This window comes from Lactuca virosa, chromosome 3 (assembly GCF_052849685.1).
Source record: "Lactuca virosa cultivar CGN04683 chromosome 3, Lactuca_virosa_CGN04683_v6, whole genome shotgun sequence".
NCBI lineage: Eukaryota > Viridiplantae > Streptophyta > Magnoliopsida > Asterales > Asteraceae > Lactuca > Lactuca virosa.
Genome location: NC_136428.1, coordinates 93157207 through 93229295, shown reverse-complemented (window position 1 = coordinate 93229295; position 72089 = coordinate 93157207). Strand labels below are relative to the sequence as shown.

General features: G+C 37.7%; 3 protein-coding genes and 1 non-coding gene across 4 annotated transcripts; 1 reads left to right on the top strand and 3 right to left on the bottom strand.

Moving 5' to 3' along the window:
• Nucleotides 1-34941: 34941 nt before the first annotated feature.
• ADC2 (arginine decarboxylase 2) lies at nt 34942-39904 on the top strand. Its single transcript, XM_079085140.1, has 3 exons — nt 34942-37538; nt 37864-37917; nt 39650-39904. Exon 1 carries the CDS (start codon nt 35343-35345, stop codon nt 37509-37511), a length of 2169 nt encoding a protein of 722 aa, XP_078941266.1. The 5' UTR covers nt 34942-35342; the 3' UTR covers nt 37512-37538; nt 37864-37917; nt 39650-39904.
• Nucleotides 39905-40496: 592 nt separating this feature from the next.
• CIB22 (LYR family of Fe/S cluster biogenesis protein) lies at nt 40497-42235 on the bottom strand. Its single transcript, XM_079085141.1, has 6 exons — nt 42058-42235; nt 41909-41950; nt 41206-41287; nt 41021-41076; nt 40855-40927; nt 40497-40739 (listed from the first exon to the last, which is right to left on the bottom strand). Exons 1-5 carry the CDS (start codon nt 42181-42183, stop codon nt 40886-40888), a joined length of 348 nt encoding a protein of 115 aa, XP_078941267.1. The 5' UTR covers nt 42184-42235; the 3' UTR covers nt 40497-40739; nt 40855-40885.
• A 1380-nt stretch (nt 42236-43615) lies between these two features.
• Nucleotides 43616-45507, bottom strand: LOC145166200 (uncharacterized). Its single transcript, XM_079085139.1, has 2 exons — nt 45256-45507; nt 43616-44387 (listed from the first exon to the last, which is right to left on the bottom strand). The coding sequence occupies exon 2, from the start codon at nt 44333-44335 to the stop codon at nt 43697-43699; it is 639 nt and encodes a 212-aa protein (XP_078941265.1). The 5' UTR covers nt 44336-44387; nt 45256-45507; the 3' UTR covers nt 43616-43696.
• TRNAE-CUC (transfer RNA glutamic acid (anticodon CUC)) lies at nt 45442-45514 on the bottom strand. The gene has a single exon. It is a non-coding gene; the product is annotated as a tRNA-Glu (tRNA).
• Nucleotides 45515-72089: the final 26575 nt, after the last annotated feature.

Below are 72089 nucleotides of genomic sequence, written 5' to 3'. Positions count from 1 at the left end.
GAGTTCAATATATAGGAACAATTGTATTTTATGTGTTACATATGCTATGTGTTTTTCCGTGTTATCATCTCGTGTTATTATTTCCGCTATTTTGGTAGCAAAGTTGTACCTTTGACCATGTGATCAGTGAAAGGACTTAGATTTACAGTGGTACTGGTATGTAGCCTCTGGCCATGTAGAGCATGTCTCGTAAGAGAATGACTTCTATTCTATGGCATTGGTCGAAGGTTAGACAGGGCTGAAAGCCTGAAATCTACCAAAATGTTTAATCAAAAATTGTATGTCTTCTGTGCCATTTGGGCCGAAGTGTTATTGATGTATATCAAGTATTGAAATTGTTATGTCTTATTGATTGATATGGAAAGCTTGTCACATGATTCACATATGCCTTTGTTGTTCCTTGTTCCCTTTGCTTCTGCCATATTGAAGTATATAAGTGGCATAACGTTATATTGTATCTATTATTGAACTCACTAAGCGTCACCGCTTACCCCTCTCAGTGTTTAACAATTGCAGGAGATAAGTAAACAGTATAGTCGTATAATGTTGGAAGGTTTAGAATAATTATAATATTACTTTTGTATTTGGGTTTATGTATGTATAAAAATTATAATATCCTGGGTAGTTATGTAATATACTAAAACTTAGTCGGTTTGTATCCAGTCCTTTGTAATCAAATTATCAATGTAAAATATTATTTATGAATATGCATGTAGCATGTTTTGGAGTGACAATGTCTTTAGTACGAAAGTTAGGGTCTTTCAACAGACAACCTCTAAATGGTTCAATTTTAGTTGCACTAGAACGTGTTCCCCACTTCCTGATATACCTTGGTTATCAAGAACTTCCAAAGAACTCTTTATTTTAGGTGAGTAAACAATTATTAAGGAGGAAGTCAGATTTAGAAATAGGTGCATATGTTGTGTCCCAGGTCGGATCTCTTTCAATCACGCAAATGTAACATCCCAAAATTTCCAATAAATTTGAACTTTTTAAAATAACATAAATCATACATTTAATGTATTTTTTTTTCCAAAACAAATGAAATACCAAACCCCAAGATCAAATCAATTTCCAAACATTAGTAGTTATAATTCTAAAATTTATGAAAACGTAACCAATTCAATATCAATTCCAAAAACCCGCCTTGAGCCAGTGTGTACAATCATGCTCAACCATCTTGTGTACCTGAAATAGTATTTTTAAGGGAAAAGGGGTAAGCACAAAGCTTAGTGAATTCCACACATACACGGTATCATATCATATAATCCTTACCCCTATACACGAATACAATCGGCATCAAACACATAACCACGCATGCATGTCAAAGAACAAATCAATAACAGACATACTCCTACTGGGACACATTGGCTAGGCCCGATCCCCCTTGCTCAGTACATCGAGCCCTTGGGACACATTGGCTAAGCCCAATCCTCCTTACCCGAACCCATTGGGATACATTGGTCATGCCCGATCCCCCTTGCTCATTTCGTCGAGCCTTTGGGACACATTGGCTACGCCCGATCCCCACTCGGATGCGCCGAGTCCTACCATGCATAATCCTCAATACGTGAGGCAAACCACTAGACTCTACCCCACCTAGTAATACCCACATAAATAATACAATACATAGCACACACGAGCTAATGTAAAGAAGATATGACACAACACGGTGTAGTGAAGAACTCACCTCCAAAAGCAAAGTAGCCTCCAAAGCAACCCGAAACTCACTCACACCTGCTTGCCCTTCACACTCCCTAATAATAATAAATTTAGTTGGTTTTAGTTATTAAATTTGTCTTAATTATGAATATAACTAATGGGTAAATTTTCCAGATTTCTACATAAAACTTAGGGTCTGTTCGGGACCTATTTTCACTACCTTAAATTTCATATTTTTCAAAACTGTATCATATGGTAATAGATTAGGTTCTTAGCTTTAAAAGTAGTATTCACACACCTCCATACGACTTTTCTACGATTTATGGCGAATTTTACAAAACTGCCTCGCATAACAGATCATTCCGGACCAGTCTGGGTAAATGGTCGTTTTTACTCTAGTTAGGGCATTTCTGGCCATTAGTCAAAACTAATGAAATGTAGAGGACTCAAAAAAGAAACTCTGGGATTTGGTTTCGACTAAAAAGGGTTTTACATGACCGATATATGGTCTTCCAAAGACAGGGACAGATTAGTCATTTTTCCAACAATTCCAGCTTTGATTAATTTGGGTTATTTAGTTCCTTAACCCATTAAGACTTAACCCAAAGTGGCTTATATTCTGGAAACAAGTCATTAGCACTAGTGACAACCTATTGAGTCAAAAAGCCAATAAAAATTCCAATCCCACACTCCAAAGTAAATTGCTTAAAAGAGAAAATTCTAGGGTTTTGGACATTTTGACCCATGTTCAGTGTTTTGCCCATAACTCCTCAACCGTAACTCCAAATCATTCGAATCAGATATCCCTGGAAAGTAGACACAATTTACCACAACTTTTATCTCAAGTGATTTTCTCTAATTCGGCATCTATTTTACGTAAACAGGTCTGCAAGTTCGGGACAGATGGCTGTTCCGAAAATTGCACATAACACCAAAGAAAGAAAAGAAGAAATTGAATGAAATATGAGACGTACTCAACCAATCGGCATCACCGAGCAATCCCTCTTCCTCCTATAACCATAGCCGACACCACCCCTCCTTCCTTCTTCTTTCCCGCTTCTTTCTTCTTCTCGGCCTAGGGTAAACACGGCACACACACCCAACACACCTCACGTTACTTTCTTTCTTGGGTTACAAGGGTTTGCTTGTGTATTGTTTCAGCAATAAGAGTTCAGCCCAAGGCCTCAAACACGTCCATCTTATGGTTAAATCCGAATTTTAATTATCCAACCCTCAACTTTGTATTAATGACAGTTTTTACCCTCAAAACAATTTCTATTGCACCAATAAGTTTCAAAGCTGCCAATTTCAGTCCTTCTTTTTAGACAATAGCTACTAAACGTCTAAACTCATCTCTTTATTATTATTATTATTATTATTATTATTAAAAGAAAACTACTTATCGGAAAACGGGGTGTTACAGCAAAGGGGGACAACATATGACTAACAAAGATAGAGGGATTGAGAGGTACAATGTTGCATATGATGTGTTCCAGGTCGGATCATTTCAATCACACAGAAGAGACAACATATGGCTCACAGATAGGAAGAATTGCACAGATAAAGAAGATGCATAGAAATAGAGTTGCATATGTAGCATTCCAGACCGGATCTCTTCCAATCGCGTAGAGGAAGCAACATATGACTGACAGATAGAAAGCAAGAAAATAATTTCCTACAGACCTACTTTATTAGAACCCCCCAATTGCCCTATCAGAACCAGAATTAAGGACATAAGTCTGTAAATCAAGGAAAAGTTGAGCCACGGTTCTAGATGCGTATTAATTTAGTGTATCATGTGGGTTACCGTGTTTATCTCACTGCTCAATCTACCCGAGCGTCGTATGGTCAGTCCAAACAATCCTATCTAAATCCACACTGTCAAATCCTTCGAGCCTACCAGCACATTGAACACAAAGTCTAAACAATTCGGATTCAGTCGCTTACACATGTTTAGACTGCCCGTTATCACTTTCTTGATATCACTTCCCAATAATACCTATTAACAAAAAACTATAAGAAAATAAAAGATTGTCTTCAAAACGAATCAGTGTAAGATAAACTCAGGAGTATCGAGAAGAAAAATCAAACCGTAAGTCACCGATTGAATTTGCATCCAGAAGGTATAAGAACAGCACGCATAATCTCAGAATAGATCCGAAAATTATTCATGTCATTAAGCACTAACCCCATGAGTGATACCTTCCTTTCTTCCTTTTCCGCAAAGGACACATACTCTCAAACAAAGTTCTGAATGTTGTACAGTTGAGAGATGCCCCCTATCATGTGCCTGAAACAGCCACTATCAACAAACTGAAGTCTGATGATATGCCTCCACAGCTGCTCCGATACAGAGCGGGATCAGTTGGTCTTTGGAACCCAATCCATTTTGAAACTGGGTTGACCTTTGTCATCAACACAAGGTACTCTCTCCCATGTCATGTCCTGCTTATCACAGACAAAAGATGAAGAAATATTAGAGTCATTAGATGATTTAGGAGAGTGAAACTTCGGAACCCATCTGTAGTCGGGTTTAACCCATTTCTTGTTCGATCTGATGGGTGCCCCGGCACTTGATTTTGAACTCGAAGCCAATCGCCGATATGACTTTGACCTAACCGGTATTGGTTTCACTGGAGCATCTCTTGGATTGGACTTCTTGGCCGGCATTCCCTTCTTGCCTTTGGGATTTGGATTCTTGGCCTTGGGAGTTGAAATCTTGTCATTCGTGGCATTCCAGTCGCCATTGTCTGAACGTGACCTTGAGGGGTTTCTTTTGGAAAATCTCCCTCTTGGTGCGTTCTGCCACCCTTGTGCATAGTAGGGAACATATGCGCGATTTGGACAGTTTCGGGCAATGTGTCCAGCTGTTCCACAGTGAAAACATGTCTTTTTCTTCACTGGGAAGTTGTTTCTTCCTGCCCTTGGTGGTGTGACCTTGCCTTGTCTCTTATTGTTCCCACAAGCACAGTTGCAGCAGGCACTCTGATTTACTTGTTTTGGTGGCCTGTATTTACCAACAACATGTTGATTAGAAGCAACAGATTCAGAGTTCAAGGGGTCGTTTGTTTGTTCGGTAGAGTTCTCCTTGTTCTCATCCTCTACTACTTTACCCGCACATGAAGTAGAAGCATCAGAAACATTCACCTTAATAACCTCAGTAAGCCCAGATGGTTCAGTCTTAACTGAAGCTAGTTCAGTCTTAACTGAAGCTGGTTCAGGGAGTGGGCCAAACTGAGCAGGTGTCTCTTCCTCGTTGGTCTCAAGGGGTGGGTTATAGTTGTCATTAAAGGGAGGTGGAACATTGTGGTACCCAAGACCCTTATTTTGATTATCTTTCAATTTTAATTGTTTTTCAATCATGGATGCAACTACCTCACTTGACACATCATATTTTCTGAAATTAAAATCTGCATTTTCAAATTTGTTTTTCAATGTGTCAAGCTCGGCAGTCACAGCATCAAAATCTTTCTTAAGATATCTATAATGGACACACTTGTCACTGTACTCTGCCTGTAATTTCCTAAAGTCCTTAGTCTTGGCCTCTAGTTGTTCTTTCAATGGTTTCTGACCTTTCCTAAGTTGGTACCCCTCATATTTAAGTTCCTCATTTTCTCTTTTTAATAAATCGATTTGTTCACGAAGAAACTTAATAGTAGTTTCACAAGATGGAGTACATGAAACGTCATCAACAGGGAGAGATGCGGAACTCATTTTTATCAAAAATGCCCTTTGACTGAAAACTCAAAAGTCAACCTTGAAAGTCAAATTTAAAAAGTCAAACTTGAAAAGTCAAACCGAAAAACTAAATTTGAAAATTCGAAAGTTAAACGAGAAAGTCAAAGTTTAAAGTCAAAGGTCAAACTTGAAAGTCAAAGTCAAAATTATAGGTCAAAGATCAATTTAGAAATTTAAAAAGTAAAAGCTAAAATTTTTGAAAGAAAATGGAATTTAAAAATAAAAGGAAATTGATTTTTGGGCTGAAAGTGTCAAAATTACGAAATTGGGTTCGAAATGGAGTCCTTTTGAATTAAATCCGGGAGGAATGAAACATGTGGCTTCCTAGTCCAACTGGTAAGGCGCTTGGTTGAAGAGTCAGGGGACCCGGGTTCGATCCCTGGCAACCCCAAAATTTCCTTCCCCTTTTTTTAAGTGTGCGCTGCTTCGCACCAATGCTGCTGATCGAAGACTCGCTGGGCCGAACACGTGCTCGGTCGAGGACGAAGCGAGAACCGTGAACGTGCGAGCATGCTGAGCCGTACACCGAGGACCGTGAACTCCAATGGCCGCAAACTGTTCTCGGCCGTGAACCCTTCAAAGGCCGTAAACCCTTCAACAGTTACGAAAAAAACGACGTTTTTCACCCTTTTTGCTCCAAAACTCGATCAAAAACTCGTTTTTATCATAAATGCAAAGAACAAACCCCCCATATTTTGCCAAGATCTATCCAAAAACGCTGAAATCCATCAAAAATAAGATCAAATACGCTCCAGATCTGCAAAAATTGATTGATACAATCCATGCTCTGATACCACTTGTAAGTCCCCAATCTGCTTGTGTATCAATCAGATCCGTTTGATGGTGCAGAATCTCAATCAAACGGATGATGCCAGATCTAATGAAGAAGAAGGAGAAGAAGAAGAAGATGATGATGAATCTATGATGTATTCAATAAGATTGATGCTCAAACACATAAGATTCTCTCACACACAGACTCTTCTTCTCTCTAACTTTCTATCTCTACAATATGCTCATCACTCTCTCCTCACCCCTAACACCTATATATATATATATATATATATATATATATATATATATATATATATATATGGGGGGGAACATGGGCCGTGAACAGGTTCACGGCCGTGAACCAGTTCACGGCCGCAAACATATATTACATTACAGAAAAATACATTTTCCTAAAAAAGTAAAGTATAAACCAATATTTTAGACCCAACATCACATTGTTTTCCCTTTTGTTTTTTATCATCACGAGTTTTAGTGGATTCTGAATGACTGTGATTTTTGGTGTTACCTTGACCACGTCCAACACCACGTCCTTTTCCTTGGTTATTTGAACCCCGACCTCTACCTCTTGATGATTCAGTGTTTCTATTAGAATATTCTTCTTTGGAATAAAGTAATTTGTTTTGAGTCATGATTACTTTGTCTTATCCCTTGATTCTTTCTTCATATGCTTTTAAGCGACCAACAACGTCTTCAAAGCCTATCGTCTTAAGGTCCAAAATTTGTTCAAGGGCTGCAACTATGAGGACAAATCGTCTAGGGAGGCTCGTAAGAAAATTCTTCTCAAGCTTCTGTTCAGTCATGACCTCTCCTAATGAAGCGGATTTTGAAGCAATTCTGGATACTTTTGCTGCAAAATCGTCTATGGCGCTCATGTCACTCATCTTGAGGTTCTCGAATTCATTGATTAGTGTTTGGAGTATGGCTTCCTTTACTCGATCAGCTCCAAGGTTGTGGGTTTTGATCGCGTCCCACATCTCTTTTCCGGTTTTCAAATTACCGATTTGAAGTATTAAATCCTCCGGAGTCGATTGAAACAACAATGATTTCATGATGTTGTTCTCCTTTACGTTACACATCCCAAACGCTATGAATCCCGAGTAGCACCCCCATACGCATCCTCCAAATTGTGTAGTTCGTTGATGGCAAAGTCGGGCAATGGAACGTTAACAACATGTGTTCCTTAGCTGGTGGTTGGGACAATTCTCCTCCCGACACCGTGATTCAATTTCTGATTCTTCCACACAAATGAGAAAAAAATTGATTTGTTTTTTTTATTTCTCAAGTGAACTGAATTAAAGTAAATTCTTCTTTAATTCAAAGCTGATAAGAAATTAGTGTGAATAAAAAAGAGTTGATTTGGGCCAAGTAGAAAACCTAGAAGCCAAACATGTCTTCTGATTTGAACAAGGGCCAAAAGTCAAAACAACCATGTTTGTATATCTTTTACGTTTACACAATCTCAAACAGCAAGACTACAAAAAGAAGAAAAAAAAACGCAGGAGGGCTTCAAACAGTTTCTATCGCCAATTAACCTGTATTGTAGCCGATTTCACTTGCTTAACAGAAATCACACCTAAATAAAAAGAGCAGGTTTTTGTGCTCGAGCTTTCCTGATTTCACAAAGCTCTAAGATTGCAGATTCTGAGAAGGGCCACACAGGTTCTCCACACGTATACCTTTCCGAAGACGAACGACGAACAAGAGATCTTCCTCTTCTCCATTTCTGTTGCAGGTTCTTCTTCTTTCACAGAAAACCGTCGCAGGTGCTTCTTCTTCTCAATGCTCTGATACCAATTAAAGTCAAACAACAAAGAAAGAACAAGAACTAGGTTGCACAAACTCGCAATCTTTGTTGAAGAAATATTACTCTAAAACTTCAATATACACAATTGTTAATATTTACAGGAGGAATCTGATGGGTTTTAGGTAAAACAAATAAACTAGAAAACAATTCCTAAGTTCACATGCAACCTACTTTGGATCTATGTTTTAACTATTGAACATACAACTTTGAATTGCAAAACAAGAACCCTAGAGGAGAGAGGCTAATTTCGAAATTAACAAACTAGGGTTTAAGAGTTACATACCTTTCAATTGTTATAGCAAACAATTGATAATCCTATTGATCTTGATCTTGATCTTCTTGGAAGCTTAGCACCACAAATGTAATGCCTCTAATGGAATCACACCCAAGAACTAGCAAGAAGGAAACTTGGAGGAGAGAGGATGGAGAGAGTATGCAATTTCGGCCTTAGGGTTTCTTCCAAAGAAATCAGTGACCAAAAACATGAACCAGGAGGCTCCTTATATAGCTGAGGGATCTAGGGTTTAAGGGAAACCCTAGTTATCCTTTGCTTAGGGCCTAAGCAAACCCAAGGGCCTTATCCAAGCCCCTATGGACGAAATTATTAGGGTTTCCCCTAAAGATTTCGTCCACCCTCTTCCAAGGGGTTTCTAGAGCCTTCCACTCAACTATTAGATAATTGCAAACTAGTCCCTGCACCTTATAATTAATTCTTTTAACCCCAAAATCAATTCTGATTAATTTCTGGCTAACAATTAATTAAACATAATGATTTCTAATTAATATATTAATCCATTAACATATTAATAAATCATTTATATATATATATATATTAATTTATTAACCTTATAAATTAATATCTCTCCTTTTATAATTTTCTTGTCCAGTTGCTAGGTTGAGGGCAACCCAAAAGGACTGTGCTGCTATCAATTCAAGTACATACCAATTATAATTATGGGCTTAGACACCTAATCCAACAGTCTCCCACTTGGATAAGTCTGTAACTATAATTGCTAGTATGCCTTCTAAATTTGACCAACAAATTGTAGCTTCCAAAAAGCTGCTGCCGAACTCTGACCCAGTCAGTTACGTGTCCTAAGATAAGTGATCATATAACCCTTCGTTCTGCTTGATATCCCCAGACAAAAGACATGGAATGTAATCAATCTGTTTGTCCAGAATCTATGTTTCCCGATTCCTGATTTGTGATGATGTAGGACTTCTAATCGAACACATCAATCTAGTCCTGGCTGGGCCCAGCACATAAGTCAACACCAAATCATCGAGGGGCCCACAGATATCGCTTTTCCTGTTAGGGCAAAAGGAACGAATAAACGTTGACTCATATGCTTGTATCTTTTACTCATCAAATTATGCATGACAATACGTTTTATAACACCAAGTTACTGATGCGTTTTCGTATCACCAATGCACAACCGACTTGTAAATTACAACTCATATATCTTCGTTTCAAGATTATAAGATATTATCGTCTCAGTCTTACTCGTGATGAATTCCATGAAGTAATACTCTGAGCGAGGGTTTATCCAATACTCAAATCTCAATTTCTGAGTACTCATGAACGTTGCAGCAATTCTATTGCCATGTCTATCCTTAGACAATCTGAAATCCAATTCATGACAGTCTTAATTCACTACTTACTTCCAAGAGTACGAGCGACTGTGGAGTTTGAATAATCTCATTATTCAGGAAGTAAAACATGCAAAAATGAAACACAATAATAAACAATTGACAAAAGGTAGTAGCCAAACTTATAAATAATACTTTATTATTTAATCACCAAAAGTCAATTACATTTACTTTGTTACAAGTTTCAAAAACTAATCTAACTACTAAAACTAATATCATCTTTCAGTCCTATGCTCCGAGCATGCTGAATATGCTTAGCCCTACTCAGACCCTTTGTGAGAGGATCTGCTGGGTTATCTTCAGATGACACCCTCTTTACTATAAGATGGCCTTCTTCTACTCTATGTCTGATGAAATGGTACTTTCTGTCGATATGTCTGGTCTTACCATGATCTCTCGGTTCCTTTGTCAAGGCAACCGCTCCTTCATTATCGCAGAACAGTTCCATAGGCTCCTGGATGGTTGGAACAACTCTGAGATCTCCGATGAAGTTCCTCAACCAAGCTGCTTCTTTCGACGCTTCACTTGCTGCTATGTACTCTGATTCACAAGTAGAATCAGCCACCGTATTTTACTTGGAACTCTTCCAAGTAACTGCTCCTCCATTCAGTAAAAACACCCAGCCTGACTGAGAACGGAAGTTATCTCTATCCGTCTGAAAGCTGGCATCACTGTAACCATCTACTCTCAAAGTATCACTGCCACCAAGCACAAGGACCCAGTCCTTTGTCCTTCGCAAATACTTGAGTATATTCTTAACTGCTACCCAATGAGCTCTACCTGGGTTTCCCTGATAGCGACTGACCATGCTCAAAGCAAATGCCACATCAGGGCGAGTACATGTCATAGCGTACATGATCGATCCGACAGCGGAAGCATAAGGTACACGATTCATGTCATCTATTTCAACATCTGTACTCGGGCATTGAGTCTTACTCAATTTGGTATTGCTCTGGATAGGTAGCTCTCCCTTCTTGGAATTTTCCATACTAAACCTCTTTAGTACCTTATCCAAGTATGTGCTCTGACTAAGTCCAATTAGTCTCTTCTTTCTATCTCTCAATATTCTAATCCCAAGAATATAGGCAGCTTCTCCAAGGTCTTTCATGGCAAAACACTTTCCAAGCCAAGACTTAACCTCTTTCAAGGTTGGAACGTCGTTACCAATGAGTAATATGTCATCGACATACAACACCAGAAAAGTTACTATACTCCCACTAGCCTTGATATACACACAAAACTCATCTTCACTTCTAGAGAAACCAAACTCTTTGACTTTCTCATGGAAGCAAAGATTCCAACTGCGAGATGCTTGTTTCAATCCATAAATGGATTTCTCAAGCTTGCACACTCTATTGGGGAACTTCGCATTAACAAAACCCTCTGGCTGACTCATGTAAACATCTTCAGCCAACTTCCCATTAAGGAAAGCAGTTTTGACATCCATCTGCCAGATTTCATAATCATGAAAGGCAGCTATGGCGAGCAATATCCTAATAGATTTAATCTTAGCTACTGGTGAGAAGGTCTCATCATAGTCAACCCCTGGGGTTTGAGTGAAACCTTTTGCAACCAGTCGAGCCTTGAATGTGTGCACATTTCCATCCATGTCTGTCTTCTTCTTGAAGATCCATTTGCACCCAACTGTCTTACGACCTGGTGCACTATCAACCAAATTCCAAACTTGGTTGTCATACATGGACTTAATCTCGCTGTCCATTGCCTCTTTCCACTTGGAAGCCTCTGGGCCTGCCATTGCTTCCTTATAAGTGACTGGTTCATCTAAGTTTACCAGTGTTCTGTCACTTATGAATGTGTCACCATCTGAAGTAATATGAAAACCATACAACTCAGGTGGCACACTCATCCTAGTGGATCTTCTAAGAGGTAATGAGTTATCGATTGGTTCAACAGGAACTGTTTCCTCTAGTTGAGTGCTAGTGTCATCTAAGGTTCCTTCATTGGATGACTCTTGAATTTCTTCAAGGTCAATAGTGCTCCCACTGTCCTCTTTGAATATGAGCTCTCTTTCAAGAAAGACTCCTCTTCGTGCTACAAAGACCACATTCTCACTAGGCCTGTAGAACAAATATCCAAAAGACTGCTTTGGGTAACCAATGAAAACACATTTCTCACTTCTAGCTGCTAGCTTGTCGTGAGTCTCTCGTCTTACGAAAGCTTCACAACCCCAGACTTTAATGTGTGCTAACTAGGGAACTTTCCCTGTCCACATTTCGTGAGGTGTTTTGGCAACCTTCTTTGTAGGGACAAGATTGAGGATGTGGGCGGCTGTCTCTAAGGCATACCCCCAGAAGTGAATGGGAAGCGAAGCCCGACTCATCATAGAACGAACCATGTCTAACAAGGTTCGATTACGCCTCTCAGCTACACCATTTAACTGTGGTGTCCTAGGAGGAGTCAATTGTGAGACTATCCCACATTCTTTCAGATAGTCGTTAAACTCGATACTAAGATACTCCCCGCCTCTATCGGATCTAAGTATCTTTATCTTTCTGCCCAATTGATTTTCGACTTCATGCTTAAACTCTTTGAACTTTTCAAAAGTTTCTGACTTATGCTTGATCAAGTAGATATATCCATATCTGCTATAATCGTCAGTGAAAGTCACATAGAATCGATTAGCATCTCTTGTAGTTGATCTGAAGGGCCCACACACATCCGTGTGTATGAGATCCAACAGACCTTCACCTCTTTCACAAGACCCTGTGAATGGTGATTTTGTCATCTTTCCCAAAAGACAAGATTCACACATGTCATCTGACTTTAGGTCAAATGATTCCAACACTCCATCCTTTTGGAGTTGGGCTATGCGTTTCTTGTTGATGTGTCCAAGACGACAATGCCACAAGCATGCCTTGTCTACACTATTAGACAAGTCAATATTAAGTACACTATTTCCTAGGCTATCAACACAAGTCACTGTTTCATACACACCATTACAAGGCAAAGCTTCAAACATAAAAACACCATTCTTATAAACAGAAATTGAACCATTCAAATCATTCAAAGAATATGTAAAACCTTGTCTGAACAATGCATGAAATGAAATAATGTTTCTCGTCATCTCAGACGAATAGCAACAATTTATTAAATCTAATCTAACATCATTACTAAGCAGAAGCTGATAAACTCCGATCTTGGTTACTGGTAAAGACTTTCTGTTTCCCATGATCAGGTTTATCCTTCCTCGCTCTATCTCCTCACTTTCCTTTAGACCCTGCAAATCAGAACAGATATGAAAACCACATCCTGTATCAAGGACCCATGAACGAGAAGATAATGAGTTATTAGCAGAAATAGTGTAAATACCTGCCGAAGATGGCTTCACTTTGCCATCCTTGATATCTTGCAGATATTGTGGGCAAGATCTCTTCCAATGCCCCTTTTGGTTGCAGTAAAAGCAAACTGCCTCTTTTGGATCAGAAACATGGGGAGTGGAATTGGGCTTAGCCTTTGGGCCATTACTAGATGACCCAGCTTGAGCCTTGCTCTTCCAGTTTTTCTTGGGAGGACCTTTCCTCTTTTTCCCCTTTCCCTGTCCAATAGCCAAAACAGGGGCACTCGTAGGTGTGGAGGGTATACTTTTACCCTTCATCCCTGCCTCAGCTGTCTGCAACAAGTTGTGCAATTGGGCCAAGGTCTGCTCAGTATTGTTCAAATGGTAAGTTAGAATAAACTGACCATAACATTCAGGAAGTGAGTTCAAGACCATGTCAATGGCCAATTCCTCATCAAAGTGAATATTGAGCTTGACCAAACGCTCTATGTAGCGTTGCATTCTTTGCACATGTGACACTACCGACTCCCCATCCTTCATCTTGCAAGCCATGAGTGACTTGACTACTTCGAACTTTTCTTGACGAGCTCGCTTATGGTACTTTTCCATAAGGTCCTTGTTCATCTCGAAAGGCCAGTAGTCCTCATAGTACCTCTGCAGTTCTGGGGACATAGTTGCCACCATGATGCATGCCACTTTGGTAGCATCATCGTAATGTTTCTTGTAGGCAGCAAGATCTTCAGGAGTAGCTTCATTCTCATCAAGCTCTTTGAGCTCCTTTTCAAGAACATATTCTTTGTTCTCGAAACGAAGAGCCATCTTGATGTTGCGCATCCAATCGTTATAGTTTGAGCCATCCATAACGACTTTGGAGCAGATATTGAGCAAAGAGAAGTTTTGGTTGGAGGAGGATGAAGCAGAAGTGTTTCCAGGAGTAGACATCTGAAAAGAAAGAAAGTTTTAGTTAGATTTCAAGATACCTTAATAGAATAACCCAAAGATATAATATCAAGGTTAGGATCCAACTATGAAGATTCACAACTTAGAAATGGGATGCCGAGATCCAAGTGCAAATTTCATAAAGGTAGGTGAATGACGATTCACCAATTCCACCATTAGACGAAACAAACGAAGTGAAATTCCTAATTCTTTTGAGATACATTGAAACTATTCAATGGCATGTTTTAATCTCAGATTATGCTCTTCTATTTGTGACTGGGATGCCGAGGATCACAAACAAGATGTGAATAACCATGCAAATGTGCTTGGTAACCTCATTGTCTTTATCATTAACTATTGATGTGCTGGTAAACCACACACGCTCCATCAAAATGACAATTATGAGATACCCATTACTACTCTTTATTAGTGCCTTTTAGTGTGCTGGTTAACCACACACGCTCCACTAACGACCAATAAAGCATAATGTGCAATTTCATGGATTAGCATACTTTTCACATTTTTCCTAAAGTAACTAGAGTTGGGATTTTGAAAATAATGTTCTAGTACTTTCTTTAATATCATTATACTTTTAATGAGAAGTAGTTGTCCTATCAAATCCGTTCTGCTAACGACCCTCCACTAATCAAGGAAGCGGTGGGTGAGAGTGGACACCCATTCAACTACCATTTTATAGGCAGTTTCCTTATACCCCCCTTATAGATTAGCTTCGTGAATGAGGCATACTAGCGATTTGACTGACCATGTTCTTATACATATATAATATTAAACTTTTAATTATAATATATATATAAGGTGTGTTTTAAAACATTTTAAAACTTCAAGGGTTTATAAATTTCGAAATTTAAGCTATTAAATTTAAATTTAAATAAACCAATTAACTAGATTTAATATTTATCTTTTAATTAACTATTAATCAAATTATTAAATCTTGTAAGGATTATCTAATTAAATTAATCCATTAATTTAATCTTAATCCTTATCCCTCTAAATTTCGAAAATTAGGGTAAGGATAATTATCCAATTAATCTAATTAAGTAACAATTATCCAAAACAAGAAACCCTAGTTATCCTCTAGCATATTTCGAAATTTACAAGGGAGGAGGCTAGGGTTTTCAAAACCCTAACCCTAATTTCGATTAGGGTTCTTTGGAGGCTAGGTTTTCGAAAAAACCCTTTGATCCAAAACCCTAGAAATCGAAAATTTGGCCTTTAGGGTTTAATAGCTATAAACCCTAATTTGCAATTCAACAATTGTAGCAATTCAATTTAAAAACAACAATGGCTCTGATACCACTGATGGGTTTTAGGTAAAACAAATAAACTAGAAAACAATTCCTAAGTTCACATGCAACCTACTTTGGATCTATGTTTTAACTATTGAACATACAACTTTGAATTGCAAAACAAGAACCCTAGAGGAGAGAGGCTAATTTCGAAATTAACAAACTAGGGTTTAGGAGTTACATACCTTTCAATTGTTATAGCAAACAATTGATAATCCTCTTGATCTTGATCTTGATCTTCTTGGAAGCTTAGCACCACAAATGTAATGCCTCTAATGGAATCACACCCAAGAACTAGCAAGAAGGAAACTTGGAGGAGAGAGGATGGAGAGAGTATGCAATTTCGGCCTTAGGGTTTCTTCCAAAGAAATCAGTGACCAAAAACATGAACCAGGAGGCTCCTTATATAGCTGAGGGATCTAGGGTTTAAGGGAAACCCTAGTTATCCTTTGCTTAGGGCCTAAGCAAACCCAAGGGCCTTATCCAAGCCCCTATGGACGAAATTATTAGGGTTTCCCCTAAAGATTTCGTCCACCCTCTTCCAAGGGGTTTCTAGAACCTTCCACTCAACTATTAGATAATTGCAAACTAGTCCCTGCACCTTATAATTAATTCTTTTAACCCCAAAATCAATTCTGATTAATTTCTGGCTAACAATTAATTAAACATAATGATTTCTAATTAATATATTAATCCATTAACATATTAATAAATCATTTATATATATATATATATATATATATATATATATATATATATATTAATTTATTAACCTTATAAATTAATATCTCTCCTTTTATAATTTCCTTGTCCAGTTGCTAGGTTGAGGGCAACCCAAAAGGACTGTGCTGCTATCAATTCAAGTACATACCAATTATAATTATGGGCTTAGACACCTAATCCAACAGAATCAATCACCGATTTTATACCAAACAAACATATTAGTATTATAGTAGGATTCTATAAGAAAGATAACTTAAACTTTCGTATTAAACACATTCCTTGTTGCTCAAGGATTTTTGGAACTTGGATAACACTCCAAGGAAATATGATTTGGACCCGAACACGCCAATTTGTCTTATATGTATATTCACCAACTTCATTGGCTCAACCTGACCTAAAAGATTAGGGTTTTTATTTTTTAAATAGTCGTAATGATTGGTATTCGTTTAATTGAAATGTTATCCACTTGTAATGTTAAAACTACAACCAAACGTTTTTATAAGAAAAAATTAATCTTTTTGTCGACCTTCTTAAAAGGTATTCAAGTGAAATCCAAACATCAAGCATACACAAGACGTGAATCTATTTACTTTTAAGAAAATAAGAATAAAGGAAGATTATTCTAGTCTTAGATAACCTTTGGCTATTTTTTTAAATTGCAAAGATTCTTCTATTTTGTAATTTATTGCTATTTTTATTTTATCGATTTTTAAGCTTTTATAAAGTCAAAGAATCAAAAGCAAAATTAGAGGCCACAAGGTGACAAGTGTATTGGATGCTAAACCTGCGGTTGGACCGTGGTAGATTCTTCAACACCTTAGGTTAATTCTGTCTAACGTTGTGTATTGGACTAAATTTAGTTAAGCTAGGATATATATATATATATATATATATATATATATATATATATATATATATATATATATATATATATATATATATATATATATTAAAACTTTGTTCCCTTATGAATAGTAAACTTGTATGTTTTTTTGTCAACTTTGTCCCTCATTTTTTAGTCATTTTGACACTTTTGGTCATTGCAATCAAAATTTTTAATTTTTTATGAACCTTTTAATATTCAAAGTTTAGCCACAAAACTTTAAGGAATTGACAACTTTGGTCCCTTTTCTAAAAACTTGCTAATTCCAACCCCTTTAATTCTTTAACCATTTTGACACTTTTGGTCCTTACAGTCAAAACTTTTATATTTTTTCATAAAAAACACAAAAAACGGCCCGGGGCGAAGCCCGGGTTTTTCCGCTAGTTATAAGTAATAGGATCAAATAAAATTAATCAATCGTTTTTTTTGTTTTGAACACAATGAAATTTTTATTTTTATTCTGAATAAAATTTTGAACGAGAACCAAACAATCACTTTTGTTTGATATGGTTTAATGTGGTTTTTCGATTTCATTGGGTTGCATTGCATCTTTCAGATCCCTAATTGTGTTTAAGAAAACAAAGTCGTGGAAAAACAAAAGGTAAAAATGAACAAGTCATGTATCGAAAGTAATTTGTCTATTAAAATATGTCTGGTTAAATAAAATTAAAAAAAAATCTAGTAATTTGGTTATATCATTGTCTAGGGTCACAATTTATTTAATAAATGCTAATTTTCTTCTTAGATTTCGAATTTACAAGTATGGTCAAGATTATCTCGTTAATGTTCATTTTGTCAATATCAGTATACTTGAACTTCATTCGAGAATATTAAAAGCTTGAATTGTGAATTGTGTATGTATTGAACTCTCCATAATGAAATTTTAAAATTTGCTAATGGGACTTTGCAAATTTTAGTAATTAGTTTCAAAACGACTTGAACAAAAGTACAAACTTTCAATTTCCCAACATAATCAGTTTATTTACTATAAACCAGACTGTTTGTACATCAACTATTACAATTGAAAAGCTCACTACAAAATCCCTCTACGCTCATAGAACAATAAGAATATATGAACAATATTTTTTATCAACCCTAATTTGCAACTAACCGAAGAATATAAAGAGAAGGTGAGAGAGAACACTTCGTAGTTGTGTGTGAAATGAATGTGTATTTTGTGATATTAGCCTTTAGACTCACAATATATACATGGGTCAGTATTTGACCCATGGACCTTGAAGATTTGTGCTTCTTAAAGAGACCTGCAACATATTCAAACACAAACAACCCTACAAAATACATAACTAACATATTTTTGCCTTAATAAAAAAAACCTTTATATTTATGTTTAAAACGTGAAGTTTGTACATTAATTTTAATACTTTCAACACCCCTTCTCAAACTTGACATTTTAAATAAACACTTATAACTTATAAGTTATCTTTTGAAAACAAATCAATTAGACCAAGTCTTTTAACCAAAAATTCATGTTGTTGTGACCCAAGGGATTTAGTTAATAAATATGCATTTTGAAAATTAGATTCAATTTTTGAAACCTTTAAAATACCATTTTCAATTTTTCCCTCACAAAATGAAGATCAATCTCAAAATGCATAGTCTTCTCATGTAAGGCAGGATTTAATGCAAGTTTGATAGTAGATTCATTGTCACACAAAATATTAACATGAGTCAGATTATTAACGCCTAAATCATACAACAACTTTAAAATCCAGATTGTCTCACTACTAACGGTTCCCAAAGCACGATACTCGGACTCTGTTGAAGATCTTGACACAGTACTTTGTTTTTGACTTTCCAGGAAACAAGAGAGTTTCCTAAATACACCAAATAACCAATAACTAACGTACGAGTATTGAGGCATTTTGCCCAATCTACATCAACATACTTAACAAGACACAGTTGTTTAGACCTTCTAATATGGACTCTTTTACCAGAACTAGATTTAAGATACCTTAAAAGTCTTAAAGGTAATATTCAAGTCAGACTTACAAGGTTTATGCATTTGCTGGCTTAATCAGGTCAAGTAATAGTTAAATAGATCAACTTTCCAACCAATTTTTGAAACTCAGTTATATTAACAAAATTATCATAATTGTCAATATCACAATCTCTTTTAATAACTCAAGACAATATTTCATCTGATTTAAACAAATTCCATTTTCATATTTAATAACCTCAATACCAAGAAAATATTTTAACTCTCCTAAATCTTTGATTAAAAACCGAGTTTTGAGAAATACTTTGACTTTATATATTTCTTCTTTACAATTTACTGTTAGTATTATATCATCTACATATATAATAACAACAACAATGTTATTTTCATTTAACAAACAAAGAATAATTATTAATACTTTGTTTGAACCCAAAAACAGAAAGAGAGGAACAAAGCTTTTCATTCCACTTCCTAGGGGTCTATTTAAGCCCATATAAAGATTTTATTAACTTACAATGTAACATTTGTTTCCTAGGTATTCCCTTTTTATATTAATTAATGTTTTCTTTCGCAAAATGGTCCTATGATGGTGTAAGATTGCTTCTTACGCAGGGCGTACGAGGGATTAAAGACATGGGGGGTTTAAAGCGCTATGTAGGGCGTACCAATCCATATGTAGGGCATAGGTGTGCAATATCCAAACCCTAAATTTTTAGGGTTGTGGCTCTATTTAAGGACCTTAACTCAATTGAGGCCTCTCTAACCTCAACCTCCACCCTCCCAATCACTCGTTTCGAAACCCTGATCCCTTGTAAGTTTGTTTGAGTTTTTTGAGTGTTTTTTGTGCATTTTGAAGAAGGAGAAGTCTATCTTTGAGGATTGGTGTGAGTCATAGCCTAGACCGAAATCTCATTTGGACCAAGAACATGCGAGGCCGAGATCACTTGGACCGAAATCAAGGTGATTTTGGTTGGAGCTTAGACCAAAATCATGGAGGTTTCGGTGAGGATAGGCCGAAATCATCAATTTAAAATGGTGGCACTTTTTCCAATGAGATAAATTACACAATCCAATAAATATCACATCACTCTTACAGTATATATATATATATATATATATATATATATATATATATATATATATATATATATATATATATATATATATAGGACCGAAAACACCTTCATAATTCCCATTTCAATCTTCAAATCCCTTATATTTTTCTCTCAAAACTCATACGTACATCTTCCAATCTTCAAACTTTCCTCAAGAACATCTTCAAATCTTCAACAGTTTACCCAGAAACACATTCAAACATCCCCAGGAAACAAAACACTTCAAGTTAATTATTAGGAAACTTGTAAGTCCTCTTGTTTAATCTAGTGTTATTATAACACTTACATATTAGTTCAACTAATTTATACATGTTATCATGTGTTAAAGACTATTAGGATACGGCTATCTCCAAGTGTTCTGACTCGAAAATCATCCCCATCATTTCGTTATCCAGCCAAGAACACACACGAGGTGAGTTCATACCCTTATAGTTTTCAAGAATTTCCTATGTTTTAGGGGGAATACAAGTAAAACACAAGAAAACTTGTGTTAATATACAAATCGTTATATATGCTTCCTTATATTTTATGCGAAAGATACTAAAATACATGAAATATCTTTATCTCTAAATTCAGGAACGTATACATACAAAGTTTTCGTATAAATACGCTATGGTTTTCTTACAATATATATATATATATATATATATATATATATATATATATATATATATATATATATATATATATATGAAACGGGTACAAATGGATTTCAATAATTAAGACTTTAACCTTTTTGTAATATGTTGAGCAAAAGGGTATAATTATATAAAAATACATATATAATTATTTCATTTCATTTTATTATCATAGTAAAAATGATAATGTACATATAAAGGATTCTTCAATACAACGAAACGTTTTTATAAACTATAATAGGTATAGTTTATGGGACATACACTCTATTTTACCATTTCGGGATACAATACAAAAATAATTATTTAAAGGCAAAATTATTTTACACCACGTAGCTACTATGGAAGGATAATACTTCCACATTACAAAATAGTTTTTCACTATACTACACGTAAACCGTCAATACGACATTGTGAGACATTCCTTCACCGTACTTACCAAAGAACGTACTAAAGTTCCTGTATTATAACCAGAATCTCCCGTAAGAGAGTGTGACACTTGTGTATAGATCTATACGGGACTGACAATCCCGCACCCTAACTGTTAGCTACAGTTGGACCGACAGGTCTGGGATGACAAATGTCGTACCATCCTGACGTCTGAAGAACGTCGTAGCAGGCCAACTAGGTCATTAACATGGTTATAATAACTCACAAGGGGTATTAACAAAACATTTGGTTTATGGGGCTAGTATACATTCAAATGGTTTTATTTAGATAAAACTACATTACACTATTTTCCAGTACAATACAGTTTATATTTCTGGAAACATGCATTCAAATGGTTTTATAAAGATATAAAACTACATTATACTACTTCAGAGTACAACAATACTTATACATTTTTCAGTCTTAAGGTATCTAAAACTACATCACATTTAAAAGAAAATATTGGATTTTCTGGAAGAACACACTATCATTTTAAAGGAACAATGACATATCTTTCTCATACAAAATGCTTATGAACTCACCAACTTAAATGTTGACACTTTTTCAAAACCACTTGTATTCTCAGAGAATCAGTAGACATGTACCAACACAGGTTTTGTGAAGATGGAGCGTAGCAGTGTTACGTCTTATATTTTTGTCGTATGTTTTTGGAGTCAAACAAACAATGAATCGAACTCAATGTAAATATTAAACTATCAATATGGTGGTTGCGATGCTTTGATCTCTATTATTCAATTGTTATGATACTGTACATGAAAGTCATCCACCCCCAGACGTTTCCGCCGTTTTACTCGGTTTAGGGGGTGACGGTGTGGCTCAAGATTTAAGATCCAGAGTATTTATCTCTTTTTCCAACTTCAGAAGGTATAAAGTTCTCACCTTTATGATTCATTGGGTTAGATATAGGTTAGCTTGTTGGTTTGCATGCTTCTAGTCCCATGATTTTGGTTCTTGAGAGTAAGAGCTACTTCAGAGCTTAAGGTTTTCATTTCTTGTTGTTTCTGAGGTTTGCATGTCATAAAAATGGGATCTTGGTTCCTTGGACATCATAGAGTTCTTCACATCACTCATAGTAATCGGTGTCCTACCATGGAGCATGGTATCAATGAAATTCTCATATGAGTTAGGAAGCGAACATAAGAGAGTGAGCACTTGATCTTCATCTTCAAACTTCACATCAACCCCTTGTAGATCCAAGATGATGTTATTAAAGTTATCCATATGATCTTTCACTTGGGTACTTTCAGACATTCTAAGAGTGTACAACCTTTGCTTCTGATACAACGTGTTCGTCAGTGAGTTGTTCTGGTACTTGTCATAAAGTTTATCCCAAAGCCTAGAAGTAGTTGTGTGATTCACTACCTCCCTCGGTACTTCATCTGTCAAGCTCAATAGAATGACACTATGTGCCATCGTCAAAATGTCCACCTTATTTTCAGCCTCCATGTCTTTAGGCAGTGTTGTCTCGCCATCCAGTGTCGCTGCACATCCTAGTTGAACCAGAAGATCCTTCATTTTCACATCCCACAATGTGAAGTCATTTGAACCATTGAATTTCTCCAAATCAAACTTGTGAGTAGACATCTTCAATCACAAAAATACAAACCGCAGATTTGATATCACTTGTTAGGAAGTAAAGTGGATAACTAGCAAAACTATAAACACACAAGACACAATATTTACGTGGTTCAGTCAATGTGACCTACGTCCATGGGCAGGAAGGGAGAATTCTTTGTTTCATAGATCTCAAACAGAGGTTACAAGTACAATTTTCATAGAGATTCACATAACACTCTAGAAATCAAGATACAAAATGACCTAGCATACATCCCAAATTATACTTGAGGGATCTGACCTATAACCCTAATGGGCCAAGCCCATTGGCCCATAGGCGCATGAAAGGTGTCAACCAATCACAATCCGCCATGCATGTAATAGCCCAAAAACTTAGGTAAAAATTTTCATTTAATAATTAGAAAGCACGTTCATAATTGTTTTCCAAAATTCCATTACATAACACATTGTTCAAAAGATCAGAGTATCCAAAATAACTAGTGCAGAAATACTGGAGAGTGCACGCTGCACCATCAATGTAACACCTCGATTCCTGGATGTGGAACTTGAGGATTTAGGGCCTACTCGACGAGTTTGTTGGCCCCAACTCGTCATGTAGGAGTTAATCAGGATGTGCGGGATATGAAGTCTACTCGTCGAGTCTGAGGACTGGACTCGACGAGTTGAGTTAGTTTGATGAAACCCTAATTATTCGGGCTTGCACCCTATTTAAAGGACTTTAACTCCTTTCCCCACCTCCCTCATCATTGTACCACCCTAAGACAAACCCTAATCGAGTACCGCCCATTTGAGACTGTTTGGAGCTAATGGTGGGTGTGTTTTGGTGCATTCCTTGAAGGAACATGAAGAGTGAAGAACTTGGAACAAGAATGAGTCTTTAGATCCAGCGTTCATACAGTTGTAGCATCCATATGGAGGTAAAAAGTATTTACCTTGGCTTACCATTTCTTAGATCTCTTCTTATGTGAGTTTATGAACATTTTGGTGCAAAATGAGAGCCATTCTTGGGTTAATCTTGTTCAGAGGGTGTAGTTGCAGATATGGACTCCTCTAAGCCCTCATGTACATAAAGTCTCAAGATTTATCAAGCTTTTACCCTTCTCTATGCCCTAAACCCTTCTTGAGCTTAGTTTTGGGTGTTTTAGCCTTGTGAGGCCTTGCATGATCGTAAAGTTAGCAATTTTACGTGGTAACTTCATCCTAGGAGGTTGGATCTGCAACGGCAAAGGGGTCTGTCCTTTTCGGGTTTGGAGTTCCTGTCAGTTTTGGATGTCTTGGGAAGGAGATCGTTATATGATATGAGATTTTCCGGTGGTCCTTCTCGGGTTATTTTTTCCGATCAATGTGTTGATAAAGAGTGATTTCGAGGGCGAAATCTAATTCAAGTGGGGGAGAATTGTAACACCCCGATTCCTGGATGTGGAACTTGAGGATTTAGGGCCTACTCGACGAGTTGGTTGGCCCCAACTCGTCGTGTAGGAGTTAATCAGGATGCGCGGGATATGAAGTCTACTCGTCGAGTCGGAGGACTGGACTCGACGAGTTGAGTCTGTTTGATGAAACCCTAATTATTCGGGCTTGCACCCTATTAAAAGGACTTTAACTCCTTTACCCCGCCTCCCTCATCATTGTACCACCCTAAGACAAACCCTAATCGAGTACCGCCCATTTGAGACTGTTTGGAGCTAATGGTGGGTGTGGTTTGGTGCATTCCTTGAAGGAACATGAAGAGTGAAGAACTTGGAACAAGGAGTCTTTAGATCTAGCGTTCATACAGTTGTAGCATCCATATGGAGGTAAAAAGTATTTACCTTGTCTTACCATTTCTTAGATCTCTTCTTATGTGAGTTTATGAGCATTTTGGTGCAAAATGAGAGCCATTCTTGGGTTAATCTTGTCCAGAGGGTGTATTTGCAGATCTGGACTCCTCTAAGCCCTCATGTACATAAAGTCTCAAGATTTATCAAGCTTTGACCCTTCTCTATGCCCTAAACCCTTCTTGAGCTTAGTTTTGGGTGTTTTAGCCTTGTGAGGCCTTGAATGATCGTAAAGTTAGCAATTTTACGTGGTAACTTCATCCTAGGAGGTTGGATCTGGAGTTTGGAGCATTGGAATCGACCAGAATGAGTTTAATAAGAAAAGGTTGAAGAACTCGACGAGTTGGGCATCCAACTCGACGAGTTGAGTTAGGTTTTCCCGTTTTTGGATTCAGAGTGAACTCAACGAGTTGGTGGGGTAACTCGACGAGTGGTTAGGGTTTTCCCCGATCTTCTGGACTCTGCATGGACTCGACGAGTTGGCTAGAAACTCGGCGAGTTGACTCGGGTTTTCGTGATTACTGAGTACCGAGGAACTCGACGAGTTCATGAGTTGCACTCGACGAGTTGGGCCAGATTTGACTGTTGACTTTCGTTGACTTTAGGGTTTTGGTCAGGCTGTGGATTTTGGAGGCTATGGAGGGGCGGAGTCTAGACCAACAGTTCGAGTGTGGGATACATTGCTTTACTATGCGAGGTGAGTCTTCTCACTATACTTACCTGAGTGGTAATATTGTGCGACCGGAGGGTCTTATATGAGTTATTGACCGAAAGGGTCTTATCTGAGTTACTGACCGGAGGGTCTTATGTGCTTATATTGAGTTATGTGATATCATGCATTTTGTCTTTGTGATTTATGTTGTATATTATTTCTATGTTTTATTGAGTTAGGACCGAAGGGTCCAAACCGAGTTGTGAGACCGGAGGGTCTTCATTGAGATACCGAACTGGAGGGTCCGACCCGAGCTGTGAGACCAGAGGGTCTTCATTGAGACACATGACCGGAGGGTCCATACCGAGCCATGAGACCGGAGGGTCCTCACTGAGACGCATGACAGGAGGGTCCATGTCGAGCTATAGCCATAAGAGGCTTATTATTTTTGTATGTGGTATTTTGGGGAACTCACTAAGCTTCGTGCTTATAATGTTGTGTGATATGTGTTTCAGGTACTTCTCAGGATCGCGGGAAGGCGTCGTCTTGATTGTACACACCAGCATGAGTTTATGTTTTGAGGATTCTGGGATATTATCAAACATTTTGTGGTCTTGTGTTCTAAATAATTTATACATTTGGGTTTTTGAGAAATGTGATATTGAGTTTATGTGGTTTTAAAAATGAAAATTTTGTTTGAAAATTTAGAGTGTTACAATCAAGTCGGGCCCTTGCCCTTAGAACCAGAAGTACCTGAAACACCCAACAAAACTGTAAGCACACGCTTAGTGAGTTTCCCAAAATACACAAAACACATAACTATATAATTCCATGCACATATACATATAAATCTGTCATGGAATCCCTTCATGGTCTTCAACCGGGATGCCATGGGCTACCCCCATGGTCTTATACCCAAGGGTCATGGGCTCCCCCTCATGGTCTTACTAAGTGCCATGGGATCCCCCCATGGTCTTCATGTAAATCAATACATACCAAATAACGAAACCATTGCATATTCAACTATATAATCTCGTATCAAGTAATGGGCCGACGTTGGTGCCTTCGACCCATTGGTATAGTGAGAAGACTCACCTTAGTCTATTGAAAACAAAAGTTGCTCGACCACCAGACCAAAATCCCATGCTGAAAAAATATACAAATAACCCTAATTAGGATTATAAATCCACTTAGTCAAAGAGTCTAAAATCCTAAGTCCAAATCCCTCCATGAGGGCCCAAAAGTCTTTCCTTCCTTAATGGGCCTAGGGTTAAAGTCTAAATATCTAATGGGCCACATGGCCCAATAAGGTCCAAACATGACATCAATAGCCCAAAAATAATTCCCAAGGCCCAACAACTCCAAACGGTCAAGGCCCAAAGCTAAGTGAAGTCCAATTAGCCCAAAAATCCATCAAAGCCCAACTCCCACAGCAGAGCGTACGCCTCGCTTTCCTCAGAAGTACGCTAAGTGTACTGGGTTCCTCGGTTGTACGCACAACGTACAGATTGGTATGCCCAACATACACGCAGATAAAGCACATCCTCCATTAAGTGTTTAATACATCAAGCTGTCATTTTTATGCTTCATATCGGACAAGGGGGCCTAGATCTAACACTCCTAACTTCTGGAGTTGTCCAAACTCACCATAGAAGATTCATGAACCAAAAAGGGACTCTAAACCAAACCCTAAATCAACTAATCATAAACAAGAGCAAGGTTTGAGCTTTTTACCTCCACAAGCTTCCCAATGTGCTCCAAGTGCAGGATCCAAAAGCTTTTCCACGTCCAAGGATTGCTCTCACTTCCTTCCCCTTGCTAGATCACCAAAAGGAGGTGTTTGAGGCACTTACAAGCTCCAGACACACACACACACAAAGGATTTTAGGGTTTATGGGCCTTTGAAAGTGATGGAGGCTGGTTAGGGTAAGGTCCAAATGACTTACAGACGTTTAAATAGGTCACAAGTCAAGAAATTAGGGTTTTAGTCATCTGCCACGTATGCCCCGTGTACCCAAATGTACGCCCAGCGTACAGAAGGACCTTTTTTTTTGCCAAAAATGAAATACTTGAGGGTAAACAATGGAATACATGGATTGGAGTGTTACAATGCAGCATCTTCTGGAACATTCTTCCATCTCATACAACCCATGAGTATCAGCAACGCACATAATGGACCACCCTGACCATAGTGGAGCATCATGATGCACAGGTGGCACATCATGAACACTAATGTCCCAATATCCATCATGGTGGCACAACATGGTGTATTTCTTGAGTATGATCATCTTCTAGGAAAACGTGGATCAACATGGCACAACAAAGGAATTGAGATGGCGCATCGTGTACCAAGATGGTCATCCATGGCGCAACATCTCATGAGGATGGCACAACATCTCCTCATGATTGTGTAACTTCTCCTCCTTGGCGCAACTTCACTCCTCGATGGCGCAACATCAACCTCTTGGCGCAACTTCACTCCCTCATGGCGCAACATCCATTCATTTGGCGCAACTCCTTGCCTCTTGGCCACCTTCATGAATGGTGCAAGATATAACTACATGGCGCAACATTCTCTATGCTTAGCGCAACATCCATAAGGATGGCGCAACATGTTGCTCCATGTTGCTCCAAGTGATCCAAGTTGCTCCAAACCACTCCAAGTTGCTCCAAGCCACTCCAAGTTGCTCCAAGCCACTCTAAGTTGCTCCAAACCACCTTTTCGAAGATCCCTTCCTTTGTCACTTCATTCGTTTCTTTGTCTGATGACCCATTCCTTTCTCAAAAGATATGTTCCTTTGTCACATGCTCCATGAACCCTAAGTGCTCCATTGTGATCTAAGTGCTCCAAATGGTCCATGAGTATGATCCAAATGCTCAAGTCACATTTAACAGTATTATTAATCATTTATCTTCTCAACAATTTTACTTTGAATATTATTGTAACATCCAGGATTTACCAGGTATTAATATTAATTATCTTATTGAGTAATGGGTTGTTTTAGTTTGGGCTAGGATAGTTGGGCTTCAAGAATTAGGCTGAGAAGGGCATTACGCGGGACTTACCATGCCAGGTACACTCAACGTACTCAAGAGAATTGGACGGGGAGGCCATGCACGTACGCCCAGCGTACCAAAGGGTACGCGCAGCGTACGCGCGCAGATGCTAAAACCCTAACTTTTAGGGTTTGATCCCTATAAAAAGGACCTTATGCCTTTGGTCCAGCCTCCCTCTCACCTCTAGGCAGCCACCACGAAAACCCTAACCCATATTTGTGTGTTCTTGTGATTTGGAAGCCATTTGAGAGGATATTGGTGTAGTTTTGGTGTTTTGGAAGAGAAAGGAACTTGAAGAAGGAGCAAGGATTCAAAATGAGCTTGTAGATCCAGGAGATTGGCACCATTTCTGACTCATTTGAGGTATCAAGCTTCAAACTTGATCATTGCATGTCTAGATTTGATTTTGGGGTGTTTTATGCCACTTTTGGACTCCATTGTTGAGGCTTCTTGCATATTGATGATTTCAGACCATAAGAGCTGTCCTTTTTGGGCTCTTAGAGGCACCAAGATTCATAAAAATCGGACCTTGATGGTTAAGCCACAACCATGCAAGTGTTTGATGGTCATAAAGCTTGTTAAAGGACCAAAATCATGTTTTGACCCCAACCATGCATGCAAGCACATAAAGTTTGTGACTTTATGGATTAGGAGGTCTTAAAGGATCTGGATCTACATTTTGGACGTGAAGACTTAATGGATTAAGTCACAAATTAAGTCCCAAGAAAGCTGGCCAGTACGCTAAGCGTACACCCTGGTACGCTGCGCGTACTGGGTCAACTTCCCGTTTTTTGTCAAGGCCAGCGTACGCTGGGCATACGTGCCAGGTACGCCGCGCGTACGCATGCAGAGTGGCTACATTAGGCTTTTGGGCCTTAGAGAACTGGGCCTGGACTATTGGGCCCCGTGGCCCACTGTGGAGTATAATTCTGGGCCTGGGAATTTGGAAGTAGAGTATTGGACCTATTGGGCCATGTTGGGCCTTTTGAAATTATTATTTGGGCTAAGGACTTTTGGACTTGTAATGGGCTCATTTGAGGGATATGGCCCAATTCAGAAAATTGGGCCCTTAGGGAGCCTTTGATGGGTCATGGGTGCACTGGGTATAATAAGTTAGAATTGGGCCTTAGGAATGGTTCAAGTTAGGCCAAGGGGGTAAAATGGTCATTTTACCCTAAGTAGTGTTATAGATTCTGATTGAGTGTTATTATGATTATGATAGCCGAGATTCATCGGAGCAGCTGTTAGAGATTACTTTCCGTGAGATTCGACACTCAGCTTTACGAGGTGAGTTACCTTCCAGTAGAAGTGGGTCTAAGGCCACAATGTCGACCCACTAGTAGGAGCTTGTAGTTAGATGACTATCTGTGTGATAATTGTCTGGTATACCACTATCTGTTATGTTCTATGTGCCAGTATGCTATGATTCTATGTGGTAGTGGTAGGGGTGAAATAGTCCCCGATATCCGGTTGAAATAGACCGAAGGGGAGGCCAGCACCCAGATATGCTAAGCAGTTATCCGGTTGAAATAGACCGAAGGGGAGGCCAGCACCCAGATATGCTAGGCAGTTATCCGATTGAAATAGACCGAAGGGGAGGCCAACACCCAAATATGCTAGGCAACTATCCGGTTGAAATAGACCGACACGGTATCAGCGCATCACACACACACAGGATTTCCGCATTATGAGATTCTTGGGATTGTACTCTGACATTATTACTATTTTATGATATGGTTTTGAGACACGTGACTATGGTTTTATGGAATGATATGAATCGATGATGTTTCTCAGTAAACTGCTTTACAAGTTACTTAATTAAAAACAAAATTTTTGGTCTTGAAAATTGGGATGTTACAATTATTTTATAATATTATATGTTTATCCTAACATAAAATAGAACCATATCTAGTTTGTACATAACACGTTATATATCCTAACATATAATCGAAGCAATAAGCACATAATTCACATACAACTTCTAGCAGATATTTAATATTTTAAGTAATACTTGTATTAAATCATGTTCATGAAAGGGACTATGCACTCACCTGACTTAGGTGGGCGACTGATGATCTGGGCAGAGTTTCGCCTAACACGTTAGATATTCCTTGACGTGACCTAAGTATAATTAATACATAGTTTTAGTCTAATGATCCTGGAGACTAATAATAGCCTAGATCCTCACTAATCCTAATGTCTACATCAAGATCTATCAAGTAAGGATCAACCAGGCAGGATAGTTGGGAGACAATATCATTTCGGCATAATAGCTTTCCTGAAATCCAACAACAGACACCTCTACCGTAAGTAGATCAATCAGTAAACGACTTGGAATTACTGATAATTTTTATTTATAGGTTCATAATAACGACTTATGACAATAAATATAAGTTACACTGAAAGCGATAGAGTGTAGCTTAACTTGCAGAGCTTTTAAGCAAGAACCAGGAAAATACACACGGACAGGACTCCAGCCCGGGTACTCTTTCCTGTCGGACTCCTAATTATGCCAGAGTCCCGCTAGAGTACTCAAAAACCCGAAAAAGTCGGATCTTGAGAAGGGAAATCGACTAAGAGAGTTTTGGTGAATTGGTGAGGAAGTAAGAAGGAAATTCGGAAGCTATATATAGTCATTTGGAAGGCGCGCCGTGCACAGACAAGAGGCACGCTGCGTACTCTTGTCCTGCTGGCTCCTCCCAGCTCGTGTCACGTGTCGCATGTTGATCCGTCCACACCTCCTTCTTCTAGAAGCCGCCACGTGCCATCATTTCATGGTGCCACATGTCGCCATTTCCATGGGTCGCGTCGCCTTGTCTAGGAAGAGAGAGGGGCGTCTAACACTACCACGGGTCGCCCCTGGATAGTGCCACGTCATCATGGCGCGATGAGCACTTCGTGCGCGCACGAATTTCAAAATTTTCTAAATGTCTTAACTTATTCATACGAGCTCCATTTTCGACGTTTTTTATATCCTTGGAAAGCTATCAAGGAGATCTATAATTTTCATTTAGACTTTGTCGGCTAATTTTGATTTTATTTTTAAAGTTATATTTTTAACAGGCTTATACTGTTAAAGTCTATTAAAAATTCATAACTTTCTCATATGATATCCGTTTTCGACTGTCTTTATATCGATGAAACCATGTGGACGAGATCTTCAACTCTCGTTTAGATTGTTTTTCCTAATAATTAACCGATCTCTACTTCGGTTTCTTAGTTGTATACTGCTGCGCTGAAACTTCGAAAAATCATAACTTCCTCTTATGAAGTCAAATTTGGACATTCTTTATATGCACGCTCTCGGTTTAACTACTACTACTACGACTTTCGTTTAGATCACTTAGGCTAAAAAGTAATTTATCGAAAATTCACTTTTTACGATACGCAGAGTCGTGCTGGTTTAATCGTGAAACTTCGAAGAAGCATAACTTATTCATACGAAGTCAGATTTTAGTGTTCTTTATATGTACGGAACCCTTTTCACATACACTATAACTTTTGTTAAGGTTATTTATCCTAAATAATCTTCTATCAAAAAGTCATTTTTAACGCTAAATATATCTTAATTGACTAGTCCGAATCTGCGGGCGTTACAGCTATGGGAGTGGAGGTTGAACATAAGAAGCGCCTCAAAGGGTTAAGGTCCTTAAATAGGGTTCACAACCCCGCAATTAGAGTTTGATCTCCAAGAGGTACTCCCAAGAAAGAGAATCATAGGCATTCTAAAAATCCACCTTAAAGATCATTAGGGGATTTTTATAAGCCTTACTACAAGCTACTTCCTAATTCATAAGGAAATGGCCATCAAAAATCCGTTTGCCTTTAATAAAAGCAGACTGCTCCAAACTAACAAGACTACCAATAACCTCCGATAACCTAATAGCCAAAAGTTTACCAATACTTTTGTATTGGAAACCAATTAAACTAATATCTCTATAATCAGAAACTGATTTGGGGTCACAAATCTTGGGAATAACCGTGAAAAAAGAAGCATTGTAGCCCTTCGGGACAGAAGACTTCCCTTGGAAAAACAAAACAAAAGCAACCACATTGTTAGCAATAAGATCTTGGTAACGCTTAAGGAACTCGAAAGAAAAATCATCAAAACAAGAGCTTTTATCGAACCACAACCCCACGCCGATGTCTTAATCTCATCATAAGAGAAATGAGCCTATAAAAACTAAAGCTGGGAATCAGAAAGGAAACGAAAAAGGTTCGGATCAGTCACAGACCTCCTGCCAAGTTGCTTGAAGAATAAGGAACGATAGAATAAACGAAACTCCTCTTTCACCGTAGCTGGTTCATCAACTCGCACACCATTAACTATGATACCTCGAATCACCGACTAACATCTCTTACACTTCAAAACTCCATGAAAGAAACTAGAATTTTCATCTCCCCCAATGCTCCATTGGACCTTAGCCTTTTTAGCTAACTCCACCCTAGAAAGATGATGCAACTCTGACATATCCTTAACCAAATTAAGTCGATGCTCTCTAACCACCGAATCTCCATCATCATCCATAAGACACACATCAAGAATATCAGACTGAATATCCTGCCTCATCGCTTCTAACCGACTTCTAGTAGTAGAATTCCAAACTCGTAGATTAGATTTAAAAAACCGTAACTTTTTCTTAAATATAACCCACAGATTGTCCAACGCCACAAATTACTGAGACCAAGAATCTCGCACAATTTGGTCAAAACCATCCCAGCTCGAACCAAGAATGAAATAACCGAAAAGGAGAAGGCCCAAAATCCGCAGTGTGCTCCAACAAAAAAATAGGTCGATAATCCGGAAGTTTCTTTTCTAAAACCATACCAGTAAGATTAGGAAAGCCCTCGAGAATCATGTACGAAACCAAAAAATGATCAAGCTTACTAAACTTCGAACCTATATGATATTTTATAATATCTTTTATTTCTCAATTAACTTATTAACTATTTTTTATCAAATATTATTTTTTATTAGTTAACTTTACCTGCCAAATACCCTCTTAGTACTTTTTTATATCTTTTAAAACATAATCTCAAACACTTTTTAATATTCTTTATTATATCTTAGATCAACTTTTTAAAGAATAGTCTATGAGTTGTCGAAGTGAAAGAAGGAATTGGTCAAATGAAGTAAGACTTAAAATTCCATTTTGCATGTGGAGTGTCCAAGAAAAGCAAACCTATGTTGCTCAACCTCTAAGTCAATAATTGAGATTCAAAGTCCAACAAATTTGGTTTCTTATCGTGATATTGACATTTTCGGTTTCCTAGTTCATAGACTATATCGATCTATAAGAAAAAAAATCGTAATTTTATTAAAAGTACTAGTATCATTTTTATTCACATATTTCAAGTGAATTTATTCATTTTTTGTCAATTTATTAACAATTCAGTTTAATCCAATTTTTTTGTTATAAGATGTTAATATTTATTCAAGGGCCTCATTTTTATATACCTTATTATATTAGTATAAAATAATTGATATATCATATATAACAGATTAACGGCTAAGCAAAAAACGAAAGGAAATAGATGCAAAACAAAAGGAATGTGTGATTCTTCTGGAATAAGCATCGCGTTGGGAAGAAAAATAGATTATGATGTTTTCAACAGTAAAAAAATCAATTCATAATATAATAGATTCTGGTTTTTTTATGCAACCACCTGATTTTCAATTTCAATTTCTATCTTTTATCTTCTTGATTTATGATGAGAGAATTGTGATTCATTTCAAGTTCAATGGAAGTAAGGGTTAATCTAACTAATAAAGTGAGGTGGTATCCTTTTTCATTTGATGTTTTGATTTGAGTTTTTAACTTCAAATATTTGTGGATCATCCTTTGGATCCACATATCATGAAATTGTTGTTGAATTATGGATTCATTGTGTTTTGGGAATGGATTATAACGGTTCACATATAAACCATTGAGAAAAACCCATGCAAATTGTTATCCATGAAGTTGTGAAGCTTCAGTTAAGTTTTTAGTGTTCTTTAATGTTGGATTGCCCTATGATACATCTAATTCGAAATTGATGATATACATTCAAGTGTCTCCTGTTCTTTTGGTACAAATCATCATTCTTGAATGAAACTAGCTAGCTGTCTTTGAAGATACATTCAAGTGTCTCGTGTTCAAATCATCAAAGAAAATTCATTCGAATGGTCATTTTTTTTGATATATTGTAGGTTTATGTTAATTCAGATGATCACTAGATCATCAATTCATAAATTGGTCTTCTTAATGATGTTAAATAGTATGAAATTAAATGTTTAAACAAAGTTTTAGACCCTTGGATCCATTCGAAGTTATTATAAATCAATCAATATTAATGAACCATATGGTCATGCGAAACAAAATTACATCTCATACAGGAGACCTTTATTGTTTTTTCTTTACAACTATATTAATACATAAATATGAATTCATCCATCAAGACTAACAACTAATTCATTTATCCACTATTTCATTCATCAAGTAAAATCATGATGAATATGATGTATGTTACCTAAATATATTGTAATGAAGACAATATATGTAACGCACAAGTTATGTTAAACACATTTATTGGTTTAACAGTTTAACAAATTAATGAGGTTAAACTTATTATTATTATTATTATTATTATTATTATTATTATTATTATTGTGTAAGAAAGGAAATTAAAGGAAGGTGTGTGAAGGGAGGGAGGGAGGGAGGGAGGGAGGGGGATAGCATACTTAAAGGGCATTATCGTCTAACCAATAAATACGAGGTGTTTTTTATTTACCGTTTACTTGAATTCTTCCAACTTCCGGAATTAAAAAGTAATGAAAAAAGAAAATAAATAAAAGGTGGAGTTCTGGCCAACCTATATAAACGGCCCCCTATATAAACGGCCATCAACTCACATGCAATTCTCGCCCACTTCTCTCATTTCTATTTCTCTCTCTGATCTCGCCGCCGTTAGGTTTCCGTTCTCATTACCTGTTTCAAAATCTGCATGGTGGAATCGGTGCATATCCATTAGATTTGCTTCCGCCTCTCTTTTTGAACCTCGAAATTCTCTTTCAATTTGTTGATTTCTTCTTCTGAGCGGTAATTGTGGGGATATCGGTGTTGATCAGGAGCGTAGGGTTTGTTTCTCCTTTGATTCAGATCTCCTTCTGCTTCTTTTGAGGGGGTAGCCGGGGCTCCGGCCTCGGCGGGTTGTAAAGCCCCCTACCTTTACAAACCTTGCCAAATTCGACCCTTACAATTCTTTGATTCTTTCATTTTAACCCCCTTACAAGCAGATCGGGGAAGAGATGCCGGCCCTTGCGTTTTGTGTTGACGCCGCCATGGCCGCTCTTTCTCCTCCTTCCGGCTATACCGCCTGGGATAGCTCTCTTCCCGCGCCGGAGCCATTCTCCGGCGTACCTCCATCGACAAACACCGTTCTGGATGATGTATCTGTATCATCCGTCACTCCTTGGACGTCATCCCACTCTAATGCTCTCTACAAGGTTGACGCCTGGGGAGCCCCTTACTTCTCCGTCAACACATCCGGTAACGTCACCGTCCGTCCACACGGTTCCCGAACCATGGACCACCAGGAGATAGATCTCCTCAAGGTCGTGAAGAAGGCCTCCGACTCCAAATCCATAGGAGGCCTAGACCTCCCGCTCCCTCTCATCATCCGGTTTCCAGATGTCCTGAAGGACCGCCTTGAATGTCTTCAATCGGCGTTCAATTACGCCGTTAAATCACAAGGGTACAGCTCTCATTACCAAGGTGTTTATCCCGTGAAATGCAACCAGGACCGATTCGTCGTCGAGGACATTGTCAAATTTGGATCGTCGTTCAGGTTCGGGTTGGAAGCTGGATCCAAACCTGAGCTTCTTATGGCCATGAGCTGCCTCTGCAAAGGTAGCTCCGAATCCCTCCTGATTTGCAATGGTTTTAAAGACGCGGAATATATCTCGCTAGCTTTGATAGCTCGAAAGCTTTCATTAAACACCGTGATTGTTCTCGAACAAGAGGAAGAGCTGGATTCTGTAATTGATATAAGCATAAAGCTAGGCGTTCGTCCCGTCGTCGGGGTCCGTGCTAAGCTGCGGACTAAACATTCCGGCCATTTTGGATCGACTTCCGGCGAAAAGGGTAAATTTGGTCTCACTACGACGCAAATTCTCCGTGTTGTGAAAAAGCTTGAACAATGTGGCATGTTGGATTGCTTCCAATTGCTCCATTTCCACATCGGTTCTCAGATCCCAACGACATCCTTGCTTGCTGATGGCGTAGGTGAAGCCGCCCAGATTTACAGCGAATTAGTCCGCCTTGGTGCTTCCATGAAAGTTATCGACATAGGTGGTGGGCTTGGGATCGACTACGATGGTTCAAAATCCACTAATTCTGATGTCTCCGTTGCTTATACTTTAGAAGAATACGCAATGGCGGTTGTTCAGGCAGTAAAATTCGTTTGTGACCGGAATTCCGTGAAGCATCCTGTGATTTGCAGCGAAAGCGGCCGTGCCATCGTCTCCCACCATTCAATTCTGATATTCGAGGCAGTTTCGTCTAGCAACTATACAGTTCCAACCATGTCCTCTCACGACGTCCAGCATTTCATCGAGCAGCTCCCTGGGGACGCTCATTCCGACTACAATAATCTGTCCCAGTCTGCTGTGAGAGGCGAGTACGATGCTTGTTTGGCTTACACCGATCAACTAAAGCAGACATGCGTCGAGAAATTCAAAGATGGATTAATGGACATCGAACAGTTAGCTGCTATTGATGGGTTCTGTGATTTGGTTGCGAAGGCAATTGGAGTATCCAATCCTGTAAGCACTTATCATGTCAATCTTTCTGTCTTCACTTCAATTCCTGATTTCTGGGGCATCGGACAACTCTTCCCTATCCTTCCAATCCACCGACTTTCCGATTGCCCATCAAAAAAGGGGATTCTATCAGATCTAACTTGCGACAGTGATGGAAAGATTGATAAATTCATCGGAGGTGAATCCAGCTTACCCCTCCATGAATTAGAAGGAGAGAATGGAATGAAGTACTATCTGGGTATGTTCTTAGGAGGGGCATACCAGGAGGCTATGGGGGGTGTCCACAATCTATTCGGTGGCCCTAGTGTGATTCGTGTATCTCAAAGTGATGGTCCTTTCGGGTTTGCTGTTACTAGAGCTGTCCCAGGGACCTCTTGCAGTGATGTTCTTCGTTCAATGCATCATGAACCAGAGATGATGTTTGAAACCCTTAAACACAGAATCGAAGAGTATGTTCATGAAGAAGGTGATATGATTGCTGGTGGCATTGCTCAATCTTTCCACAACATGCCTTATCTAAGTGTCGGATCTTCTTGCTGTTTAACTGCTGCAAGTGGCAATAAGGGATACTATTACTGTTCTGATGAGGATTTCACCACCGGAGGTGAGGTGGTTTCCGGTGAGGATGATGATCAGTGGTCATATGTGGGTGCGTGATCGTGATGGGTGGTGTTTGTCAGTGAGGTCGTTCTGTTTCTGTTTCTGTTTCTGCAAACTTTATTTGTTTTTCTTGTTTTTAGTTAATTAAAGTAGAGAGTTATCTTTAATTTGGGTCTGCTCTCTTTTTATCCGTTAACAAGATTTAAAAAGAGAGCTGGTGACCTTTCTGATAAATTTGTGAAGATAAAGAGTTGGGGGGTTTTTTATGTAGCCCGATTTGTTAATTCCCCTTCTCTTTCTTCACCTTGTAGTCTATTATTATTCTCTATGGTAATAATACAACAAGTTCTTCTTTGCTTCTGTTGTTTATTTTTTTAATAAACGGATTCTTATGAATTCTTCCTTGCAGAGGCATATTATATACATACATACACATGGTCAGGCTTTTTATGTTTGATGGAAGGTATGTTTTCTTGTCTTTTATGATTAGCAAGCATAAAGCATATGATGATATATTGTTGAAAGATTTGAATATGTTGCGTCTGTTTTGACCTCTTATCTTAATTATGCAATTGGTACCAACCATGTGAGGAAAGAAGATTCGTGGAAAGTGACCATTGATTCCCATTTCCTATATTTACTTGCACAAGTGGTTTTTATTACTTGTATGTCGTGTAACCATCCCTTTGGCTAAAGTTAATTATTGTTGGAAAACCTTGTGATCTCTTTTGGTGGCTGCTTGTGAACCTATACCCATACCCCACACACACATATATATATATCATTATCTATACCCCAATTGCCGACTTAATTAGCGTGTTAAGGGTCAAACTTTAGTACTACCTTTAACAACAAAAAAGACCAAGGGTTGTTTCTTTTTCCCCAATTAATTAAGTTTGTATCATACAAGACTAAATGACAATTTTGCCTTTTACATTCCAACAAAGTGACTCGGTAGGTGATTAAATCTGGATTAAGTAAAAAGAAACATCCATATTAAGTACTTGGTCTATTAAGTAAAAAAAAAACAACCCTAAAACCAAAGCGCATAGATTTAACGGTGTTTATTTAAGGTCATCTGGTATAATACTTACCACTCCTACATCATATGAGCTTGGTATACCACTGTTATATTTCATTTTAAATAATAATAATAATAATGGAGGAAACAAAGAAGAAATGATGAAGAAGCGATGGTTTGCAATGCCAGAAATGGATGGGAAAGAGTCAAGAAACAGTAAAATGAGGTGTTGAGTAGAGGATTATATGGATATTCGTATCATGTGTGTGTTTAAAAAATAAAATTTAGGATACGCGTTAGAAGATGCATCTAGTTGACAGGGGATCTTGGAATATACAGAAAAGGAAAAGGGATTTAGCATAAGGCATAATGTGAGATGAGCCACAAAATATGTGGTCCTAACATGATGAGAGTATTCTCTTTTGGTGTGGTGTGGTGGGCCAAAGTTAAAATTTTGGCTTATAGAATAGTATTTTGTTTCGGGGTTTGGTGACTCATGATGCTCACCATTCTTGTTTGTTAAAAGCAGATGTGGCAACCGGGAAATGAGTGTGTGTTTGGCTGTTTGCTACACTACACAACAAATGGACTCAACTTGCAACTTCCATCTTGCATCCGGACCTTTCATGCCTCCAAACATCAAATTCAAAATTAAATAAATAGGCCAACCTAGATTTGCTTTTCTAATCATCTTTATTTCCTAATGATAAAAGGGTCCCACGCCCAACATGGGGCGGGAAATTACCAGATTCTCACCACAACCAAATGCATCATGACCTACATGAGTACTCATGCTTATTGGTGATGAGAATTGAGAGGGGTCTTTGTCCTTAGCTCTTGGGATATGTATTGTCGGATTGTACCCTACAACTCATCATTACATGCATGGGCATATTCTTTCTTTTGAAGTAGTCACTAGTGAGCTTTCCTTTAGGCCTCTTGCCGGATTCTTCTGATTGTCATGTAGATAAGATGGAATATGTTGCCTCCTATCCTATCTAATAATCACTTACTTGTATGATAAAATTTGTATTTTTGCTTTAAAAATTTAACTGACAAACTTGAGCATGAAAATTAACAATCAGTATGTGGTTATTTAGATGCATGATTTACAAATTGGTGAAATAAAGCTAACCAACCATCTACTGATTTTTTTTTATGGTTTTGTAACAAGATCTATGGAATAATGGGACAAGAGAGGAAACTTGGAATGGAGGCCAACAATGCCTCATAATTGGGGAAGACAAGAAGACAAAGGGAGGGGAGTTTGTGTTGAAACTGCGTATGGATCATATGTTAAGCTACTATGTTACTTGTAACATTAATCCTAATCGTTTTTTAAACTTTATAAGCAAATGAAACGAGGATTATATCATAAATCTTGTATTTGTATACCAACAAAAAATCAATATTCATGTTGCTTCTTAAACCTGATTTCAATTGATAATAGTTTGAGTTCTGTCTTTTTAATTCAAAATGTAAGAATAATAGTTTGAGGGCTTATCTTCTGTACGATATGAAACAGTTCTTCCTACTTTGCCAGTAAGGTGTACCAATTCACAGGAAAGAAAAGACAAAACTGCTAGATGTATTTGGTGTATTTTGTTTTTAATTACATACTCAAATATGGATTATATGTTTATTCTTTCCATAATCATATCAATTTTGATCATTTTTCTCTAAATTAATACAAATTGCCGATACAAAACTCCGAAAACAACAAACAAAGAAATCCAATAGAAAAACCTACATTCCAACTTCATAAGAAAATTTACCAATTTATGAAGAAAAAAAAATCCACTTCATTGCATATAATTGGTATAAGAACTAAAAACATCACCTGTGAATTGGTACCTTATTGTTGATGGGAATTTGCAAAGCATGTTTCCATGCAAAGTAGGAAGAATAGTGTTCCATATTGCACAGAAGATATGCACTCAATCTATTTCGTTGCATATTTTCTATTTATATAATTAATGAAGATCGAGGGGCATTTACATGGAAAAGAAATAAAGTTGGTATTTTAAAAAATCAGTATCAGCAACTTATTCATAATAATGATAACAGACAAGTATAAAAGTCGTGCATAAAAGTTCCCCCAAAAGAAAAAAGAAATACTGCAAAGAGCCATGAAATGAAAGGAGAAAGTTTTCATCAACATTCATGCCCCAATCAAAACACATTCATTAAAACAATTCATACCAATGTCTTATGTCTGTCTTTGATGACAAAAAGTCACACAAAACACTTGCTACTCAAACCACCTGCCAACAACAAAATACAATATTAACCAAAACAACTATAATAATAATAAGCCACTCGACTATTATTATAACAATCATAATTAATAAAATGATGAACTGGGTAATGGGAATTAACCTTGATTTATTGCCATGGAGCCATATTAGATTCAAATGTGATCCTCTCGACCATAATCATACACAATCTCAATCTACAATAACCACAAAAATGAACAACATAAGCATAAAGACACATACAAAATTACATGTAAAATCATAAAAGAAGCAGAAGATTATATTATTACCCCAGAAGGTGGTGTAGGGTTGCGAGTAAACTTGCTGCCACCAGGAGCCCATGGAACTGTAAAAAATTGGGAGTGGGACAAAAAGAAAAATGAGAAAAGAAGTGACATTTGCATATACATATATATAAATTTGGTTTTAATCCAGTTAAAATAAAATAAAAAACTTAGATTTTACTGTGGCTTACCAATGTAAGGATCAGGGTGTCGCCACTTATTGTACTGTGCCTCACCATCAGCAATCATTCTATCAATTGTTTCAATATCTTCCTGCAAACACACACACACACAGTGCATATCAGATGATTACCACAATTCTAATTTGAACATTTGTAGCCACAACTCAAGCAGGAACATTTTAACCATAAACATAGGGAAATTTTGAACTGCAAATGCAATGGATATTTGAACATACAACTAAGAGAATCCATTATTTTAGATTGCCTTCAAGAGGAAATTTGTGAAGCAAGGAACTAATGCTTTGTTCAATATACAACTCTAGATCACACAAAAATCATGTCCCTGGTGTTAATCATTATAGCCACAAATGGAATATTTCAGCACAATACAACATCCATACAGGTAAAGAACTAATGAGATACACTTTCAACGACCTATTCCAAGAGTGATTTAATACAGTTGCAAACTAGCATTCATTCTTGCTCTAATACCAAAATAAAGGAAAGCATTTTCCAAGAATGAGCGGTTTTGTAAACATCTTGGATGTAAATGCAAAAGACTTGCTAGCTCTAGCAAACATTTTTGCTCTTTTTTGGCATATTAGGGTTTTATGAGAAAGAGAGCAAAGAAACATCGTTGGCTAATTCGATAACTCAAATTCAAACAAAAAAGGGGAAATTTAAAGTATAACAAGAGGCAGGAGAAACGAACCACGTTCTTGTTCGCATCGAATCTCTCACGAAGTGCATCGGCCTGAAAAAATTCATAATCTGAATGATTAAACCAAATCAAAGACATACATGATGAAAATCGAAACGAATCTAAGAGTTGAAAACCCTAAGAGATTGAAGGGAAAATACATCGGGGTAAAAGAGATGGCGGTGAACGGCCCAATTGAGAGTGTCTTTGAGGGCACGTCTGTAGAGGATTCTGACTTTCTCCCTCTGCGCTGCCCTCCTCGCCAGATACGACGCTGCTCCGCTCATCACTGATTCTCTCACACAAACACACACACACACGATTTGCGTCTCCACTGTGAGTTTATACGACCGGAGGCGCAGACCAGATCACGGATACGTCGCCGTTTTACCTAATACATGGTCAAGGGCATTTAAGTCATCCAATAAATCATTATTTTTCAAAATTCCTACGTTAACATCTCATCATGTTACATCTAACCCGATCCGTTTAATAATTATGTTGTATCGTGTCAATCTATTTATTTTCGGTGTTAGGGTTAGACCTTGAAATATGTTGCATCATATGAGGTTGAAACACAAAACATGTTGAAAGAGTAAGAATTACGCAATCAGAAAGGAAAAAATAAAAAACTGGAAAAATTAGTAGTTGGGAGGTGGAATAACTAATAACAATAAGTTTAGAGGGCAAAATTAAAAGAGTAGGAGTTGGGGAGGCAAAAGCTAAAAGTGGTCGAGAGGACTATGTAGTTTGGGAAATAACGAAAAACTGAAAATGAAAGTCGTTCCCACACTACAAATGACTTAAACCAAAGTTTTTCTTTTACTTATGATATTGGTTTTGGTTCTTTCTACATTACCTAAAAAATTCAAAAAAAAAAAAGACTTGCATATAAATAAACATATCATTTTCGAGTTGAAATTCTTAACATCAACCTTACTCGTATAATTTCCGAGTCATACGCTGTCAACCCGTAAACAAACGAGTTGAAATATCTTACCCAACCTCGTTTATTTCGTATCAGGTTAGTGTGTATGTGTCAGTTTTTTGTCACCCTACTTGTGTTGTATATATGAGATGTGGAAATTACTTGTTTAATGGCTTAGAAATTATCTTTAAGCAAGGTGTCGATTAGAAATAACTTGGATAAAAGAGGGATCGAGGTTGATTTACTTGTCGAACATGAGACGGATGATCATTTTTTGCACAAGTGACTCTTCCATTTCGTATTGAAATGCTTGGGCAGATCAAGTGAAAGTCACTTCCACGCAAATAAGAAGTTTGGGTGTGATTATCTTGAACAACTACTTGTTTGCTTTAGCTTTTTCGTAACAATATGGTTTTTGGAGCGATTAAACATAGAAAAGCATATCCTTTTCATAAGATCGTTGCATAATCGTTCTTTTGTATTACTGATAGAAGCTCCAAGCTTAAACATGATTGAGTTATTTGGCTATAACCTTATTATGACCATCTCTGTATTGTATTGCAATAACTCTTTTTTCTAACATCTTGCTAGTTTAACAGATTTTTGCGCTTCCAAAAAAAATCACGAGAAGACATACATCAATGCTCAAACATCCTGGACATATGTCTTCGAATTGATTATTATAAATTAAAGAAAAAACCAAATTATAAACTCATGATCAGCTTTTGCCTTGAAGTTATACCATCATTAACCATTTAATATAAAATAGATAAAACAGAAGTGACAAAGAATAAGAAACACAAATATTTGCATAAATATGATACTTTAAGTAGCTAACATTTGTTCTAAAACTAATAAACAAACAACACATTTTACTTCAAAGAAAGATCTGCAATGCTCTCAACAAGACTATCAAGTGACTCTATTTTAAAACTTTTCATTCTCGGCACTCTAGTAGTAGCATCGTTCTCAGAAAGAGCCTCCTTCAACTCTTTAACAAGTTCATCTTCTTCAACCGGAATATCCAATTCCCAAACCTTAAAAATATCCTCCGATTCCGGTTCCATCACTAATTCTGACACCCGGAAACCCAAATCGGAATCGGAACCGGAATCAGAATCGGAATACTCAATCTTCATCATCTCATCATTAAAATTCGGAAGAAAAGGATGATTTAATGGGGATAAAACATCAGAACTTTCATCCCCAGAATCCCCGTTGGCATCTGTTACTTCCTCTGTTGGAGAAGGTGAAGTCTCGGGGTCAATTATGTCATTTGAGTTGTCTAGTTCCAGTTCGTTTTCATAAGGGCTGAAGATCTCAGAATGATGATCGAGAATACTGAGTAAAGCTTCTTTTAGAGAATCAATATTAGTTTTTGATATTTCAGGATCTTCAATCAGACAGGAGTTCACCCAGGCTAAATCTTCAGCAGAGAGTTCATCTTGATCCTGATTTTGTTTGGAGTCAACATTTTGTAGACCAAGGGCAGTTTCGTCATTATCCTCCATAATCTCGACTCACTAGTAAAAACTAGCCTTATGAGGGATAATAGTATCGTTTCTGACATGATAATCAATGAAGCCAATCTTGTTAAATACCAATATTAGTACAACAGTACAAATATATCATATTACCATAAGGCCTATGACAAAACTGAACAGTGTTTGGCATGAACGCCCTCCTTAAACATGACAGAATCTTCCAAATTTTCTATCTTTGTAATTTTGTATCCTAAAATTTATGAAGCTAGTTACCTAAAATTATAACTGTATCAGACAATATGGCATATGAATCTTAATTCCTATATGTTTCCATAATCTGAAAATAATTCTATCATGTCCATTTATATGAGTTGTTCTTAGCCTCTTAGGTGATTAAGCACTATAAAGACACTCAACTGTGTGGCTCATTAATCACTTGTTAGAACAATGATGCTAATTAACTAGATAAAGTAAATTAGTAAATGCAAACTAAGAATCGTATATGTCACATATACTTCAATAATATCAAGTTCATGTCCTAAATAGGTGAATGGCCACTGAACAATTTACATATTTTAAGCAATGACATTGTCACTGTTCTTAGATTTATCATTTATACTCCATCTGTTCCAAACAAAAGAACAATCTATCTTCAATGAAGTTTTCGAACTTCAAAACCTAATGGTTTTCGTGTTTTGCTGCTTCAGACACGGTTATTCCTTGATAGAAATCCATATAAACTGAGTCATGTTCTTCGTATATCTCAGACAAAATTATGATGGAATTTAATTTCAGAGCAAAAATAATCTCATCCAATCACACAACAGAAATAATAGCTATAGGTGTTTCATAAGTACCTTTTGAAATTTCTCAATCGTGAATAGAAATCATACAATTATGAAGCACAGGCACGTACGTTAAACCGAAGAGGGTAGAGAAAAAGTTACCGTTTGGCGTCGGAGGAGAGAAGAACAGATCAATCACCAAGACAACTGAAAGCAGAGGTCGGAGAAGATGATTGAAATTGCGAAGTGAATCGTCAAAATGACTTGGAAAAGATTAGGGTTTTGGCTAAAATTCTGCAGTAAAATTAAGATTGGAAATCAAAAAAAATAATGGATAATAAAAATTATTTCCGTTGCCGGGACTTGGACCCGGGTCTCTCGGGTGAGAGCCAAGTATCCTAACCAACTAGACTACAACAGATTTTGTTTACAAATGAGAAACAAACGTTTAATAAGATGTAGTTCCTTTTACATGAATCACTTAGCTTTTTTGTAGAACTAAAATTAACCCACCATATTTGATATACAACTAGGAAAAGACCCGTACGTTGCACGAGTGAAAGTTTAGTGGCAAAAATATAAAAAAGTAAAAATAAAGTGCCAAAATTATAAAGATGAAATGTTTGTTGAAACTTTAGTGGCAAAATTAGTAAAAATAAAGTACCAAAACTATAAAGAGGAAACGTTTGTTGAAACTTTAGTGGCAAAATTATAAAAAAGTAAAAATAAAGTGGTAAAATTATAAAAAAATAAAGAAAAATGGTTTTAAAGAAGTAAAAGTGAATGTTTAGTGGCAAAAATATGAAGAAGTAAAAATAAATGGGCAAAATTATAAAAAGGAAAAGTTTGTTGAAACTTTAGTGGCAAAATTAAGAAAAAGTAAAAATATAATGTTAAAATTAGAAACATGGAAAGTTTCCTGTTGAAACTTCCCATGTGATTTAATATATATATATATATATATATATATATATATATATATATATATATATAAAATAGGTTTTTAAAAAGAAAAACAAATGAACACGAATTGATAAACAAATAAGTTTTTTTATTCATGTTTGTTCTTTTAGCAAATTACATTGTTCATGTTCGTGAACATGCTAAACAAACATAAACGAACAAAAATAAACACAAGTGGACATATGTGAACATAAACAAATATATAATATAGTAATGTAATAGAAAACAATTGCATATATATATATATATATATATATATATATATATATATATATATATATGAACATACATAAACCTAAACGAACGTAATCGAACAACATTAACGAAAGTTCACGAACATAAATGAATGAACAAGACAATTGTTCATGTTCGTTCATTTAACTAAACGAAGAAGAACTTGTGTTCTTATTCTTTCATTTATTAAATAAACAAACATAAACTAATTTTCCGTCGAACGATTTATGAACGATTCGCTGAACGTTCGGTTTGTTTACGGCCCTAGTAATTAATGTTACAATAAAGGTGATTGAGTTGATAAAGTTAGATATTGTTTTCTATAAAACAAAAGAATTCCTATGATTTCTATACAACAAAAATAAAAATAGTCTTTTGAGTATTTTTCTAATTTAAAATGTATATCTTAAAAGTTTAGAAAACATGATGAGTAAGGATGATATGAGAATTTAATATAGGTTTTCCTTTCATGATAAAACCTTTGCTAAAAAATATTACATCCAAAATTGATATCTTTCATTTGAATGAAAATGCTCAAAAATATGATTTTGTTGAAAACACCGATAAACATTTTATTGTCAAGAAATATAGTGAGAGCATAATTATCTTTATGGTTTTATGTGGTATAGCATTAATTTAAGTGTATATAAGTGTATATAAAAGACTAGGTTATAACATGTGTATTTTAGGGTTAACAAAATAAAATAAAATATAGACTATAAAAAACACATAATCATTAACCATAGACATGAAACAATTATTTATATATAAATTTCGATGTTTTTTCTGCAACTGTAACTATATCATTGTTATTTTAAATTAATAAGTAAAATGGTTTGAAACGTAAGCAATGTTGTTCGAACCAAGATTGATGATAAAGTGATCATACTGTAGAATGAAATATAAAATTTAATAGATTGAAAAAAAAATCTATTATTTAAATAACATTACTCATATTTCAAGTAATTTATCATTAATAATACATTTCTTATATCAGTAAAAAAAAAATAACATTCTATTGTTGGTAAGATTTATAATTATCTCATTTGTTTTTTTAAACACTTTTTAAGTATAAAGCTATAAATTGTGTAGTTGTTAAAAAATCATTATCCCTAAAAAAATACTATTATCTACATAACAACCTTTAAGACCTAAGCAACAAGAAGACATAAGTAAATCATGTGTATTTTATGCCATGCACTAAAATTCTTTTGAAATTATATATTAGATAAAGCCATCTTTATGTTCCTTAAAAAGAGCATCAAATGTCGAGATATTATATTAATATTTTGGAGAACATACGAGGATTAACATGGACTTACTTGTTGCATAATGCAACTTCTTTAGAAAATAAAAGTTTCTACTCGAGTTCTGTAACACAAAGTTTCGGGTATGTTCCTTTTTAAGTAATTTTAATAATTTGGTTGTTGGATCTTTGGTGGCTACGACGTGGTGATGGAGTCCCACGGTGTGGCCAAGACTAGAGTTTTCATGGGCGTTAAGCTAGCGCCACGGCGTGGCATATATCGTCATGGCGTGGACGGTGTTTAATGACAAACCCTAATCCAAAGTTTGAGCCCTATTTAAGGGAATGTGATGACTAAGGTTGCCCACTATCAGCCTCATTCACTTTCCCTCAGCCTCCAAGAGGAAACCCTAGCCTCCATTGCTAATCTTTGAGTTCTTGTGTATTTTGGTGGTATTTTGAAGAAGAATGCATCTTTGAGCTTGGTTCCACCAAAAAAATATTCTCACAACCTTGAGTACGTTTCTAGACCATTATAAGTCCCCAAGTCTTCCCACATTTGAAGCATGTCACCTCTTTAGAGCATCTCCCAATGTGTTTCCTTCTACACTTGTCACACCGCTTTTCTTCATTGTTATCCTCATACCTCTTGTTGTTGAGGTCAGACTTTGGGAACATATTTTTCTTGTCGGATCTTGGAGTTTCCTCAAACTTCCTCTTCTCGCCAACTTCAGCTCTCTCCAGACTTTTTTCCCTTATCTGGGTCTCAACATTCCTGGCTGCTCTAACGGCTATCTTCAAAGTAGTTGTCATTTTAACCGTTAGGCCAAAGTCTGTTGGAAATCCGTTAGCAAACCTATCTATCTTGGAGAGTTCAGTAGGCACCAAGTAGGGGAATAGCTTCATCTTCTCAGTGAATGTGGTGGCATACTCATCAACACTCATCTTCCCTTTCTTCAAGTTCTGAAACTCGTTGTTTAGGTCTATCAGATCTATCTCTGAGCAGTATTGCATTTTCAACTGCTCCATGAATGCTTCCCAAGACATCCGTATGGCTTCTGCTCGTGGCATTATATTTGCCAACAACTTCCACCAACTTAAAACTCTGGTCTTTAGTTGTATGACTGCAAAGACAGTTTTCTGCTTGTTACTGCAGTTGCAATTTTCAAAAACCATCTCAATTTCGGAGATCCAGTCCATGATCTCTACTGGCTTCGGGCTCCCAGAAAGACTTGGTGGCTTGGCACCCAAAAAGTTCTTATACATACACCCATCCCTGTCAATCCCTTCATCTTGGTTATTTCTTCCAACCACTGGCAGTTCAGCTTGGCCAACGGTTCTACTATAGTTTCCTTCTTCTGACTGAACCTCATTCCGTTCAGGCTGTTCAACAGGCATAGTAGGTTCATCCCTGTTGTTTTGTAACATATGCCTCGTCTCTTCCCTTTGTTCGACCATCATTGCACGGATCATTGCTTGGACTCCTTCCATTGTGATTGGCTCAGGTGCAGTTGCTACCTCTGGCACACCTTCAATCACTCGTGGCTGTTGGTTTCCATTAGCATTTCCTAATCCGCTTCGATTTCTCACCATGTCGATTTATACACCAAATCAGACGTTTAGTGTTTGGTGACGAGAATATAGATAGGAAAGGTTTTATTTTACGATGGACGTATAAATCTCCCTATCACTCTAAAAAAGTTATATGTCAGTTCTAATACCGTAATTAAACGTTTAGAAATCTGAACACATAAAGTTTCCAGACACGGTCGGCAACAGACCATAGATCCGATCGAACGATAGCATCAAAAATCATTTAGCACATAAAATCTGTTGGGTTATGAGCATAACATCATTCCTATGGTGTTCATGCAACCCTAATTGCTTTGATCTATGTTTTTCTAATTTGAACATACAACATTGAATACCAAAGCAATAAACCCTATGAACTAGCATATAATTCGAAATTGACATATGATTAGGGTTAGAAACATTACCTTGATTGTTATGTAGCAATAACAATCACAATCCTTCTTGATATTGACTTCTGAAAGCTTAGTGCCTCAAATGTTGCACCTCTAATGGAGTCACAAACACCACTAGCAACAAGGAAGAACAAGAGAGAGAGGAGAGGCTCAAAATCGACTATGGAATCCTTCTAGGGTTTCTAGTGGCCGATTTTGGCATGCACAAGGGTTCCTTATATAGCTGAGCAATTAGGGTTTCAGTCAAAACCCTAATCCAGTTGCTTAGTCCTTAAGCAGCCCAAAGGATCCTTCCAGAAGGCCCCTTGGACGATTTCTATATGGGCTCCCACATAGAATTCGTTCATTGCTTCCTTATGAATCCTAAGCCCAACTTTGTAACTATCTTATAATTACAGTATCAGTCCCTTTGATTTAATTAATCTCTTTTGATCACAAAATTAATTCTAAATTAATTCTTGATCAATATTAATTAAACAATATGATTTCTCTTTTAATATATTATTAACATAATATATTAATAAATCATAACTAATCCTCTTTCTCCTTAATTCATCCTATCAGTTGCTATGGTGAAGGCAACCCAGAAGGACCATGCTCATAATCGGGTCAAGTACATACCAAAATAGTTATGGGCTTAGACACCTAATCCAACAAAAGCATGTTAGGCATCTTTCCTAAATAAGCTAGTGCTTGTGTCTATTCAGGTGTACTACCTAGAATATATTAGACACACTCTTCACGATCATCGCTTAGCATTCTAAGTTTAAGTCTAGAAATAAATCTTTATTCCTAGTTCGCTTAAACTAATGCTCTGATACCAACTGTGACATCCCCAAATTCACGGTCATTTAAAAAAAATTATTTATGCTTATTTAAAAATCAGAGTATCCTTTTTAAAGAATAATATTGCGGAATTTGTTCCCAGAAAAACATGATAAATATATTATCAAAGCATTTCCGAATAAGTGTAAAACTTTAGGATGTCATTGTCAATACAGAAACATAAGCATAAACAGACCTTACATTCATTTACACTAGTGATCTACATCTCCTTTAATCTCTCAGTTTAATGTAGCTTCGTATCGACACTTGTGATACAAATAAACTGAGTGGGTCAGGTTGGGAAACCTGGTGAGTACATAGGGATTTCAATCCCACATTGTTATAGCATATATATATATTTTAGAACTCACAAAGTATAAAATTTTACCATATATAAACAACTCTTACCCCACCCCGTCGATCCTCTCAACGACACGGTCCATACTCTCGGATCTAAAATTTACCTCTTTACTTAATCCATACTACTGGATCTAAAACTAACCTCTTTACCTGATCCATACTCCCGGATCTGAAGCTAACCTCTTTACCTTATCCATACTCCCAAATCTGAAACTAACCTCTTTACCTGATCCATACTCCCGGATCTGAAACTAACCTCCTTACCTGATCCATACTCCCAGATCAGGTATGTCTGATCCATACTCTCGGATCAATAATTATGTCATTCCATACTCTCGGACTAGGGACAATTTACTTGTCTAATCCATACTCTCGGATCAATGTCAAGTTCTAAAGTTATTCCATCTGTGTATATCTCACTCGTACTCGTAAGGAGATACTACCCAATATTCCCCTTAATTAATTTAGGTTTACTTTGTATCCTAAATCATCATATATTATCAGGTATGCTCTTTGACACGTATTTCAGGCAATATCAAATATTTCACAATAAACATATAATTTAATACTTTAATCAATACTTGTATTAAAATCATGTTCATGAAATGGACTATGCACTCACTTGTTAAAGTGATGATTCCAAACTCGGACAACGCTTCGCTTCTTAACAATACAATTTCCTTCGACGAAACCTAATATTATTATCACTAGATTTTAGTCTAATATTTACCGCGACTAATTATTAGTCTTAGCATTATTATTATTATATAAGCATTTAAACAATATTTTCCAACCACTATGTACAGACAGGGGTCAGACATAAAACACCGGAGGACAGGATCATTTTGGCATATAACACTTCTGAAATCCAACAACCCTATGTGGCCCTTTAAACCAGATTCCTCATACCACGAGTAGTTAAAAATATATTATAACGACACTTATATAAGTCATAATAATAACTCAAATATTTATTATAAGTTCATAATAACAATACTAATTTTAAATATAAGTTATATTTAAAATAGGGTAAGCATAACTTACTTACAATGGGGTTTTAACTAGGAGTCGGGCACTGTAGGGGCAGAAACTTCGTCGCTGAATCTTTATAAGATTCTTGCAGCGCTTCAGCGCTCACCTTACTATACTAAAACTACAGAAAGAGAAGTGGAATCACGGGGGACCGAAATGCTCGGGGGATAAGAAGAGAAAGACTTTTGAATCAAGAGAATGGTGCAAGAAATATGAGAGCCTAGAGGCTCTTATTTATAGTAATTGAATTTTTCAAAAACCACCATTTATATTTACTTAAATAACTAAACAGCCCTTTATAATATTATTTTAAATAGATTTAATGACATTTGTACTAAACTAATGTCGAAAGTACTCAATATTAGTCTTATAATGACCGCATCGTCGATACCTTTCTAATATATATATATATATATATATATATATATATATATATATATATATATATATATATATATATGATTTACACTTTATTTTAATACGTAAATGTGCTATTAAAAATTATAACTAGTTCATATGAACTCCATTTTTTTACGTTCTTTATATCCACGCGTAGCTATCGACAAGATCTACAACTTTCGTGTCGGCTAATTTTGAATTTGTATTTTTGTCCATATATTTATAAAATTAAATGATTTTGCTAAAATCATAACTCTCTCGTACGGACTCCGTTTTTGACATTCTTTTTCTCAAAATTCCTATTTTAAGGAGTACTACGATTTTCTTTTTCTTCGCATTAGCTAAAAGTCAACCATTCTCTTCGTAGCTTTTTACGTCACACATTCATTGTACATGACTGACTTTTATATTTTATAAAAATCATATCTAATTCATACGGATTCAGATTTCGTCAAAATTTATATTTTCGGGATCGGGAAGACATGTACTTTCTAAATATATAATAATATATTTATGTTTTGGCGCACTTATTTTTACAATTTACAGACGATTCGACTGATTTTTCCTATTTTATTATATTATAATAATCATGAAACATATTGTATTTAAATAATTATTATTTATTACGTCAAATAGGTTACAATTGTTGACCATAACTATTACTTTGGTTAAGATTATTCATCCTAGATAATAAAAAAAAATCATTTTTAACGTTTATTATTGACTAGCCCGAATCTGTGGGTGCTACAATTATCTCCCCCTTAGGATGATTACGTCCCAGAATCATCAACAAAACAGGGCCTATGTAATGACTACGTACGTTTCCTTTCCATCCTAGGTGGTAATCGTAACTATTATGTCCTTTCAAATGAGTATCTAACTCTAGGACTCATTGACGGCTGGCGGTGCGCAATCTTGCACCCACTGTTTATCCTATGTTGGACTTTCGATTGTAACCTTCGAGTTACAAACGCGGTCCTTATTGGAGACTCCTGATTCTTATTAAACATACTTAACTTAAGATAAGGTCTTTACTTCGATTACCGTAACAGACCGATGGGTCATGTTCTAATGACCTCTCATCATATGATGCACTACTTAGACTCAAGTCTTTTAGAGTCTAATTCCATAATGGAATATACCTTCCTTCGTGTTCTAATGTGATATAATCACATTGTAGTATGCAGCACTTCTAGCTACAAGCTTCTTACTTTAACAACGACCGTTATACTTCTATTGATCGCTTCAATTATCTTTCATTTCGTTCTTATGGCTAAAGTCAAATGCTACATCGATCTTGGTTATCTGAACCATGTAAAATACTCGTCTTAGTCGGACTCGATTTGATATGACCATTAGGGTCGGAATAACAATCATCTTCTTAGTCATTACCGAAATTATGGTAACGACATACTTGAACAAAAGAATTGTGCTACCATCAATTCAATTTTATACCAATTATAGTTATGGACTTAGACACCTAATCCAATAGAAGGCTCGTATATGCATAAAGTTATATGTTTGGTTGTGTGTGGTACTTTGGGGGAACTCACTAAGCGATTGCTTACAGTTTTATTGTTATGGTTTAGGTACCTCTGAGAACAGAGGCAAGGCGAATGCTTGATCGTACACATCATCCTGAATTTTTATGAGATTATGATTTTGGGATACTCCGCTTCATGTTATGACTTTTTGGAAACTATGATTTGTAAGCACTTTTGGTTTTTGGATTGGTTACAAGTTGGTATCAGAGTTGAAAAGTCCCAATTTTCAAAGGCAAATTTTTCATTTTTTTATATTTAAAATATAAGTCTTACAAAATATTACAAATCATTATTATATAAAGGATTATTTTAGCGGAAGTCTATAAAACTTTATTAATGCTTCAATGCTGATACAGTCATGTGTAAGTCTTTCCACGGTTTGATGAACAACCTGCAAAGTAGTTATTCAACAACTGTAAGCCAACGCTTAGTGAATTCCCTCAAAATATGTGACATCCCCAAATTCACGGTCATTTTAAAAATTTTATTTATGCTTATTTGAAAATCAGAGTATTCATTTTAAATAATAATATTGCGGAATTTGTTCCGAGAAAACATGATAAATATATTATCAAAGCATTTTCAAGAAATGTAATTTGTTTATATTAAAACTTTGGGATGTCATCGTCAATACAAAAATATAAGCATAAACATACCTTACATTCATTTACACTAGTGGTTTACATATCCTTTAATCTCTCAGTGTAATGTAGCTTCGTATCGACACCTGTGATACAAATAATCTGAGTGGGTCGGGTTGGGAAACCTGGTGAGTACATAGGGTTTTCAACCCACAATAATAAAGTTATTATGTTTCATCATCAAACAATTATCCCAATTACCCATCCTCATTTTCTTCTTTATTTCTCAAGGATCTACCCTAAAAATCATCTATCATTTACTCATTCATTATTAAGGATTGTCCTAAGGAATAGGCACGAAGTCCGTCGTTGTCGAGGTTTGTATAACATGCACTAAGTCCATAGCTGCCGATGTTATTTGTTAGGCACTAAGTCCATAGCTGCTAGGGTTTATCTCTTTTATTGACAGTAATATTTTAGGGAGTCCACCCACAATACATGTCAATGGGTTTTTAGAGTACATCCGGTGAACACATTGTTCACAACACCTACAGGTTGCGAGCCTGCTAGTGTTCCATTGGAATGTCTAGAATAGTACGTGGTTGTCATCTATACTCTGCTAGATGACTGAGTTATCGCTTGGGTCATCGCTTCTCACCATCTTTCACCTCTCATCGTCTATATCATCTTTCATCTCTCATCATTCATCTCATCTTTCATCTCTCATCTCATCTTATCTTTAATCTACCCATCTTTACCCATCATAATTATAGGTATAAAATACGTATACAGTTTAAATCGAATAAAACATGTATATTTTGTTCATCCATCATAGATATCAAGTGTAACGCCCGTAGATCCGGGCTAGTCAATCTAGAGATAATAGGTGTCGAAAACGACTTTTCGACAAAAGATTATTTAGAATAAATAATTTTATCCAAGTTGTAGAATATGTCTCAAGGTTTCCGTACATATAAAGAACGCCGAAATCCGAGTTATAACGAAGAAGTTATGACCCGTCGAAGTTTTACGGCAAAACCGGCACGGCACCGGGAAGCGTAAATAGTGAATTTACGATAGAGCGAGTTTTAGCCTTAGCGATATAAACGAAAGTCGTAGAATACGTTAAACCGAGAGCGTCCATAAAAAGAACGCCCAAATCTGACTTCGTATGAAGAAGTTATGATTTTTCAAAGTTTCGGCTTAGCAGTGTACAGCCCGAAGTTCGAATATTAGATCGAGCGGGTTTTAGCCAACACAACCTAAACGAGAATCGAAGATCTCGTTAATAGTAGCATAACGATAAAAAGACAGACGAAAACGGACGTCAGATGAAGAAGTTATGAAATTTTAACGGACCAATCCTGTCCCGGCCTGTTAAAAATATAAATTTTAAAATAAAGTCAAAATTAGCCGACGGAGTCTAAACGAAAGTTGTAGAGTACGTTCCCGCCTATGCGTGGATATAAAGAACGTCAAAAACGGAGCTCGTATGCGAAAGTTATGATTTTTAGAAGTCGGAAAGTGAATTTGCGAAGCCTGTTGCTCGATCGATGACGTGGCAGAATCTGGACCATCCATCGCTGATCAGACCTCGCTTCGGATCACGCCACGTATCCCCTCGCATTACTCCCCGTGTACGAAGTCCGGTACGCCCCGCGTACCTTCGGCCTTATCCTTCTGACGCTAGTGCGAGCCAGCTGGTGCGAGCTGGCAGCCTTATCTGAGGAACGCCCAGCGTACCTCCTCGGTACGCCCGGCGTAATCCGAGCTGCTGGCGCCTATAAAAGGGGTGCGAACTCTTCCGAAAATTTCACACCTTTCTTCACTCTCTCTCTCTAAGATCTTTCTCTCTCTAGGGTTTTAAACCCTCCCTAAAGTCTAGGTGAATCCCTAGCACCCGAAGGAAGCCCCGAGGCTCCCGGAGTCCCGAGAAAAAGGGTCTTTCGGTTCGGAAACGCTGCTCCAAGCGAAGCCCGATTTTCTTTATACTTGCTATGTGTGCATATTATCTGTATACTTGCTATCTATGAACGATTTTATACATGTTTTAAATGATTTAAACTGTATATATATATATATATATATATATATATATATATATATATATATATATATATATATATATATATATACGAGAATATGTTGGGTAAAACATGGGTAGATGTAATAGATGGAATATGAGTTGGATGATGAGTTGAGAGGTGTTATAGACCACGAGGTGAGTGTGAGAGGTGGACGATGTGAGAAGCCTTTCCCAAATGATGGCCCCGTCATCTAGCAGAGTATGGATGACAACCACGGACTATTCTAGACAGTCCAGTGGAACACTGGCAGGCTCGCAACCTGTAGGTGTTGTGAACGATGTGTTCACCGGTGTACTTTAAAACCCATTGACATGTACTGCGAGTGGACTCTCGAAAACGATACTGTCAATAAACGAGATAACCCTAGCAACTGTGCTCGAAGGACAATACTGGCAGCTGCGCCTCATATAGAATGTCACAATTCTGGCAGCTGCGCCTAAGTGATAGAACTAGCAGCTGTGCTTGACAGCTGTGTCATTGACAACGATGGACTTCGTGCCGATTCCTTAGGATGATCCTTAGGAATGAATGAACGAGGAATAATTGATTCTTAGGGTAGATCCTTAAGAGTAAAGAATATAATGGGGATGGGTAATTGGGTTGATTGTTTGATGTTTAAACATAATAATTATATTATTGTGGGTTGAAAACCCTATGTACTCACCAGGTTTCCCAACCTGACCCACTCAGTTTATTTGTATCACAGGTGTCGATATGAAGTTACATTACACTGAGAGATTTAAAAGAGATGTAGATCACTAGTGTAAATGAATGTAAGTTCTGTTTATGCTTATGTTTCTGTATTAACGATGACATCCCAAATGTTTTAAAATGAATAAAAATACATTTCTTCGGAAATGCTTTGATAACGTATTTATCATGTTTTTCTGGGGACAAATTCCACAAGATTTTTATTAAAAGAAGTACTCTGATTTTTATAAAGCATAAACAAAAATCGGTCTTTTCTGGCCGTGAAAACGGGGATGTCACAGTTGGTATCAGAGCATTAGTTTAAGCGAACTAGGAATTTGTAGGAAATTTCTAGACTTAAACTTAGAATGTTAAGCGATGATTGTGATATGAGTGTTTGCTATATTTTAGACACGAGCACTAGTTTATTTTAGGAATGATGCCTAAAATGTTTTATGTGCTAAATGTTTTATGTTATAGCTATAAAGATGCCTTATATGCTATTATTTGTTCGGATCTATGGTCTGTTGCCGACCGGATTTGGAAATTTTATGTGTTCAGATTTCTAAACGTTTGATTACGGTATTAGAACTTGCATATAACTTTTCGGTGTGACAAGGAGATCTATTCGTCTATCGTAAATAAAATCTTTCCTATCTTAAAATTCTCGCATCGGTACACCGAACGTCTGCTTGGGTGTACAAAACGTCATGGTGAAGACAGACTAGGAAATATCCGAGGAAGATGACAACCTGAGCCTGAGAATGTGATGGGTCATGCATCGGTCGTTGCACCTGCACCCGAACCTATCACAATGGCAGAAGTTCAGGAAGTGATGCGAACCATGATAGAATGAGAAAATAGAGGAAATGAGATGGCTTACGATAGTAAATGATACCTATCGGAAGATATCATAAGAGAGGTATCTTGCCTTTAGAATACGTCTGATAAAATAGCAGTACGTCTAGAGAAGTACGGTACATCTGAATGTACACATTTGATTGGCGGGATGATAGAACGATTGGTGTAATTCCTAAAGTTTTCCTATCATCTGGAATTTCCATCACCAACCTAGTTGAAGCAAAATTGATGATTGAAGATGCGCATGGAAGATGTCCTAGTAGAGTCTAGGGAAATTTTTATGATTATTTGGACACACTCGTATGTGTTAAATTGTTTTGTGATTTTAGGACTTGGGGACTGCGAGACAATACTTGGGACGAGTATGAGTATGTGTGAAAGGTAGTAGATGCATATACTACCGGAAGCACAGGACTCACGCTTGGATCAGGGAAAGTCACGAGGTTACCAAGAAGCTAGTAATTGATTTTGTTTTATTCAAGCATGTCGTTACCATCGATTCAGTAATGACTAAGAAGATTGTTGTTATTCCGACCCTGGTTGTCATATCAAATTGAGTCCGACTACGGTAAGTATGATACGTGGTTCAGAGAACCAAGTCCGATGTAACATCTGACTTAAGCTAGAAGCTTGAAGTGAAAGACAATCAAAGCAATCAGTAAAGGTATCACGATAGTTGCTTGTAGCTAGGAATGCTACCTTTGAAAATGTGATTATATCCCATTAGAACATGAAGGAAGGTATAGTTTGTTCCGGAATTTGACTCTAAGACCTAAGTCTAAGCATTGCAACATATGATGATAGGTCATTAGAATATGACACATCGTTCCATTGTAGTAATAAAAGAACTTATCTTAAGTTTGTATCCAGTGAGGATTGAGATTGTGACTTGAAGGTCATAATTTGGAGTCTAACGTGAGATAGGAGCAAGTGCAAGATTGAGCACCGCCTGCAGTCAACGAGTCCAAGAGTTAGATACTTGTTCGAAACAACATAGAAGTTATGGTTACCGCTTAGGATGAAGAGATAACGGATGGAGTCATCATGTGAGCCCTGTTTCGTTGATGATTCCGGGACGTAATCATCCTAAGGGGGAGATAATTGTAACGTCCGTAGATCCGGGCTAGTCAATCTAGAGATAATAGGGGTCGAAAACGACTTTTCGACAAAAGATTATTTAGAATAAATAATCTTAGCCAAGTTGTAGAATATGTCTCAAGGTTTCCGTACATATAAAGAACGCCGAAATCCGAGTTATAACGAAGAAGTTATGACCCGTCGAAGTTTTACGGCAAAACCGGCACGGCACCGGGAAGCGTAAATAGTGAATTTACGATAGAGCGAGTTTTAGCCTTAGCGATATAAACGAAATTCATAGAATACGTTAAACCGAGAGCGTCCATAAAAAGAACGCCCAAATCTGACTTCGTATGAGGAAGTTATGATTTTTCAAAGTTTCGGCTTAGCATTGTACAGCCCGAAGTTCGAATATTAGATCGAGCGGGTTTTAGCCAACACAACCTAAACGAGAATCGAAGATCTCGTTAATACTAGCATAACGATAAAAAGACAGACGAAAACGGACGTCGGATGAAGAAGTTATGAATTTTTAACGGACCAATCCTGTCCCGGCCTGTTAAAAATATAACTTTTAAAATAAAGTCAAAATTAGCCGACGGAGTCTGAACGAAAGTTGTAGAGTACGTTCCCGCCTACGCGTGGATATAAAGAACGTCGAAAACGGAGCTCGTATGCGAAAGTTGTGATTTTTAGAAGTCGGAAAGTGAATTTGCGAAGCCTGTTGCTCGATCGATGACGTGGCAGAATCTGGACCATCCATCGCTGATCAGACCTCGCTTCGGATCACGCCACGTAGCCCCTCGCATTACGCCCCGCGTACGAAGTCCGGTACGCCCCGCGTACCTTCGGCCTTATCCTTCCGACGCTAGTGCCAGCCAGCTGGTGCGAGCTGGCAGCCTTATCTGAGGAACGCCCAGCGTACCTCCTCGGTACGCCCAGCGTAATCCGAGCTGCTGGCGCCTATAAAAGGGGTGCGAACTCTTCCGAAAATTTCACACCTTTCTTCACTCTCTCTCTCTAAGATCTTTCTCTCTCTAGGGTTTTAAACCCTCCCTAAAGTCTAGGTGAATCCCTAGCACCCGAAGGAAGCCCCGAGGCTCCCGGAGTCCCGAGAAAAAGGGTATTTCGGTTCGGAAACGCTGCTCCAAGCGAAGCCCGGTTTTCTTTAAAATTCGTCGTAAGTGAGCTACGCCTACGCAATTTTTAATATAACTTTTAAATAATTATAGTAATGTTATTAGGTCCTTAAAATAATTATTTGGGCTATTATTATGAGTTATATTTAGTGTTATTTAACGCTTATATAATAATAATAATAATAATAATAGCTAGACTATTAATTAGTCGCGGTTAACGTTAGACTAAACCCTAGTGATATTGATACTAGGTTTTGTCGAGGGAAATTGTTTTAAGAAGTAACGAAACGCTGTTCGAGTGCAGAGACACCACCTTCCAGGTGAGTGCATAGTTATTTCATCTTACACATAGATATGAAGTATTTTATATAAATTACGTGCTATGTGTGCATATTATCTGTATACTTGCTATCTATGAACGATTTTATACATGTTTTAAATGATTTAAACTGTATATATATATATATATATATATATATATATATATATATATATATATATATATATATAATACGAGAATATGTTGGGTAAAACATGGGTAGATGTAATAGATGGAATATGAGTTGAGAGGTGTTATAGACCACGAGGTGAGTGTGAGAGGTGGACGATGTGAGAAGCCTTTCCCAAATGATGGCCCCGTCATCTAGCAGAGTATGGATGACAACCACAGACTATTCTAGACAGTCCAGTGGAACACTGGCAGGCTCGCAACCTGTAGGTGTTGTGAACGATGTGTTCACCGGTGTACTCTAAAACCCATTGACATGTACTGCGAGTGGACTCTCGAAAACGATACTGTCAATAAACGAGATAACCCTAGCAACTGTGCTCGAAGGACAATACTGGCAGCTGCGCCTCATATAGAATGTCACAATTCTGGCAGCTGCGCCTAAGTGATAGAACTAGTAGTTGTGCTTGACAGCTGTGTCATTGACAACGATGGACTTCGTGCCGATTCCTTAGGATAATCCTTAGGAATGAATGAACGAGGAATAATTGATTCTTAGGGTAGATCCTTAAGAGTAAAGAAGATAATGGGGATGGGTAATTGGGTTGATTGTTTGATGTTTAAACATAATAATTATATTATTGTGGGTTGAAAACCCTATGTACTCACCAGGTTTCCCAACCTGACCCACTCAGTTTATTTGTATCACAGGTGTCGATATGAAGTTACATTACACTGAGAGATTTAAAAGAGATGTAGATCACTAGTGTAAATGAATGTAAGTTCTGTTTATGCTTATGTTTCTGTATTAACGATGACATCCCAAATGTTTTAAAATGAATAAAAATACATTTCTTCGGAAATGCTTTGATAACGTATTTATCATGTTTTTCTGGGGACAAATTCCACAAGATTTTTATTAAAAGAAGTACTCTGATTTTTATAAAGCATAAACAAAAATCGGTCTTTTCTGGCCGTGAAAATGGGGATGTCACATCAAGAACACAGATAATATACACACATAGTACGTAATTTATATTAAATATTTAATATATATGTGTAAGATGAAAGTAACTATGCACTCACTTGTTAAAGTGATGACTCGAAATCCGGAAAGCGCTTCGCTTCTAACAATCGTCTTTTCCTTCGACGAAACCTAGCATTATTATTGCTAAGTTTTAGTCTAATATTTGTTACGACTAATTAATTCAAGGTCTATGAGCGTTATTATAATATAAGTGTTAAACAATACTTTTCAACTACTATGTACAGGCAGGGTCAGACATGAAACACCGGAGGGCAGGAACATTTTGACATTATAGCACTTCTGAAATCCAACAACCCTATGCGGCCTTCAAACCAGATTCCCCGTACCGCGAGTAGTTAAAAGATATTATAAAAACACTTTGTATATTATATTTTATAATATATATATATATATATATATATATATATATATATATATATATATATATATATATATATATATATATATATATATATATGTTTTTTATAAGTTCATAATAACGATATTGAACTTAAACATAAGCTATACTTAAAGTAGGGTAAACATAACTCACTTACTAGGAGGTTTGGCTAGGAACCGGGCTCTGCGGGGGCAGAACTTCCGAGCCAAAAGCTCTTCTTCTCGGAGCCTTATGGAGCTCTGGGACTTGCCTCTAACACTTAGGAAGTGTTAGGGAAAAGCCTTGAGGGTTTGGGTGTTGGGAGAGAATGGGTTAGAATGGTGTGGAAAATGAAGTGATTTGCGCCTTTATTTATAGACTGTGAAATTGGCCAAATCGGCGAGTTCTGGATCTCCAACTCATCGAGTTGAGTGCCAAGTGTCACCATCTGGTGGCAAGGCGTGGAGAGGAAGCAATAGTCAGGATTGTGCCACGTGTCACTCACAGATTACTCCAAAAACTAATTATCTTCTAAAATCCGTATTTCGCATACGAGCTCCGTTTTTGACGTTCTTTATATCCACGGGTAGGTATTGACAAGATCTACAACTATTATTTTAACTCCATCGGCTAATTCTCGACCGATTTTAAATTTAACAGTATGAGAAGATTACACTGTTTAACGACCGTGTAAAATTCATAACTTCTACATACGGACTCCGTTTTTGACTGTTGTAACATCCCGACTCCCAAGTATAATATTTAATTATATTATAATCATTTTGTCAGGGAAACTCGACGAGTTAGAGGCCCTAACTCGCCGAGTAGAGATGGAGATACGCGCATGATTTTTAGAGTCTACTCGACGAGTTGGAGGACCCCAACTCGACGAGTAGGAGCTGAGTGTGAAAACCCTAATTTTCAAGGTTTGTGCCCTATTTAAAGGACCTTAAGCCTTTCATTCCGCCTCCCTTATCACTTTAGCACCCTGATAGAAACCCTAAACGAGCCGGTATCATCTGTGAGAGAGAGAGAGGCTAAAAGTGTGTGATTTGGTGCATTCTTGTAAGGATATAGAAGAGCAAAAGGCTTGGAACGAGAAGAAGCCCTTGGATCCAGTGTTCCTTCAGTGTTAGCTTCTATTTGGAGGTAAAAAGCTATCACCTTGATCATTGTTTGGTTAGATCTCTTCGCTAGGGAGTTTGTGGCCATTTCCATCTTCTCCTTGAGTCTTTAAGTCGTTTGAGCATGACATGAAGTTGAAACTTCAGATCTGGACAGTAAGAGGTCACTTGGGCCTAAAGATTCAAGCTTTATCAAGCTATTGGCCAAGTTTCATACATTAAACCCTCTATAGAGCTTTGTTTTGGCATTTTGAGCGTTAGGTGCCATGCATGGACGTAAAGCTTGCAGCTTTACGTGATACTTCAGCCTTAGAAAGCTAGATCTAGAGTATGGGGCCTTAGTTCTGCTTAAAAACGTCTGAGTGAGAAAATGGACTAAAGGGACTCGACAAGTTGATGAGCCAACTCGACGAGTCGGTTAGGGTTTTCCCCAATAGTCTGGACACGTGCAAACTCGGCGAGTTGAGTTGGAGTTTTCCCGATTTTCTAAGAACAGTAGGAACTCAACGAGTCGCATACATGCACTCGACAAGTTGGGTCAATATGGATTGTTGACTCGAGTGTTGACTTCTGTTGACTTTTAGGGTTGGTCAAGTTATGGATTATGGAGACCATGGAGGGGTAAAACGGTTTTTCACCCTTTCCAAGAGTTAGAAAAGGGATTAGCTTAACATCGTTAGTATGGTTGTTATAAAGTGTTAATTAGAGATGATTATGATATGTAGGCGGAATCTAGACGATCGTTGAGTACGAGACCTACTTGCTTCGTACAAGGTGAGTATTCTCACTATACTTACCTGAGTGGTAATACTGTGTGACCGGAGGGTCTTATTTGAGTTATTGACCGGAGGGTCTTATTTGAGTTGATGACCGGAGGGTCTTATGTGCTTATTCTGAGTTATTTGATATCATGCATTCTGTCTTTGTGATTTATGATGTATGTTATTCTGTGCCTTATTGAGTTAGGACCGGAGGTTCCAAACCGAGTTGTGGGACCGGAGGGTCTTCACTGAGATACTGGACTGGAGGGTCTGACCCGAGTTGTGTGACCGGAGGGTCCTCACTGAGACACATGACCGGAGGGTCCTTATTGAGATATAGCCATGAGAGGCTAATTATTTGTGCATGGTATTTTGGGGAACTCACTAAGCTTCGTGCTTACAGTGTTGTGTGAAATGTGTTTCAGGTACCTCTCAGGATTGCGGGAAGGCGCCAGCTTGATTGTACACACCAGCTTGAGATTATGTTGTTTTGAGGACTCTGGGATATTATCAAACATTTTGTTGTCTTGTGTTTTGAACAAATTATACATTCGGGTTTTTGAAACTGTGAGATTGTGTTTATGTGGTTTTAAAAATGAAAATTTTGTTTGAAAATTTAGAGCGTTACAACTGTCTTTTTATCGTTGAACTTATATTAATGAGATATTCAATTCTCATTTAGGTTGTGTTGGCTAAAAATCGATCGATCTAAAATTCGATTTTCGGGTTGTGTACTACTATGTTAAATCTTAGAAAAATCATAACTTCCTCATACGAAGTCAGATTTGGACGTTCTTTTTATGCACGCTCTCAGTTTAACGTATACTACGACTTTTTTTTATATCGCTAAGGCTAAAAATTATTTTATCGCAAACTCATTTTTTTACGATTCCCGGTGTCGTGCCGGTTTTGCCGTAAAACTTCGACATGTCATAACTTCTTCGTTATAACTCAGATTTCAACTTTCTTTATATGTACGGAACCCTTGTAACATATACTACAACTTGGTTAAGATTATTTATTCTAAATAATCTTTTTATCAAAAAGTCATTTTTGACGCTTATTGTCTTTAAATTGACTAGCCCGGATCGGCGGACGTTACAAAATATTCCATGCCACAACACATATACAATACATACACATAATAGCCTTCAACATATAGTTAGTCCGCCCCTGGCCTCTAGTATAAAGTTGGTCCGCCCTATATTTGCCTACATCAGATAGCTGGACCGCACCTTGGCCTTTAACATGAAGCTAGCCCGCCCGAGGAAGAGTAAGTGTAGGCATGTGGAGGAAGAGTAAGTGTAGCTCACTTACAAAGTACTATTGGTGAGAACTGGGATCTAAGCGGACAGAATACTGAGTCGGGATCTTCTACTAGAAGACTACTACTCATATGAGTACTCAAGGGTGTCGCAAGGTTTTTCCGTAGTACATAAATCTAAGGAAAATAGGTTAAAAGTAAGGAATACTCGAGAGAAAAGCAGTGTAGGCATGTGGAGGATGGAGCATATACGAAGCACACTATTTATAGGCAAGAAAACAATATGCGCGCTGTGCACCCTAGGCATGCGCGTCGTGCACTAGGGTGACGTGGCTCCTCAGGTTGACTGACATACTCTCGTCAACCGGCCGCGTCACGAACAACATAGACTCGTGCCACGAAGTCGCAAATCCATAATTCATTTTTTTTAATTTTACAAAGTATTGCAGAACTGTATGTAACACCCGAAATCTGGAAGGCTAATTAAGGAAAGGATAATTTTCATTTAAAAAGACAACTCGTCGAGTTGAAGGGGGGGAACTCAACGAGTAGGGATAATTTTGGCACGTGTGAATTTAAAAACCAACTCGACGAGTTGGACGGGGTTTAGGAAACCCTAGATCCGAGATTTTGCACCCTATTTAAACACCTTATGCTTTAGGGTATGGCCTCATTTCCAACCTCCACTGTCCTAACCCTAAACCTCGAAACCCTAAGCCATTTTTGGTGATTGTAAGCTAATCTTGTTCATTCTTGATGAGTTTGAAGAATAGGAAGCTTGAAGGAAGAGCAAGAACGTGTAGGAGGAGTGTAGATCCAGAAGTTGGGCTTCGCTTCTGATTCATTTGAGGTATAAAGTGAACCCTATCAGTTCTTATTTATGATTTTATTGTTATTGTCTTGCATCGGTATGAGTAAGTGTATCTTGGAGTTATATTTTTCTGTTTATGTTCGGGTTATATGTCATCTGCATACCATGAATCTTAGAGTAGTAGTTCGGGGTCTTCTCCATATGTAATGGGTTTCCAGGTTGCGATACCTGTAGTAAATGTGATAGGAACTTGGGAAGTGTTCCGCTAGTCTTCAAGAGTTGTATTGCTTTAGTATTGGTTAGTTTTGGAACACTAACAATGGTAAGTGTTGGTTGCCAGCAGATTAATCATTGGATGGTAAGAAGGATTGGGGATCCTTCCAATATGTGTGATGTAAGATTTTAGTTGAATCAAAGTGGGGGAGAACCGTTCAGGTATTCAGGAACAAAAGTAAGTTGCAAAACTAGGACGAGTTCGCATTCCTGTCGGGGAAGAAAGCGGCCCAAGTGGCTGTTAGGATTGAGGAGGGTGTGAGTTGGGAGTTTTGGGAAATTTCCTAACGTTGAGTTCACATCTTCTTGGTGTTTGATAGTTGGTGTTGGGGAAACTAGGTTTGGGAATTCCCGTCAGGATTCGAGTTCAGTCAGGATGATAGAGCGCGTGAGTGTTAGACATTGGGTGTGTTTGGATTAGTAAGGAACAGTAGTGTCATGGGCGTTGGTCAAGATAGTGGAGGAAGTATTGTACGACTGCATGGCAGCCGTAGCATTCTTCATGCGGTCAGATAGTGTGGGAAAGCGTTGTTATACTGAGGAATGAGCTGTAACATTCACAGATTCATACAAATAAGTTAGGCCAGGGTGGGTCAGTTCGTAGGATCGTGGAAAGGCCACAACAGGATCAGAATCAGGAAAGGATATGTCGATGGGATTCGAGGTGGAGTTGGACCTGTGTAGCCCTAGATAGGTGAGACCTATGGGCAAGGGCGCTCCGTGATATGGTTTAGGTGGGACCCGTGGGCGAGGCCCATGTGTTTATAGCAATGCAGGTGGGACCTGGCAAAGACCGTTGGGTCAAGGTATGGGATCGAGGATTCCAGGAATTATAGGGCCAAGAGTGGTAATGTGGATAGAGTAGTTTCGATAGCCGAAGTTTTCTTTGGAAGTCGCGGGGAGCAACTAAGAGAGTGTCCTTTGGCTCAACAACCGGGTGGGAATCCGGTATTCCAGATAGTTGGCAGATAAGTTGGGACCAGGGAGGTCTCGGTTCATTTGGAAAGTGGATAAGAGACAACATAATGTTCGGACAGAAGTAGTGACGTGAGGATTTTTGTGTGTGGAGTAGCTTGTTGATCGAAGGTACTAAGTCACTTACAGTTGGATTAAATAATCTCAGAGTAATTGATTTGACCATGTTGCACAGCTCTCGTTTGAGTCTAACCGTTGCAGGGATGAATCTTCTACTCGAAGGATTATTTGAGCCTTATGTCAAGTATAAGTGTTCTACAGTTGATTATGATCAGTGATTTTGTTTCTGATGGTAGCATCGAGATAATCATGGTTGGAGGTGTGCATTTGGTCGGTCATTTGAGGAGGACTAAGCATGGTAAAGCTCAACGTGGGGGGTCTGTAGGGGAAACATATCAATGTAAGTTTCAGGACCCAATAAGGCAAAAGGTGGTTTTGTGCCAGAGATGGAAGATTTATCCTTCATAGAGATAGGAAAGGGTCTTGTTGTTTATATTTAGTTGCCTTGGGAAGGCCATTGACTGCGCGAGGTAATGATTGTACCCCTCCGGATGCCAAGAATAAGTACTCAAGGGGTACAGGATAGGTTATCGGCTATTGGTGAGGGCAATGTACTCAGGATTCATCGTGATTGAAGTGTTCTCAAGACTTCACCTCCAAAGAGTGACACCGTATCTAGTAAGCGGGACTGAAGGCCAAATATAGTGATCCTTCCAAGGATTGGACCGATCGGGCAAGGTTATGCATCATATAGGATTGTTGTGAGAATTCAGATTGGTTCATAGTGTCTATTGTGTCCCATGGGGAGAAACAGTTAGTTCAGGGCAGATAGTGGGAGCCGCGGGCGTGGCACGGGAGCAATATCTGGGGTAGGTGACTGCAGAGGACTTCGAGGACGAAGTCTAGTTTAAGTGGGGGAGAGTTGTAACACCCGGAATCTGGAAGGCTAATTAAGAAAGGATAATTTTCATTTAAAAAGACAACTCGTCGAGTTGAAGGGGGAGAACTCGACGAGTAGGAATAATTTTGGCACGCGTGAATTTAAAAACCAACTCGACGAGTTGGGGAGGACCAACTTGACGAGTTGGACGGGGTTTGGGAAACCCTAGATCCGAGATTTTGCACCCTATTTAAACACCTTATGCTTTAGGGTTTGGCCTCATTTCCAGCCTCCACTGTCCTAACCCTAAACCTCGAAACCCTAAGACATTTTTGGTGATTGTAAGCTAATCTTGTGCATTCTTGGTGAGTTTGAAGAAGAGGAAGCTTGAAGAAAGAGCAAGAATGTGTAGGAGGAGTGTAGATCCAAAAGTTGGGCTTCGCTTCTGATTCATTTGAGGTATAAAGCTTCAACCTTGTCCATGGCATGCTTAGATCTAGTCTTGGGATGCTTTATTTCATGTTTTGGTCCAAGTATGATGGTTGATGGGATTTGGACGCCCCATTTGGACAAACACTTCAGATCTAGTGTCTAGAGGGGGTCTCATGGCATAAAGGTGCCAACTTTATGGCCATGGAAGTCCCTTGCAACCTCTAAGCTTCTATTTTGGCCTTTCTAGCTCCAAATGGCCATGCATGTGGATAAAGCTTAAAACTTTACGTGATCTTTTAGTCCCTAGAGTCCAGATCTATGACCTTATGGCCTATCTTGTAGTTTTGGTGGGTTTTGGATTGAGACCTTGGCCTTTTAGGTATAGGGTTAGAGCTTATTCATTCTAGAATGAGTTTTAATGGGTAAAGTTGGAAACTTTACCCTCCTAGAGGTATTTTCGGCCCAGATCTGAAATGTGGGGTTTGGAATTTAAGAATAATGGCTTAATACATTAAGAAGGGTTAACAGACTGAAGAACTCGACGAGTTCATAGAGGAACTCGACGAGTTGGGTTGGGATTGCCCGATCCTGATGAAAAGGAGGCAACTCGACGAGTTGGTTCGGGATTTCGTGATTCTGTGGATAATTGAAACTCGACGAGTTGAAGGATAACTCGACGAGTTGAGTCAACTCGGAGCGTTGACTTTGACTTTAACTTGGATGTTGACTTTGACCAGGGTTGACCCTTGAGGGGTTATGAAACATGGAATGGTTACTAAAGGTTGTGTTATGTAGGGGTTTGAGCATAACCGATCGCGGGGCAGAGATGTTTCAACTATCATCCGACACTTGAGGTGAGTTTCCTCCTGTTTGAACGGGTCGAAGGCACCAATGCCGACCCGTATCTATGACTGTATGTTTTTTGGACTAATGTCCGATGTCTGGCGGTGCCCGAGGAATGTTTATATGTTTTCGGGCTAAGGTCCGCCCGAGGAATGTTTATATGCGTGTTTCCGAACTACGGTTCGATGCTGGGTGGTACCCGATGACTATGTGTATGTTTAATTATACTTGTTGTCTATGTGATACTTGTATGTGCCTGGTTAGGGAGGTGAGTGTGGGTGGGGTCCCGTATCTCATCACTAGCTGAGTGTGGACGAGGTTCCATATCTCATCATTAGCAGAGTAGGGGCGGGGCCCATGATATGCGAGGCCTTAGGACAGGAACATATAGTACTGTGTATGGTTCCTTATGTGCTAGCATGATTATATGATGTTATTTGTATGTGTATAGCGGGCGAGGCCCAGTGACAGGCGAGGCCTGGGACGAACATACTTGTATACCGTGCGTGGCTCGATGCCAGGCGGGGCCTGATGCCAGGCGAAGCCTGATGCTGGGCGGAGCCCGAGGTAGGGGCGGGGGACCAGTATATGTGACTATGTGTATGATATGTGGTAGTATGGGGAACTCACTATGCTTCGTGCTTACAATTTTTAGTTTTGGTTTCAGGTACTTCTGGTAGCAAAGGGAAGAGCACGGGATGACTGCATTGCACACACCATGATGTTTAGCCTCGGATGTTTACCCTGATGTTTTGAATTGGAAACTCCGATAATAATGTTTTGAGATAACTTGACTTATGTTTTGATGGAATGTTTTGATAACTATGGTTTAATTTTATAATTTAAAACGAAATTTTTGGGGCCGTATTTTATGAGTATTACAATGTAAATAACTAAAACCTATAGGCTCTGATACCACTTTGTGTTTTATTAACATCAATACAATTCGTTTATTCGAGTCTTTTTGTTGCTGGTGTTTGAGGAAGTTTCAGATTAATGAAGTTTTTGCATTTTGGGTACGCTCACAAGAGAGGAACTCTACGTTGGGTTCTCAAGTTCGATCAACATGCTAGACCAAAGAAGTCCAAGAAGAAGACGAAGGTATGATTACTCATTTTTATGTTTATCAAAGTTGCATAGATTTGTTTGAGTTAGATATGCTTGTTTCGAGCCTATAGACCAGAAAAGTTGTTGCTTCTATTGTCATAATTTGGTCTTTGACTAGGCTCAAAACCCATCAAATGGGGGTGGTATTGGGAGTCGTATGGGTGTTTGAAGCCGATGATTTTGAAGCTTAGGTTGGTGGGCGGGAAGAGAACAATGCTTTTTGGGGGTTGCTTTGAATCAAATGGGGGCATTGAAAGAGAAGTCGTTCAAGGAAGTGGGTCAATAGAATTGTCTACGTGGCAAAGGATAACCGAGTTACCCCTTCAGAATTCCCAAAATGAGTATTTAAATCCAAAAATTGTCACTTTATGCCCCTACAAAGCCAAAAAATAAATTTAAAGGCTGATTAGACCAATTCCGAAAACATTGTATGAGTATAATGTCATTTTCCCTTTTACGTATCCCAACTAACTTATCAATTATTTTTCCCAAACATCATTATCGGTTAACTTTCCTGTCATGTGAACATCTTTTCTTAATATATTCAAGAGGACTTTTCAACTAGTCTATCATATAGAATGTTAGTAACTTATTACTTTTGCATCTTCAAAATGTAGCATGTAGACAAATTTGTGTTTATGTATATGTCATTTAGAAATGACTTATGACTATAATTAGGGGTGTAAGTGAGCCGAGCTACTCGTGAGCTACTCGGGATCGACTCGTTAAAAGCTCGACTCGAGATCGAATTAAACGAGCCTGAGCCGAGCTCGAGTCTAAATATGAGGCTCGTTTATTAAACGAGCTCGAGCCGAGCTTCAGTTAGTCGGCTTGCGAGCCTAAACGAGCTTAAACGAGCCTATATATATATATATATATATATATATACACACACACACACATACATACATTCATACACACACACACACATATACATATATATATATATATATATATATATATATATATATATATATATATACATGGATGCTCGTTTAGGCTCGATTAGGCTCGCGAGCCCACTAAATTGTTCACGAGCCGAGCCCGAGCTTCATTTTAAGGCTCGAATCGAGCTCGAGTGTAACACCCAAAAATTCAAGCCAAATTCAAACTTTCAAAACATGTCGAATTTATCAAAACATTACAACTTTGTTTTCAAAATACATTTATATCAGAGTTTTCCCAGAAACATAACATAATAGGAGGAGCTGTACGATCATGCCTTCGCCTTGCCGCGATCCCCTGATGTACCTGAAACAATAAACTGAAACTGTAAGCCCGAAAGCTTAGTGAGTTACCCCCAAAATACCGATACACATACAGTCCACATAACCATGTCACACCATGACATATCATAACAAACTGAGCAGAACAGCACATAACGGGTCCACAACTTTACAGACTGGAATACCCCTGGGCCCACAGTGTGAGTCTGGAATGCCTACCGGGGCCTCATCTCACATCTGGATTGCCACCGAGCCCTCAGTACGAGTCTGGAATGCCTACCGGGCCCTCAGCTCGTATCTGGAATGCCATCGAGCCCTCAGTATGAGTCTGGAATGCCTACCGGGCCCTTAGCTCGTATCTGGAATGCTCCCAAGTCCTCAGTATGAGTCTGGAATGCCTATCGGGCCCTCAGCTCATATCTG

What these genes read in the sequence shown, in the direction of transcription:
- ADC2 (XM_079085140.1), top strand. Translation starts at nt 35,343, where the DNA reads ATGCCGGCCCTTGCGTTTTGTGTTGACGCCGCCATGGCCGCTCTTTCT.
- CIB22 (XM_079085141.1), bottom strand. Translation starts at nt 42,183, where the DNA reads ATGAGCGGAGCAGCGTCGTATCTGGCGAGGAGGGCAGCGCAGAGGGAG. An exon ending in TCGATGCGAACAAGAACGTG is followed by an intron (nt 41,288 to 41,908) that starts GTTCGTTTCTCC and finishes GTGTGTTTGCAG; the next exon opens with GAAGATATTGAAACAATTGA. An exon ending in ACCCTACACCACCTTCTGGG is followed by an intron (nt 40,928 to 41,020) that starts GTAATAATATAA and finishes TGGTTATTGTAG; the next exon opens with ATTGAGATTGTGTATGATTA.
- LOC145166200 (XM_079085139.1), bottom strand. Translation starts at nt 44,335, where the DNA reads ATGGAGGATAATGACGAAACTGCCCTTGGTCTACAAAATGTTGACTCC.